This window comes from Oncorhynchus kisutch, linkage group LG23, assembly GCF_002021735.2.
Source record: "Oncorhynchus kisutch isolate 150728-3 linkage group LG23, Okis_V2, whole genome shotgun sequence".
Classification (NCBI taxonomy): Eukaryota; Metazoa; Chordata; class Actinopteri; order Salmoniformes; family Salmonidae; genus Oncorhynchus; species Oncorhynchus kisutch.
In genome coordinates, this window is record NC_034196.2 from 22,289,237 (window position 1) to 22,360,523 (window position 71,287).

The 71,287-nt window shown below is 41.8% G+C and overlaps 3 protein-coding genes, 1 long non-coding RNA gene and 1 pseudogene across 12 annotated transcripts; 2 read left to right on the plus strand and 3 right to left on the minus strand.

Annotated features, from left to right (window-relative positions):
- The first annotated feature begins 5,708 nt into the window (after window positions 1-5,708).
- Window positions 5,709-7,592, plus strand: LOC109868148 (putative nuclease HARBI1; annotated as a pseudogene).
- Window positions 7,593-7,708: 116 nt separating this feature from the next.
- Window positions 7,709-8,644, minus strand: LOC109868218 (uncharacterized). The gene is made up of 5 exons (XR_002251889.2): window positions 8,485-8,644; window positions 8,298-8,356; window positions 8,162-8,221; window positions 8,017-8,079; window positions 7,709-7,921 (listed from the first exon to the last, which is right to left on the minus strand). It is a non-coding gene; the product is annotated as an uncharacterized LOC109868218 (long non-coding RNA).
- A 2,621-nt stretch (window positions 8,645-11,265) lies between these two features.
- Window positions 11,266-35,245, plus strand: LOC109868292 (mediator of RNA polymerase II transcription subunit 15). 4 transcript variants are annotated; one of them, XM_020457739.2, is made up of 18 exons: window positions 11,266-11,574; window positions 13,370-13,457; window positions 13,593-13,644; window positions 13,755-13,781; window positions 13,891-14,046; window positions 25,506-25,828; window positions 25,997-26,275; window positions 26,503-26,613; window positions 29,007-29,117; window positions 30,696-30,820; window positions 30,952-31,079; window positions 32,936-33,070; window positions 33,157-33,220; window positions 33,320-33,386; window positions 33,601-33,761; window positions 33,994-34,160; window positions 34,435-34,533; window positions 34,778-35,245. In XM_020457739.2, the coding sequence occupies exons 1-18, from the start codon at window positions 11,507-11,509 to the stop codon at window positions 34,912-34,914; spliced, it is 2,298 nt and encodes a 765-aa protein (XP_020313328.1). In that variant the 5' UTR covers window positions 11,266-11,506; the 3' UTR covers window positions 34,915-35,245. The 4 variants fall into 4 exon arrangements, with proteins under 4 accessions (XP_020313328.1, XP_020313327.1, XP_020313326.1 ...); XM_020457738.2 differs by having other exon boundaries at window positions 25,509-25,828; window positions 30,949-31,079; XM_020457737.2 differs by having other exon boundaries at window positions 11,267-11,574; window positions 30,949-31,079.
- Window positions 35,246-36,937: 1,692 nt separating this feature from the next.
- Window positions 36,938-41,098, minus strand: ccdc74b (coiled-coil domain containing 74B). Of its 3 annotated transcripts, none has more exons than XM_020458224.2 (7): window positions 40,487-41,098; window positions 39,666-39,713; window positions 39,341-39,458; window positions 39,039-39,258; window positions 37,530-37,630; window positions 37,372-37,422; window positions 36,938-37,284 (listed from the first exon to the last, which is right to left on the minus strand). In XM_020458224.2, the coding sequence occupies exons 1-7, from the start codon at window positions 40,770-40,772 to the stop codon at window positions 37,149-37,151; spliced, it is 960 nt and encodes a 319-aa protein (XP_020313813.1). In that variant the 5' UTR covers window positions 40,773-41,098; the 3' UTR covers window positions 36,938-37,148. The 3 variants fall into 3 exon arrangements, with proteins under 3 accessions (XP_020313813.1, XP_020313810.1, XP_020313812.1); XM_020458221.2 differs by having other exon boundaries at window positions 39,341-39,470; window positions 40,487-41,097; XM_020458223.2 differs by having other exon boundaries at window positions 39,039-39,255; window positions 39,341-39,470; window positions 40,487-41,096.
- A 12,834-nt stretch (window positions 41,099-53,932) lies between these two features.
- LOC109868222 (sphingomyelin phosphodiesterase 4-like) lies at window positions 53,933-62,024 on the minus strand. 4 transcript variants are annotated; one of them, XM_020457654.2, is made up of 20 exons: window positions 61,782-62,024; window positions 61,221-61,311; window positions 60,974-61,060; window positions 60,659-60,795; window positions 60,455-60,530; window positions 60,228-60,336; window positions 60,062-60,114; window positions 59,802-59,953; window positions 59,459-59,591; window positions 59,293-59,358; window positions 57,876-57,965; window positions 57,010-57,152; window positions 56,797-56,887; window positions 56,534-56,631; window positions 56,199-56,362; window positions 55,843-56,048; window positions 55,217-55,447; window positions 54,996-55,127; window positions 54,766-54,894; window positions 53,933-54,538 (listed from the first exon to the last, which is right to left on the minus strand). In XM_020457654.2, the coding sequence occupies exons 2-20, from the start codon at window positions 61,257-61,259 to the stop codon at window positions 54,230-54,232; spliced, it is 2,445 nt and encodes an 814-aa protein (XP_020313243.1). In that variant the 5' UTR covers window positions 61,260-61,311; window positions 61,782-62,024; the 3' UTR covers window positions 53,933-54,229. The 4 variants fall into 4 exon arrangements, with proteins under 4 accessions (XP_020313243.1, XP_020313242.1, XP_031658717.1 ...); XM_020457653.2 differs by having other exon boundaries at window positions 59,287-59,358; XM_031802857.1 differs by lacking the exon at window positions 57,876-57,965.
- Window positions 62,025-71,287: the final 9,263 nt, after the last annotated feature.

Sequence of the window (71,287 nt, forward strand, 5' to 3'; positions counted from 1 at the left end):
TCAGGATTACAGGTATAGGCCTAGGATGCTTTATACAAATTGCACATTGCATTTGTTCTCTTCACTGACCAAGATGGAAAATACCATAAAGATGGATTTACAGAATTTCTGCAAAACTACTGATTTATTTTGAGTGTTTTTATGTATAATTTCTGCATTATGATTATTTGAAAAATGCCTTCTAAGTTATTTGTTTCATTTTAATTTTCAATTAAGGAAGAATGTTCAGTGTGTCTGTTTTTTATGATTGTGTTTTGCTTTTGTGTATTGTCTTGTATAATAAAATGTATTTTAATGTGTATGGATGTGTAATTTAATGTGTATATATTGCATTTTGATGTGTAATGTTATGCTAAACAGGGATCATCTGGAAAAGAGACATTGGTCTCAGCATTGACTCCCTATCAAAAAAAAATGTCTTCCAGGAATGACCAATGATTCTGTAAAAACAATAAAAAAACACACAAAAACAACTGCTACGGCGGCAGTCATTAGTGTTGGTAAGGACAGACAAAAATGGATATACTGTACGCCTATGCATATCAGAATCAGACCTGTTTCTTTGTCCCTTTGAAATACACTTCCCCTTTACGAATAACAAATCACCCATGCAATATACCGTGTAATTTATGTTAAAAATGGTAATGCCAAAATGTATGCATTTAGGCTATTGGGGAGATGCAATCTTTGTGTTTGTGTGACTCTGCTGGAATGCAAGACACCTGGTTTCCTCGATTTCAACACCCTCTAGTGGGTAATGGAAACCACCATGAACCTTCATTTATTTATTTAGAACTTTCATTATTTCCACAGTGAGGTCACATGATGCTGAAATAGATTCTGAATAAACTGAGATCCCTGGAGGAGAGACTTGGATTAACATGGGTGAATATTAACATGAGTGAACATTTAAATCACATATCACATTAACCCTATATATAGATTCCTCTCGCTTCTTATTTCTCCTGTTTTATTTATATATACACTGATTGTACAAAACATTAGGAACACCTGCTCTTTCCATGACAGACTGACCAGGTGAATCCAGGTGAAAGCTATGATCACTTATTTATGTAACCTGTTAAATCCACTTCAATCGGTGTAGGTGAAGGGGAGGAGACAGGTTAAAGATGGATATTTAATTATTGAGAAATGGATTGTGTATGTGTGACACTCAGAGGGTGAATGGGCAAGACAAAATATTTAAGTGCCTTTGAACAAGGTATGGTAGTAGGTGGCAGTCACACTTGTTTGAGTCTGTCAAAAACTGCAATGCTGATGGGTTTTTCACGCTCAACAGTTTACAGTGTGACTCAAGAATGGTCCACTACCCAAAGCATATCCAGTCAACTTGACACAACTGTGGGAAACAGTGGCGTCCACGTGGTCCAGCATCCCTGTGGAATGCTTTCGACACCTTGTAGAGTCCATGCCTTGACAACTTGAGGCTATCCTGAGGGCAAAAGGGGGTGCAACTTAATATTAGGAAGGTGTTCCTAATTTTCTATACATTCTGTGTGTGTGTGTGTGTGTGTGTGTGTGTGTGTGTGTGTGTGTGTGTGTGTGTGTGTGTGTGTGTGTGTGTGTGTGTGTGTGTATATATACAGTTGAAGTGGGAAGTTTACATACACCTTAGCCAAATACATTTAAACTCAGTTTTTCACAATTCCTGACATTTAATCCTAGTAAAAATGCCCTGTCTTAGGTCAGGTAGGATCACCACTTTATTTTAAGAATGTGAAACATTCCCAGTTTGTCAGAAGTTTACATACACTCGATTAGTATCGATAAAAGTGTTAAACAAACCAAAATATATATTATATTTGAGATGCTTCAAAGTAGCCACCCTTTACCTTAATAACAGCTTTTCACACTCTTTGCATTCTCTCAACCAGCTTCACCTGGAATGCTTTTATAACAGTCTTGAAGGAGTTCCCACATATGCTGAGCACTTGTTGTCACACCCTGACCATAGTTTACTTTGTATATTTCTATGTTTTGGTTGGTCAGGGTGTGAGCTGAGTGGGCATTCTATGTTTCATGTCTAGTTTGTCTATTTCTATGTCTGGCCTGATATGGTTCTCAATCAGAGGCAGGTGTTAGTCATTGTCTCTGATTGGGAACCATATTTAGGTAGCCTGGGTTTCACTGTGTTCGTGGGTGACTGTTCCTGTCTATGTGTTTTCACCAGATAGGGCTGTTTCGGTTTTCGTTACATTCATTTACGTTCTTTGTTTTTGTAGTGTTTGTATTGATTCGTGTTTTTACGTTTGTTTATTAAACATGGATCGCAATCTACACGCCGCATTTTGGTCCGACTCTCCTTCACCACAAGAGAACCGTTACACTTGTTGGATGTTTTTCCTTCACTCTGCAGTCCAACTCATCCCAAACCATCTCAATTAGGAATATAATTTGAGGTCAGGTGATTGTGGAGGCCAGGTCATCTGATGCTGCACTCCATCACTATCCATCTTGTTCAAATAGCCCTTACACAGACGTTGAGTGTGTTTGTTGGGTCATTGTCCTGTTGAGAAACAAATGATAGTCCCACTAAGCGCAAACCGGATGGGATGGCGTATCACTGCAGAATGCTGTGGTAGCCCTGCTGGTTAAGTGTGCCTTGAATTCTTAATAAATCACAGACAGTGTCACCAGTAAAGCATCCCCACATCATCACACTTCCTCCTCCATGCTTCATGGACACAGCACTCATAAGACCAAAGCACAGATCTCCACCTGTCTAAAGTTCATTGCTCGTGTTTCTTACCCCAACCAAGTTTCTTCTTTTTATTGGTGTCCTTTAGCAGTGGTTCTTTGCAGCAATTCGACAATGAAGGCCCGATTCACTAAGTATTCTCTGAATAGTTGATGTTGAGATGTGTCTGTTACTTGAACTATGTGAAGCATTTATTTGGGCTTCAATCTGAGGTGCAGTTAAATCTAATGAACTTATCCTCTACAGCAGAGGTAACTCTAGGTCTTCCATTCCTGTGGCGGTCCTCATGAGAGCCAGTTTCATCATAGTGCTTGATGGTTTTTGTGATTGCACTTGAAGAAACTTTCAAAGTTCTTGACATTTTACGGATTGACTGTAATTTCTCTTTGCTTATTTGAGCTATTCTTGTCATATGGACTTGGTCTTTTACCAAATAAGGCTATCTTCTGTATGCCACCCCTACCATGTCACAACACAACAGATTGGCTCAAACGCATTAAGAAGGAAAGAAATTCCGCAAATTAACTTTTAACAAGGCGCACCTGGTAATTGAAATGCATTCCAGGTGACTACTACATGAAGCTGGTTGAGAGAATGCCAAGAGTGTGCAAAGCTGTCGTCAAGGAAAAGGGTGGCTACTTTGAAGAATCTCAAATATAAAATATATTTAAATTTGTTAAACACTTTTTTGGTTACTACATGATTACGTATGTTCTATTTCATAGCTTTGATGTCTTCACTTTTATTTTATAATGTAGAAAATTGTAAAAATTAAGAAAAACCCTTGAGTGAGTTTTGACTGATATATATATATATATATGTATATATATATATATATATATATATAGTGATACTATGTTGATGTTGATTTCTGGACTGTTCGGTAGAGCTTGCGAGTTAAGCATTTCACTGACAATAAATCTTGAACATAAACTATAGCTACTATTAGAGATATTTCAGCATATAGTCTCATTCCAATTACATGATGATGCTTTGAAGCTGGTACTGATAACCCGTAAAAAACACATGGCACAGGGTGTATGTTTGTAAAACAATGCACATCTAATTCCTTGTCTCACAGTTACATTCTTAGAATAGAAGGCTTTGTAGACCCATGAAATTCATAGGCCAAGGCCCAAATGTAATAATTGAAGGGATTTGCCTGCCTACTGATTTAGATTGCCTTGATTAGAACCATTTCTATTTTGAGTACAAAAGTGCATCACTTCCCGTCAAGGATTTGCTGATCACTACTACAATCAACTTAATCAGAAATGTCTTTGAAAATTACAGTTACATTGTTGCATTTATTGAATGGATGGAAAACTTTAACTGTAAATAAGTATGTTATTCTGTGGTGGGGTTTAATGGTGGTTGGCATCCAATATGTTGCAGTAGCCCCTAACTGGACTATAGGAAATACAAAAAAACTTCCAAAGAACCCTACACTAAAAAAAAACACTACCCCATTCCACTACTTTGACCCTATCTGCTCCTGCAACATGCCAATGGCCTGGGAAGACAGGACACCACCAATCAACACACCCTGTAACTCTTCTGAAGTCTGACACCACAACATCTATTGTCTGTGATTTACGTTAAATTGCTATGAACGCTAAGAAGCCAACATTACTGATGCATATACCACTTGTTGGCGTATCCCTCTGTGCTGGCACAGATCTACTAATGCCTCAGCATACAACACCTTCTGCAATACTCTGACTCTGGCCACCTCAAACTGCTTCTCTCACACCGAACACTTCTGATGTCCAGCACCATGTCCACTACTACAATTAGCACATACCAATTATTTCCCCAATACTACACATTCCTTTGTATCACGATTTTCTGCACACTTCTCACACCTAGGAACTAACCTCCTACACACTGCTGCCACATGCCCATAAGCTTGATACCTGTAACAACGTAATGGGTTTGGCACAAAAACTCCTATTGGATAACTGAAATATCTAAACATTTGTCAGTCAAAGAATCAACATCAAAACTCAAACCAACAGACAACAACTCCTCTGTCTCACCACATGCGCCACCGTGCCTACGTTGCACCAACTGAGCATCACAAACACTGGGAAGCTTCCCATTCAGCTGGTCCACCTTCACATTTACTGCTACCCCAATAATCACTCCTTTCAATGGTGCCCTGTTCCTAAGAGCAAAGCATTGAACCGATCTTGCCCTGAGTTGCATGACATGGAGCACCTGCTCCCTCTGGTTGGAAGAAACACACAAATATCACAAACCCGCTACGTGTTACTTTCACCGACTCAACTCCTTTTCCATCAAGCCTGAAACCACAAATGGATCCGCCAAAAGGTAAGGATCCACTTTCTCCAAATCTCACTCCTACTAGACCAGATTCTACTTTATCATTGATGCCAGGTTTGGGCTCTGACCTATTCACCACACCTTCCACTTCACTTATCTTGCCATCACTCACTTCCATTTCACCTCCAACACTCAACTTGGCATACTGCTCACTCTGTACTTGACACCAATCTTCTTCACCCCCATCTCCCTTTCTTCCGCAATCTTCGTCAAATTCAACCTCTGCTTTCCTCATTCTCTTCGACGCCTTCTTCCTCTTTTTCCTCTTCCATTCCTCACAGCTAAAAACAGAGTACTGTCTCCTGCAGCTTTGGTAGCGGCAGTAAATCCCCACACTCATAACAGATGTTCCTGTTGTTCCCGCTTTCCACTCTACTGTGCCCACAAAATCCATGCTCCTGGATCCGCCACTGCTATGTAGTTAGCTAACGTTAGTTAATGGTAGTTAGCAAGATGCTAGCTACAACACAGACCCCAGTGACATTCCTGCTTGACCTCACTTGGAATAAAATGCACTTTATATGCCAGGAATGTAACGAATATCATTGGCATGTGTTGCTAGGACAATACAGCAGGCAAAATCTATCTGAATCGCTTCTTCTTTTTTAGTGAGTAGGAGATGAGAAAGGCTGGGACTGCCCACATGAAGTCCAGCAATGATATGGAGAATCATGTTTATGTCAAAGCCAAATCTTGTGTAAGTGAACATTTTAAATTACACACACACCTAGTAATCTCACACATCTCATCATGGATCATCAGACTACTCTGTAACATTGTATATGAGTAACTGGAATTATTGGTAAATAATGATGACCATCTCTCATCTAATAAGTATGTTATTGTTTACTTCTGAAAAAGAAGAATACTTGTTCCTGGTAGCAAGGTTGATCATTCACTTAAGGGATATTCGTCCGAACCCCACATACCTTTTCTATCTGCTATGTAGTTCTGGTTCACCTTCAGATTTTTCGAGACAGCTATTCTGTCAAGTCGAGTTACGTAATGGACTGTGTTTTGTTTTGCAGATAAAAAGGCGCAAGGAGGAGGTCCTGGGCCCTGTTTCAGAAAGCGGGTTTAGAGTTAGTTGACTCAGAGTTTAAGGAAACTTTGGGTTTTCGGTTCCACAAAGCCAGTTCAGCTTAACTCTGAGTCAGTTACTATGGCAAGAGCTAACCTGCTCACTGGCAGGTTTTCTTCAACTAACCCTGAGTTTATCCTCCTCTTTAGCTGAAGCCTGCAGACTGAAGGAGGTGTCAGACAGGAGGTGTCATCTACTGAAGAAGGTTTCATCTACTCAGACATTGTGTGTCCTTTTCTTGAAGAGCCAGTTGATATTGAAGTACAAATACTCAGCAGAAATCTCAGTCGGGAAGAGGGTGATTAGACGCCGCTTGGATGTTTTATCATTCCCTGATGATTTTCTGTTTGAGCGTTTCCGTTTTTCTGCCCAATTGATCATTCATCTGAACAATTTTCTCAGGCCTCATATTGTTCATGTGACACATCGTGAACATGCTCTCAGTTCGGAACAAATTCTTTGTGTTGCACTTAGTTTTTTTTGCCATGGGGGGTTTCTATATAACCACGGTGACGCTGAGCATATTTCCAAGGCAACCGTCTGTCGGGCTGTCAGAAATGTGACTCTTACACTGAAACGTTTACTGTACACTTTTGTGGTGTTCCCAAGTCACAGATCCACAAGACTCCAAGAATTCCACAGAATTGCAGGTATCAGTCTAAGCAATAATTAATTAATTTAGTATGAAGCTTTGAGACTTGATGCACTAATCAGTTAATTTGATATATTTTAGGATTTCCAGGTGTGATTGGCTGCATAGATGGCATTCATATTCCTATCACCACTCCTTCAGTAAATGAAGAAGAATATGTGAATAGGAAGTCTTTCCACAGCATTAATTTGCAGGTAGGCTTAAATAGTAGCCTTTGGCATTCCAAATGAAAGTTACATCAGAATACAGCTACTGCAGCTAATTACTGTTCTGCACTGTGAAGATCATATGTGATGCAGCCCACATCAGCCACGTGGAAGCAAAGTGGCCTGGGTTTGTGCATGACTTGCACATTTGTGTATACACTGAGCGCTAGATTTGCCTGTGGTGAGTTATATATATAGCTATATCCAATTGTTTCCTCCTAATGCAACTGAAAATGTCGACTGTATCCTCGTATTATCATAGGAGAGTTCGATGGTTACCTGCTTGGTGACAGAGGGTACCCCTGCCAGCCCTATTTTCTGACCCCTTACCCTGATCCTTAGCCCGGCTCGCAGCAACGTTATAACTTGGCTCACTGCAGGACACGAGCCAGGGTAGAGATGACCATTGGGATGCTCAAGGCCCGGTTCCAGTGCCTTCGTAGGCTGAGGGTCACCCCAGAAAGGGCATGTGTCATTATTGTGCCATGTGTGATTCTCCACAACATTGCCACAATTAGAGGAGATCAATGTCCTACTCAACCAGTGAACGATCCTGATAATGATCCTAACCACCCCGCTGACGCATGAGATGGAAGAGCAGTCAGAGACACAATATGCTACCATAATTTCTGATTGATCCATCACCTCCCCAGTGTCAAATAAAGACAATATGTCTTTCTTTTTATGAAGTCTTTATTTCCTGCAAGTACAAATGCAATACAGTAGTTCATATTTTTATGTTGTTCAAACAAGTAAAATCATCCACCTGTGGGCACCACACCCACCTTTAACTGATGTTCTAGCAGTTGTATTTATATTTTTATCTTTTGCATCTGCAGCCTTATGTGGTCAATTTCTAAATGACATTTTTCAATTTGTTTCTGTAAGTACACATTGTACAGCTGTTTCACAGGGAGCTATAGGAACACAAAAAAAATTACATTGAATTTCACAGTGCCAGGTCTACTTAGTTTCATGGTAAGTCATGGGTCAATGCTGAACAACAACTTACTGAGGTAAATTGTGCTGTGAAGGTGGAGGGACCCTCTTCCTCATTGTAATTTCCAGCATTGCTCTGTTAGAAAAAAATAAGGTGCAAATTTTATTATGGTACAACACTATCATCAACTGTTAGATGTTATTTTTAAGGTGTAAACCTCAATAGGCCTCTCTGTATCTTCCCTCTCTGTGGCAGCTGACAAGGTGTCTTCATCCTCCTGTAATGACAATTCAACAATTTGGGTGTTCTACTTTAACCCGTTATAAAATCTGTGGAGTATCAAGAGTACTTACAACTGCATGGATGTCTGTTATGGCAGAAGGCTCCACCAGACTGATGACACCATCAGTAACTGGTAGAAGATGAAGATTAGACAGTTCAATTATAACTTTACCCAGAAAAGTTCCCCACCTAATATGAATTTTGTTTTTACAACAGTGTGCAGGCCACATAAAAAAACATACATATATATATATATACCTCTGAGTCACCTTAAAATAGATTAGGATGTCTGAAGGACAATTAAGAATCTGGAAAAGTAACAGCAGTCAATTACAACGAATTGTACTGCTACAAGAAAATCAGTGTGTGTCACGCCCTGGTCAAAGTATATTATGTTTGTCTTCATTTATTTGGTCAGGCCAGGGTGTGACATGGGTTATTGTGGTGCGTTTTTGTCTTGGGGTTTTGTGGGGTGTCTAGCATAGTCTATGGCTGCCTGAGGCGTTCTCAATCAGAGTCAGGTGATTATCGTTGTCTCTGATTGGGAACCATATTTAGGCAGCCATATTCTTTGAGTATTTTGTGGGTGAATGTTCCTGTCTCTGTGTTTGTTGTCACAAGATAGGCTGTATAGGTTTTCACGGTCTGTTTGTTGTTTTGTATATTTAAGTTATTTCATGTATAGTTCATTTTTTCATTAAAGAACATGAGTGACCACCACGCTGCATTTTGGTCCGCTTCTCCTTCTACAGACGAACGTCATTACAGTGTGCCAAGTTGTGTCATAGATGGATGGGAGTCACTGAGGTGACACTGGCAAAAGGATGAATGTACATATAATTCATTTTAATAACTAACCTCTTATGTAGGCCCTTGTGTCCCTTCAGCCTCTGTGGTAGTGGTGGACCCCCAACTATTTTTCAGCCCTCAGCCTTTTTATATTGGCTATAATGGAGGACAAATTTGAACATGTCCAGTAAGCACACATTTGGAGACTTGTATGTACAAAGGCATTTAGGTGTTACTTTCAAATAGACAATATTAAATACTGCCCGTGTTAGGATGGCTGAAAATTCAACTTTTTTTTTTTTTTGCTTTGAAAATTTCACTAACTACTGAAATATCACATGTTGAATGTAGCCAATGAATTATGTTTAATTAGGTAGGGTAGGCTAAACAACATCACAATTGCTTGTAATGAAATTATACTGTAATGCTCCGGGTGTCGTGGGTGTGGAGTAAAACGCAGGAGACAGAGTGCAATGCTGTGCTCTTTAATTGCACCAACGCACCACAGGGTGCTCACAATAATAACGGCCGCAAACACGGGGAATGAAAAATTTACAACTGAAAAATGCACGACCAGGAACTAACACGTTCCTCTACTACAGAGCCGAAGGATACAATGATTAATCGGCCGGCTGCCTAAAGAACCCCAACTAATCATCACAAACAGGTGCTACCAATAAACATACACGGAGGGGGAGGAAAGACAATCAGTGGCAGCTAATAGGCCGGTGACGAGGCCCGCTGAGCGCCACCCGACCGGGAAGGGAAGCCACCCTCGGTCGGACTCGTGACATATACCTTACCTGTTTGGAGTATATTTTTATATTTCATCTTCAGTTGCTGCCAAGTACGTTTTGTGCTTGTTGGGTTGCTCCTGCATAAATATTAAAACACACACACACGTAATAAACATGTTGAATATGCTGCTACTGTATTGCTTTTTTTCTTGCATACACATTCATTAATATTTCTAACTCAACTGGGGTGAAGTAGGAGGTTTGAGACCTTTTTTCTCCTGTTGCCATGATGAATCATGTCATTGAATGAATTTCCCAAATGCCACTTTACCACTCTATATTGCTATAGAATGTTCACAAATGTCTTACTATACGTCATTTACAAACATTCTATGAATTGATGAAAATGTGAACAGGGCACCGCTCAAAGGGGTGTTCAGTGGGTTAGCGTTGAGTGTAGAGGTGGCTCAAAGGGGTGTTCAGTGGGTTAGCGTTGAGTGTAGAGGTGGCTCAAAGGGGTGTTCAGTGGGTTAGCGTTGAGTGTAGAGGTGGCTCAAAGGGGTGTTCAGTGGGTTAGCGTTGAGTGTAGAGGTGGCTCAAAGGGGTGTTCAGTGGGTTAGCGTTGAGTGTAGAGGTGGCTCAAAGGGGTGTTCAGTGGGTTAGCGTTGAGTGTAGAGGTGGCTCAAAGGAAAAATAACATTCCTAGTGTTTGTGACGCCCGCCGTTTGGTGATCCATAGACTGAGTGGCAATGGCGAGACTGAGAATAAACTGTCTGTTTTGTAGATTTTTGACACAGAGTTTCTATCTGATGAGGTCAGGTTAGGTTGTAGTTGCTATTCTGCTATAAAACCTCTACGGTGCTTTGGGTGTCAAGGATTCGGACATGTTGCAGCAATGTGTAGAAGGGAGACCCCAAGATGTGGGAGATGTGCAGGAGGACATAGAGGTAGTGTACAGTTGGGATAGAGAAAGCACTGTTTGTCAACTGTGGGTGCACCCATGCAGCTGGGGATCCGAAGTGCCCTGTGAGAAAGAGAGACAGGTTGAGACCGCCAGAGTTCGAGTGTGGCAGTAAGTTTCCTATGCTGAGGCATCGAAGAGAGTAGAGGATAGCCCAAGCGTGAGTGATTAGACTGGGAGCCCCCCCCCCAGTGAGTAGGCCTGAAGAGTAAGGTTTAGTAAGGTTGGATTTCTTGTGTTTATAGCCATGGTGATCAACTGCACTGTACTGATGGAGTGGGAATCACAGGAGATAGCTGTGGTAGTTGCAGCAGCATAGTTTTCCCCTAATGGCCTTCCCTATGCCCTATATGAACTTGTTCTTTCCCTTTGTTATTATTCTGAAGAAGGCCATTGAAGGCTGAAACGTCAATCTTTTATTAAACGTGTCTAATAAAACAATGTATTATTATGGTGAGCAAGGTTGCGCCATTTCCTCTCCAAGGTTGCAGCAGCAGATAAATACTTTGGGTGTGAGAGGTTTTAGTGCATAAGATATACAGGAAGTTGAGAGAAGGGGTTCCATCATCCCAGGTCGACAGCCTGGCACGACCATTTAGGTTCAAGTATTGGGATGAGGTGGTGGGTTTGGGGGATAGTGTATAGGTGCAGGGTTAGATGGTAGAGAAATGTAAGATTTCCCGATTCCCCAGTGACCAAAATGTGCAATCCGCACTCCGACCTGCGAAAGGCAGCAATACGCAACACAGCGTCTAGTCTCCCGGAAATTTACACGAAGAAGAAGACTCTGCAATGGAGGTCCCAGGACCAGATAGCGACTGGAGAAGCCCTGCATTCCGACAGAAAGTTGTTGCACAAATGTGAGACAATTATGTTTTATTAATATTGTTTGTAAACGTTGTGATATTTTAGTTACTCCGCTATTATCATTACAGTGGCTAGCTAGCTCACCACCACAACTTCAGTCAGCGCTAACGAGTTAGCAGCTAGCCGGGGCAGCCGCTAGTTGGCTGTATGGATCAGCCCATTGGCGGCTCCTCTGGTTACTAGCCAGCTAGCTATGAAACATGCTTGTTATGAGGCCGTAAACCAAGCTTAATCAGGGTTGATGTAGTCCGCTACATGTGTCCGTATTTGCCATAAAGACCTAGCTAATTAGAGTGTTTTTCCCGAGAAGTTTTGAGACGTTTAGCTATTTGGGCTTTCAGCTAATGGTTAGTTAAACTAGCTAGTTACTATAGTCTTCGCTGTCTTTGCTTCGCTTGCTATGTAACTTCGTCGGAGAGGTTTATCGGCGGTTGGCATCCAATTTATGTTGCATTACCCCCACCAACTAGATTGGGATATAAATCCATTATACTTTGATGCACAAAATGGGGGGGATGAAAACCTACACTCATTAAAACCCACCACCCTATTACACGATTTAACCCTATCTGGCCCTACCCCAGGACAATGGCCTGCGAGGACAGGACCTCAACACACCCTGTAACTCTCCTGAAGTCAAATCTCGTATTCACACATACTTCTCTGCTGTACAGTTGGTAACCATAGCTATGAACGCTAAGAATCCAAGCTTACTGAAGCATTTCACTCATTGACCTATCCCTCTGTGCTGGCACAGATCTACTATTAATTAGCAGGGATTGTCTCAGTATCCCTCACCCTGGATCCATCTTCCTCTACATCTTTCACTGCCTCAGCATACGACACCCTCTGCACTACTCAACCCGCCTCTCTTGCACCGAACACTTCTGATCTCCGGCACCATATCCACTCCTACAATTAGCACATACCAATTATTTTCCCAATACTACACATTCCTTTGTATCATGATTTTCTGCACACTTCTCACACCTAGGAACTAACCTCTTACACACTGCTGCCACGTGCCCATAAGTTTGAAACCTGTAACAGTATAGTTGCGTGACGCATAGTGCCTGCTCTCTCTGGTTGGAAGAAACGCACACAAATGTCTCAAGCCCACTATGTGTTACCATCACTGACTCAAATCATTTCCCACCCAACCTGAAACCACAAATGGATCCACCAAAAGGACAAATCTCACTCCTACTGGACCAGATCATTCGTTTTCATGTCCATCGATGCATACCTCGGGCTCCGACCACTACACCACACCTTCTACTTCACTTAACTCGCCATCACTCACTTCCATTTCACCTCCAGCACTCGACTTGGCACCAGTCTTCTTCACCCCCTATCTCCTTTTCTATTGCCATCTTCATCAAATTCAACCTCTGCTTTCCTCATTCTCTTGAACACCTTCCTCTTTTTCCTCTTCCATTCCTCACAGCTAAAAACAGAAGACTGTCTCCTGCAGCTTAGGTAGCGGCAGTAAATCCCCACACTCATAACATAAGTTCCTGTTGTTCCCACTTGTCTCTGTAGCCTTTTAACACTTGACTGTCCCCACAAAATCCATGCTCCTGGATCCTCCCCTACTATTTAGCCAGCTAATGTTAGTTAATGTTAGTTAGCAAGATGCTAGCTACAACACAGACCCCAGTGACATTCCTGCTTGGCCTCACTTGGAATAAAATGCACTTTATCTGCCAGGAATGTAACGAATATCATTGACATGTGTGCTAGCAAAATACAGCAGGCAATCGATCTGAATCGCTTCTTCTCTTTCAGTGAAGAGGCGATGAGAAAGGCTGGGACTGCACACACGAAGTCCAGCAATGATATGGAGAACCATGTCTATGTCAAAGCCAAATCTAGAGTGAGTGAACGGTTTAATTTACACACACCTAGTAACCTCATCATGGATCATCAAACTCTAACATTGTGTAACTGGAATTATTGGTAAATAATGGCCATCTCTCATCTAAGTGTGTTATTGTTTACTTCTGAACAGGAAGAATACTTGTCCCTGGTAGCAAGGTTGATCATTCATTTCAGAGACATTCGTACGTACCCCACATACTTTTTCTATCTACTATGTATTTCTAGCTCACATTCATATTTTTCGAGACGGCTAATCTGTCAAGTCACGTAATGGACTTTTTTTGTTTTGCAGATAAAAAGGCGCAAGGAGGTGGTCCTGGTGTGTTATTATTTTGCAAAACATGTTCTCCGTTACTAAAATACTTTCAGAAGAATATCTACATAATTGTGTACATGTGTAAATGTACACATTGCCTCCCCTCTTCCAGATCCCATGAATGCCCTGACAAATCTCCCAGGTGTTCCAGGGGTTCCAGGGGGCATCGGTATGGGGCCTCGGCCACCTGGTGCGCCCATGGGTGGAATGGGGCAGATGCAAATGAGTCAGCATGCCATGGCAGGAGTGGCTGGAAATCCTCAATCAAGTGAGTATCTCTGAAGCTATTTAATTTTCTCACTTTATTTCATGTTTATACCATGGTGTTGTTGAATACTCGTTTCTGATTGGCTTGAAGGGCATTCTAGAGCCTGCATTATCACTATACCGTACGGTAGAATTCACATGTTCGAGCTGCTTTTGAAAGCAAAAGTTTAATTTAAAACATTGGTATTATTGAATTAGATTTTCATAATAGCAGGCTAGGACTGATGGTTTGGTTAGCTAAACTAGCAAGTCTGTTTGGTTGGCAAGGCAACTACTGTAGCTATCTATTAAACTTGCTAGCTACTTCAGTGGATGTTGAACACATTTCTACCTGCAAATTAAAATTTCTTTCGGCAAATGTGTTAAAGTGGAACTGACATTTTAACTATATACTTTGCAGATATGAGACAAACAATCATAGTCAATAAAATTCCCAGTTTATGCTTCAAAACCAACTTTAAGAGGTTTTAAAAATAGGTTATATTTGACAAAAAATTTCATGACATACAGTAAGGCATTGTTGGCAGAATAGATGGATGCAGTTCAATACATGATTAATATAATTCACCAATACTTGGTAGTCCAAAAACTATTGCTATCAGGTTGTAAATCAGATGGCCTGGTACATTGTTTGCTGCCTCCACACAATCGGGGCTCACCGTTTGTTTCAATGACTCAATATTTTGAACAGAAATGGACAAATGTAACTACAATCACACTAGCAAGGGCAATGATCACAAGTCAGTCATAAGGTGGATAATAGGTTAGCTCACATGTGTAACAAACAAAGCCCGTGGGCCGACTAGGGCACAGAAGCTAGTATAAAGGAGTCAACAGTTAAGTCATCTACTTTATGAAACTACAGGCTGATGTGCTTGCATCACTAAATTCAAATTCAACTGCGCTGCTTTCGTGTGTCCCATTTAGAGCCTACAGCGCAGGGAAACTCTACAGACCGACACATGACACAGTCCTAGCTAGGCCGCTAAAATGTTGCAGTCTGGTTTCGGTTTTTAAAGCTGGACAATGAATGACAAAACTAAACCTGCAACAAAACACCATGCAAAGGAGAAATGTGCAGGCCTATTACAGCAACATATTAAGCAGTCACCTAGGCTGGCTACACAACTACAATACATTTTAAGTGCACCATACAGCAATGCTGCCTTCAACCGCACCAGGGATTCATGCAGTACAAATTAAATTGAATTGAAATCCATGTTAAGTTTAAATGTTGCAACAACCTATAGATAGGTTATTTGGAGTAATTAAATACTTTTTGATTAGGGTCACAACATTATGAACACCTGCAGGCATAGCAGCAAAGCTGGACAAATATTATTTATCTTTTGTTTAAATAAGTCAAAATGCTATATACGGCATCCTATGTACATAAGTGGACATTATAAAGGGCCATATTTTGGCCAGTTTGGGTCGAAGTTGCACGTAAAAAAAATACAAAGAAGCTATGTCTAGCCCGCAAATTCATTGTTTTTTCAATATGGCCTGTTCGCTGATGGAGTTTGACACCCCTGGGCTAGCATATTTATTTTTGTAGCTAGCTAAAAATCACAAAGCCTAACATTAGCTAGTTTCCAGGAGGATGTCATGTCATTGGAGGAGTGGGTGAGTGACTGACTCATTGTTTTGGGGTAGGTACAGCTAGAGATGCAGGTGGCATTTGGTTAGCTAGCAAGAAATGTGAATCGCTTTGCTAGCTATTTAAGCTGAACTTAGAATGACTTATCCACAGTGTCACGAACCGGCTCAAAACACGTAACAAACAAGGAGACAACGTGGAGATAGGGAACAACAAAATATATGTATTTAAGTAAAGTAACCTAAATATAATTAACAATGGTGTGTGTGAGTGGTTGCGTGCATAAATGTGATAATGAGGGGTGTTGAAAGGTGTAAACACCAAAAACAGACACAAAAATGCCACAGCCAAAATCTGTGTCTGCATGGCGAGAGTCTCAATGGATTGGGAAGATGTGCATTTTTCCTGGGACACACCCGAGCCCAGGTGTCCCATTTCGCTGACGACCCTACTGGCTCCGCCCACCGACATCCTATTAAGGAAAACAAAAGCAAAGAGAATTCGGCAGACAGTGGGAGGGATGCCCCCCCCCCCTCCCCCAATAAAACCGGGGTCCAACAAAGACCCCGGAACACCATACCAGTCACACAGCAAATTAATCCAGCCTTTGCGTCCTTTTGCCCCAGCCAACCTCATCCTCCCCAGACAACCTCATCCTCCCCAGACCTCAGCAACCTTTGGACAGGAAGTACCCTTTAAGAGGAAATAAAATGAGACCAAAAGGGAACAGACAGGAGCGACAGAACAGGACAATACCAGACACAAAATAAAACACTGTCAAGGGAGCGACCACAGTAGAGAAGTTCCAATAAAAACTACAGTAATAACCAATCATTCCTGAGAAACGCATCAATTCCTTTTTAGTAGTTGGTGGTGGAAAAGCATCAATAGCTACCAACTTATCCCAAACAGGACGCACTTCACCCTGCCCAACCACCTTTCCAAGGTATGTAACGGTCGCCTGAGCAAACTCACATTTAGCCAGATTGATCGTGAGGCGACCTGGAGCTTGAACATGGCTTGAATACGGGACAGATGTTCCTCCCAAGTATCTGCATATATCACTACATCTTCCAGATAAAGAGCGCACCCGGGCCAGACCGGAGACAACCCTGTTCATAAGTCGCTGAAAAGTGGCAGGTGCATTACGCAGGCTGAAACTCATAACTGAATACGAGTACAGACCAGAAGTTGTAATAAAGGCAGAGATTTCACGTGCCCTACTCGTCAGTGGCACCTGCCAATAGCCCTTTAACAGGTCAAATTTGCTCACAAACTTAGCTGCGCCGACTTGATTAACACAGTCCTCCATCTGAGGAAGAGGAAATTAATCTGGCTTAGTGACACTTTACCTTCCGGTAGTCCGTACAAAATCTGTTTGTCCCATCCGGTTTACTGACCAAGATACAGAGAGAAGCCCAACTGGAGAACGGCTCTGCCTTCTTACTCTCCAGCATGTACCTGACCTCAGCATCCAGACAACACAGTTTCTCTAAAGAAACTCTATAGAACCGCTGACGAATGGGGTCAGCATCTCCAATGTCAATATCATGTTCTATTAAGTTTGTATGGGTAGGTGTATCAGAAAACAAACATGGAAATCTCAGAATCAGACCAACCATCTCTTTCTGCCCATCAACAGGTAGATGAGCAAGAAGGCTGTCTAAAATATCCAGTGTCTCTGAATTTTTCAATCTACAATCGTCGGGACCAGGAACATCTTCCTCCTCATGCACGAACCTAGCATGACAAGAACCTAGGGAAATAACGATATGGGCCAAAATAACAGGTTTACCGTCCTGTTGACTCCCACTGTTCAGTCTCAGAGGAACGTGCATAATAGTTTTAACAAATTTACATGGCACAGTTGGTGTGCTTTTCTCCATTCTGGAGTGGCAACTAGATAGTTTTGCTCAGTGTACTGGCGCACCACCGTATATGGACTTTGAAACTTGGCTTGAAAAGGAGAACCAACAATTGGCAGCAGAGCAAGAACCTGGTCACCTGGACTAAAGTGACGAGGCTCAGTTCGCCGATAAAATATGCCCTTCATCCTCTCCTGTGAAGATGACAGCTTCTCTTTAGCCATTTCACTAGCGGCGTACAGGCGTCACCGGAAATCACACACATACAATAAACAGGGACTGAGGGGACTTCCAGTCATCCTGGAGAACAGATAGAAGTCCACGCACATTATGTCCAAACACAAGGTCATTTGGACTGAAACCCGTGCTCTCCTGTGAAACCTACCTAGCGGCTAACAGTAACCAAGGCAACCCCTCCCAATCCTTATCCAGCTCCGTACAATAAGCTCTCAACAAAGACTTAAGTGTTTGATGGAAACGTTCCAGTGCTCCTTGACTTTGCGCATGATAGGCTTTAGACAAATTGTGTTTAATATGGAGGTGTTGGAGAACCTGACCAAACAGATTGGAGGTGAAATTAGATAATTGTTCTCTCTGAATGACCTTAGGGATTCCAAACAGTGAGAGAAACTGAGTCAAAGCTTTTAACACAGACTTAGTCGTGATACACCGGAGAGGATAGGCAGCAGGAAACCTAGTGGTCTGACATTACAGTGAACGGGTAAGTACTACCCTTTTTAGAACGAGGACCAAACTTCAATCAGATACTCAAAAGGTTGGCTGAGTACAGGAATAGGAAACAGTGTTACCGGCTTGATTAGGTTTACCAGTTAATTGACAGGTGTGACAAGTTTTGATGAACTCCTAAACATCCCTCTTTAACCTAGGCCAAAATAAATGATTGATTGTAGGTTCTCCTCACACCCAAAAATAAAATAAATACCATTGGAGAAAATAGCCATGGGTGACATCTCCCAACTGTTCCACAGGCACAATTTGGTCACGCAACTCTAATGTGGGGTCAATCCCATTGCGCATTCATTAGATCGGAGCGGGATACAGAACTGGATAACAGGGAAAGCAGTGACAGACTTTGTGGTATTCTCGTTAGCCGGCGCAGTGACCAGGTCGCCACGGCTCATAGAACGCGTCACTGCACACGCAAAGAACACCTCTGGGAAACTCTGCGCACTCTCATCAGGAATCCCTACAAATGACGGCTTAGTGGAAACCACTAGGCCATACACGCTCACCAGCCAACTTATTCCCGAGGATAACGTCGATACCCTCAATAGGCAGCGAAGAACAAACCCCCACAACAACCTCACCTTTAACCAGTCCACAATCCAACATCAGTTCATGCAATGGAACTGACAGAGTGTTCAAACCTATTCCCCGAATCAGTCTCAGCAGAGAAGGGTAACACAGATTCCAACACAAACAATTCAGAGGCACCTGTGTCTCAGGATCTTCACTGGCACTAGGTTCTTACTTCCTGACAGACAAACCCCTCCGTAATGAAATGTAAATAGTCTGGGTCAATATGGACTTTCACATGCCCCTGGGCATGAGACGAGGTGTCAGGAATGAACTGATGTGGAACAGGCGCAGCTAACGCCGTAGGCTTAGATTTGACGTAAGCACGTGTACTGAATTTACCCCTAGCCCTGAGAACCGGACATTCGTTTTTCCAATGACCTGAACCTTGACAGTAGTGACACTCTTGACCAAAGTCAGCTTTACCACGGGAGTCAGGCTCCTAGTTGAATGAAACTCTGCCCGTGAACCAAAGTATCTCGATGAGCGAGGCCCCAATCGCTCCGAACGCTCCAACTCTCTCCAAATACGTGGCTCTGCAAAGACACTTGAGTCAAAACATACTCGTTCGCCAAAAGCGCAGCTTCAGCAACAGTCTTTACTTTTCGTTCATTAATGTACGTGGCTATACGATCAGTGATTGTGTCCTTTAATTGCTCTAACAGAATCAGATCACACAGCACTTGGAAAGTCATAACTGCGGAGGTGGAACACCAGCGATAATACTCGTGCAAACTCAATATGAGTCAGTATCATCCCTTTTTAAAGTTCTAAGAGCTGGATATTGCCTCCTGCGCTTTACCAGTCAGCATACACGGCAACATTAAAGTGCGGTCAGAATCAGGCCAACTCCTAGCGTCAGCAACACGCTCAAACAACGAAAAGATTGTCTCAGGGTCCTTTTCATTAAATTGAGGCAACAACCATAAGTTCCCAACAATATCAAATGTGTCCGGGGCACGACCAGATGACAATCACACTGGGCACCACAGAAGAGAGGATATATATGGAGCTTCCCCAAAATCTACAGTCTTCGTGCGGATTTGCGGTTGGTAGTTACGCACTGTAGCCCGCTGGCAAGGAAATAAACCACCCAGCACACTGGCAGATTCCCCCAAAGCCACGGATGTGCTCCCGAGACAATTGTTCAGTCCACACAAAACAAAATAACCATGCCCAACGTATTCCAAAGTGAAACACGTCGCTAAGCCTAACAGAGGGGAGGGGGAGGACGAACAAACTACTGTACTTTCTCCAACACAACGAACTATCCACTGCAGTGGCAAGTTTACCAACCAACCAAACAAAGGCAACCAGTACTGGGCACCAAACATTACAACTAAAACAAGATGTAACAAAAGATGCAAATTAAGCACCTACAGAGTTTAACATTAACAAATTTTTCTCCCAAACACAACACACATACTAGTAAGCCAAATTACACTAGTATTAGTCCTTCATAATGCAACAAAGTGCTATACACCAAAATGTCTAGGAACCAACCTTATGAAATCCCGGGCAAGCCCCCACTTGACACGAACCGGCTCAACGCACGTAACAAACAAGGAGACAACGTGGAGATGGGGAATAACAAAATATTTATATAACTTAAGTAAACTAAATATAATTAACAATGGTGTGTGTAGTCAGTAGTGTAAGTGAGTGGTTTCTTGCATACATGATAAAGAGGGTTGTTGAAAGGTGCCAACGCAAACAGCCACAAAAATGCCACAACCAAAATCTGTCTGCATGGAGAGAGACTCTTCAATGAATGGGAAAGAGGTGCATTTATCCTGGGACACACCCGAGCCCAGGTGTGTCCTATTTCGCTGACGACCCCCCCGGCTCTGCCCACCGACATCCTATTAAGGAAAATAAAAAGTAAAGAGAAAGAATTCGGCAGACAGAGTGGGAGGGTCGTCACAACAGTAGGCATATCTCTTAGTTGTCAACCAAATGTATTTGGCATCAATCAAATGTATTTGGCATCGATCAAATGGGTGGGCTGGCAAGTTCCCATTCAGTAGTCAAAATGTGGGTTGGGACAAGCATGCATTGGCAGTCAAGCTGCAGGACGAGCAGGCGTTTATTCCACGCTACTATTCCTCATCGTTTATCTGTGAAATTGACGGCCAACTAGCTGAAAACGTTTGAGAGGGTTTATCTAATGTTCCCTCTAGATTTGAGCTAATCTCGCTCTGGCTAGCATTAGTTGTTGAGCTTGTTGATGTGCATAGGCAACTGAGGGAGAGAGCCTATTTTTCATGGTTGTTTGATCAATAGGACTGTGAAATCTATTCAGGTGTATGTTGTGTAGCTGTTGCTACTGCCTGTAAACACAGTCCATTTCAAAGTGAAAGATATTGGGCCCATTTGGCAAATGGGTTAGAGCGTTGGACTAGTAACCGGAAGGTTGCAAGTTCAAACCCCCGAGCTGACAAGGTACAAATCTGTCGTTCTGCCCCTGAACAGGCAGTTAACCCACTGTTCCTAGGCCGTCATTGACAATAAGAATTTGTTCTTAACTGACTTGCCTAGTTAAATAAAGGTAAAAATAAAATAAAATATAGGCCTACTGTAGCTCAGCTTGGCTATAGCGCACCAGTTTGCTTAGTCAGATGTTTTTTAGGTTTTATTTTCTGCAGTGTCTATTAATTGCCCAAACGCACGGCCGCTTTACCACTCTATATTGCTATATAATTTTCACAAATGCTATACTTTGTTCCCAAACATTCTATGGATTTATGAAAATGAATATATCTAAATTCTCGCTTGTCTGAAAATGTAATTTTCTTCCCAGGGTGTATATGAACAGATTTTAACAAGATTTTGTGTTGCTAAAATGCTGCGAGTTCCACTTTAAATTATAGCCATGGGATAATCAACTCAGGGCTCTTTGCGTTCTTTGGAAAATAATTCAACCCCGTGGAAGGTAACAGTGGTTCCTCAATTAACTTTTGAGATTATGCCGCGGGACTTAAAGGTAATTTGTGGTTTAGTACGTTACCCTGCGCCACTGCTTCATTGCTCCAGACCACCGCAAGTGGGAGATAGTGCTGATTATGCTTTTTGGTCCCAAGGCGCTAATGTGTGTCTACCTGAATGAATGCTGTCAATGATTTGGTGATATAAACCAAATTGAAACTGAATTGTGCATGACTTAAATTAAATTTGAATTAACTGAATGATGAGGATGAAGAAGAGGGCGATTACATTTAGGACAATAGTGTAAGAATTGCTATTTCTCTGTCCCACACGCACACCTGAAGAAATACTAATTTTTTTGTCTCTACTTCATCAGAAGAAGCTGTAACTGGACTGTAGCATATTACTTACTTGAACTGTTGTTAAACTAAGGTTTTATTCTAAGTGAAAATATCTGCTGACTGAATATAAGCAGCAAGTAATGTCTGCTAAATAAACAAGTTGATGGTGCAGTCATAGCCTCGGCACATACAAACGACAACTACATCACACTTGCCCAGACCCACCTGCTCACATCCCCATCTCCAGCGCCTGTATCACTCTCCGCCACATGGCCTCAAACTATTTTGTTTCTCTCCGTTGCCCACGCACTTTCAACATTTAGATAAAGCATTTAAAGGCGGACTTTGGTTGATTTTCAATTTGTAAGAATACATTTTTTCAAGATGATTGACGAGAAAAGTATCGTCCAACCCATAGGGTATCTCACTGCACTCTTATATCCCAGAAGAATGGCTTCAGAGGGGATGGCTGGTTGAGAGAATTCCAAGAGTGCAAAGCTGTCATCAGGGTGAAGGGTGACTACTTTGAAGAATCTAAAATCTATTTTGATTTAACACTGTTTTTGGTTACTACATGAATACATATGTGTTATTTCATAGTTTTGATGCCTTCACTATTATTCTATAATGTAGAAAATAGTGAAAATACAACTTGAATGAGTAGGTGTACTGTATATCCACTAGGCTAATACATTATCACATTTTTCCTTTGGATTATTTAATGAACCTATATCATGTTATCCATTTGGAGCACATGCAAAAGCGATTTGGAGTTGAATGGAAGTGACAAAATGTATTACAATTGAATTTTAATGAGCTGATTGATGAGGATGATGAAAAGTGTTTGAATTCAGAACAATAGTGTAAGAATTGCTCTTCCTCCTTTTTCTTTTTTTTCTACTTTGTCAGAAAAGGCTGTAACTGGACCGTAGCTTATTACTTACTAAATCTGTTACACTGTACGGTTATTATTCTAATAGAAATGAAAATGGTCTTATATTCTTAAACTATGTGTTTACTGAATATACGCAAGTGATGTCTGCTAAATTAACAAGTTGATGTCGAAAACCAGAGCTATTAAATGTAGGTGTTATATTTATTACATTTACTTGTGGAATGTTACCGAATAGATAACAACAACAATAGAAAGAATATTCTGGTGGCATTGGTAGAGAGTCAGGTGGAGAATGGCGTGAAAGTGCACTGTACTGTAAGTACGTGATAACGCTGTGGGCCAGGTGTAAATGGTTTAGCAGGACAATAGACTCTTGCCGAGTTTAGGGACTTTACATTTATTAATGTGTGTTTGCGCAGCATTTCACTTCGCCCATCTCTTTGCATAGCCCACCACATGCACTGTTTTCTAACCACATCTGGATGGATCCATAACGAATTACTATGGGAATAAATCACTGAATGAGAGAGATAGTGGAATAAAGTAGGCTAATGCAATTGAAAGCAACATTGTTGCATACTGAAACACCCAAAGTTATCCAACTGTTTTAATAGGATTTGAAGCAATAGCCTACCCACGTGTGGTCAACTATTTCCGCACCGTTTCACGCTGCTTTTAGACATGCATGGGGACTGGTCTTGATAAATCAATCATATCTCCGTTTGGATATTAGTTAGCCTACAATTAGACTGTGGAAATGTTAGGATTATTTTGCTCTTCTCTTCCAGTCACTTAGTAGCCAAGACCTACTCTCGACCGGTCGTACAGCGCCATATTGTCCTAAAGGAAACCCTGAGGCCTACATATGCTAATGTAAAGTGCATTTTAGTTTTTCTTGGAATAGAAACACCATAATATGAATCAATTTAATTAAATCAAATCAAATCAAATTTTATTTGTCACATACTCATGGTTAGCAGATGTTAATGCGAGTGTAGCGAAATGCTTGTGCTTCTAGTTCCGACAATGCAGTAATAACGAACAAGTAATCTAACTAACAATTCCAAAAAACTACTGTCTTATTAATTAAGCTACATTTCTAACAGTATAAACAACACATCAAATACAATAATACTTTACAACCAAATTATAATCAATCCCATATAGTTAAAAATGTTTTAGTCTCTAGTATAGCCCATATTAAAAACAGTCAAATACGATCGTGAATTCAGTCGCTTTAGCCACATGTTGCGGTTTATTGTTTAAATATTCAAGGGTCCCTTAGTTATTTAAGTACATGGATGACTTGTATGCTGTGTGATGACATGCAGGAATGATTGATTGATGTACTGTATATTGAAGTCGGCCTTTATGTAAAATAAGTAAGCTACGCTAAAAACAGCTACAGTAAACAGGACTCTTAGGCTTACAGCTCCATGTCATTTCAATAACTTTATTTAATTAAAAACCTTAAACCCACCTGTCCCTGAATTTACTGAAATATGTGTATTTTACACTCAAGTAGTAGGCCTACATTAAGATAAATATTATAAAAGACAACTTACTGAGCATATCATCAAAGTACCATGAAGGTCTGCTGTGCGCTATGCATATTAACAGTAGAATATCCAGGACTCGACAAGTAGCCTACCAATAGCTGCCAGTCTATAAATACATTTAATATACACAATCACAAAGTATTCCATTAATATTTTGTTGAAGGTCATTAAAAAAAACATAATACTAAGACAATTTATTTCAAAAGAACAGAATAGCATGTATTTCTCTGTGCTATAGTAGCTGAGGCTATGGTTGCTTCATGTCAACAAAATTAATTAACTTGTTATGCTCTTTCAGATAGGGTATAGCAAACAAAATGTCTGGCCTGCATGGACCTCTAGGATTATTTAGGAAAGAAAGCAAGCACCAACATGCTTCATGAAGACGCCCTCAAAGATGCCCTCTGGTGGCTTCAACAAGCATTAAGGGCATTAACGGCAACAATGGCTGACAGTAAAATACTATGACGTCATGCACTGTAACATGCTGTACCATACCGAGGCATCCTGCAAGTGGTGCTGCAGTACGATGCAACTTTGAAATGAGGAACACACCTTCCACATCATTCAATATTGTCCATAGAACGCCGCGTTGATTATCCCTTACTTATTTGAATTCTGTCTGTTAGCACACAGAAACAATTGGATCAATAGCTTACCAGTCATGACATTTTGATTTTGTATCAGGGACCTCCAAACTCCTATTTCTGTGTCCTCCGTGAGGCTCAAAGCATGTGAGCGGAGATGAGTGGGAGCTGAGCGGGCACAGTTTGACTGGAGCGTGGGAAAAGACGTGGAGCGCTCTGTGAGATGAACAGGGTGTCCAACTGCCCAACTCGGCTTACATGCACTGCTCCAGACTCTTATTTCTGTGTGCTCAGGTGTAGGGCTTTTCCTCCAGGGCTTTCCCCAAGTTTTCAGCTGGAGGATGTCTGTTTTGTCCACATCCTCCCTGTAGTAGGAGGTCCAGGGCAGATGCAGATGCAGCAGATTGCCCAGCAGCAGGCCCAGCAGCAGGCCCAGCAACAGTCCATCCAGTTCCAGCAGTTCCAGGCACAGCAGCAACAGACAGCCATGCAACAACAGCAACAGACGGCCATGCAGCAGCAGCAGCAGACAGCAATGCAACAACAGACAGCCATACAACAGCAGCAGTTTCAGGTCCAGCAGCAGATGAAGCTGCAACAATTACAGCAGCAACACCATCAGAACCAACAGCTCCAACAGCAGCACCAAAACCAGCAGCAGCAGCAGGCCCAAAACCAGCAACAACAGAACCAGGTATAAGCTTAAAAGCCCTGCCATGATAGCCTGCCATGAGACATGCAAGAAGGCAATTGAATTGGTTTATCTTTTGGTAAACAAGTATGACATGACGACAAAATATTTTTTGGGTTTAAGATAATCTGCATCTTAAGTATTTACACACCCTCCCCCATCTGTCTTCAGATGCACCCATCAAGGCACCAGCAACAGCAGATTCAGTTACAACTCCAACAGCAGCATGCACAGTCCATCCAGCACATGGTCCAGCAACAACAGCAGCAACAGGTTCAGTCTCAGCCCCAGCCGACCCAGCTGCCCCCCCACTCCCAGCAGCAGCAGGGCATGGTGCCCCAGTCTCTGGCTGGGCAGATGGCCCCCACACAGCATGTGCCCATCAGCTCGCTCAGTCAGCAGCAGCAGCAGCAGCAGCAACAGCAGCAGCTCAAGATCCAAGCCTTGCAGGTAAAGCAGAGGTGGTGTTATTGAAAAAGGTTAACTTAAAGTTTAGTTAAATCTCTGTAGAATAGTGGTGACTCTTTGTTGTCCACTCTAAATTCATAATCTATAGTATCTGGGATAACACACATATTCCAGTAACTTGTTTACACACCCCTCTGCTTGCTTGCTTCCCTATGTGTGTGTATGTGCCGTGTGTTCTTTGTATGTGTGTGTGCTTTGTGTGTGGCCAGGCTAGAGCATTGCAGCAGCAGCAGCAACAGCAGCAGCAGGCCCAGCAGGCAGCGCAGCAAGCCCAACAGGCGGCGGCTCAGGCCCAGCTAGCGGCAGCTGTACCTGGCCAGGTAAGAGCACTGTAAGCTGGTGTGGTGGCACTGATTGACTACCACTGAGCCTGGCCTGGAGTGAGTGCATGCTTTCAGATTGACCTGTTTGGAGTGACGACAGGGTTGATTGAATTTTGGGTCGCAAACTCTATGCTGCCCTACCAACCAAAAAGGCATTAACTGCTCATAGTGTGGAACTGAGAAAAATTGCTTTTATTTACCTTGGTCTCACAGTAACTTTATGCAGTTACTGCTAACATGACCTCCATTCTTTTCTCCAAAACACAATACAATAGAGGCAGGATATTTGTCCACATTATTAAGCATTTAATGTAGTAAAAATGACATTAACACATTTTTGACGAAATAAGCAGTTACTGCCTTTTTGCTTGGTTATGGCAGTACTGTTTTGACCATATTTAGTTTTCTGTGTTGCCTGTTGCCATACTTAAGCTGCTGCCATAGCCAGAAGGTAGTAGTGGTTGTTATATCACATAGCATTAGCTAGAGAGACTTAAGTTTGCATTGATTCATATAATGGCAAATGTTTTGCTTAATGGCTCAGGGGTTCTTTGGTTTGAACAGAATGATGAATCTCCTACGTAACCCAGGGAATCAATTTAGTTGGTTGTCATTTGCATGTACAGTGCCTTCAAAAGATTCACACCCCTTGTGTTTCCCACATTTTATTTTGGAATGGCTTGAATTTAAAATGGAATAAATGTATATTTTTATCACTGACCTACACGCAATACCCCATAATGTCAAACTGGAATTATGTTTATTGACATTTTTACGAATGAATAGAAAATGAAAAGGTGAAATGTCTTGAGTCAATAAGTATACAAACCCTTTGTTATGGCGAGCCTAAATACGTTCAAGAGTAATAATTTGCTTAACAAGTCACATAATAAGTTGCATGGACTCACTCTGTGTGCAATAATATTCTTTAACATGATTTTTGAATGACTACCTCATTTCTACCCCACACATACAATTATCTGTATGTGTGGGGTAGTCGAGCAGTGAATTTCAAACACCGATTCAACCACAAAGGCCAGGGAGGTTTCCCAATGCCTCACAAAGAAGGGAACCTATTGGTAATTGGGTAAAAATATAAAATACATTGAATATCCTTTGAGCATGGTAAATTTATTCATTACACTTTAGATGGTGGATCAATGTTCCTGAGTGTCCGAGTTACATTTTTACATTGTAATCTCTGCCAAAGCTACTTATACAAAGTATTGACTCAAGTGTGAATACTTATTTATGTAAATGAGATATGTCGGTATAAAATGCTCAATACATTTGCTAAAATGTCTAAACATGTTTTCACTTTGTCATTATTGAGTGTAGAGTAATATATTTAATCTATTTAGAATTCAGGCTGTAATGCAACAAAATGTTGAATAAAGGGCATGATTACTTTCTGAAGGCACTGTATGGTGCTTTTTGAGAATTTCCTGATAGGCTTGGTACTCATCTTATCGCTTCCCGGCAAAGGAGTGATAGAGCTAGAATTCATTTCCACAGGACACTTCCCCATCCCTTCTTTCTCTACCAAACTAGAATTAATGGAGACTCCTTCACCCCAACGTTAATTCTCCTCCCTATTGAAGGTTTCTCAGAATGAAACCCATGGGTGGGCTGCTGAGAGAAATGAAAGTTTCTCTCCCAGAGGATGTCTCTTTATTATACCTCAGACCTACTTTAGAATGTCTTGTTCCCCCTTCATGCATGTGTGCTGTTTGTGCAATGAATGCTATAACTGCATGCCTACTCTGTCCTGCAAACCAAATACATCCTTTAACTCAGCTGCTACATCTACTAGCGCTACTCTTAGATGCAAAGACATGGCATCATCAATTATTGAAGGACCCCCACCATCTCATCCAATTGACCAATAGACACGGTTGGGAAATCACTGCCAAACCTCTTACTGGGGGGAACAATGGGCGGCCATTTAAAATACTTTAAAGCTAGTTATACCAGATTACCAAAAATGATTATCTGTTATTTGTAGTCATTTGACAGATGTTTACCTTCTGTACTTCACTAATCAATTTAAATAATTGTCAAACACACTGCATAGTTTGGCCTTGTGAATAAAGAGGGAGCATGTTCCCACTGGCTGTGGAAGGCCTCATCACTGTTGTCATGGTAACACTGCCTGGCTGTGTGTCTCACACCAGGGTTAAAGATATGACTAACTGTTACTGTGTGATGTGTGTCAATGAGTGTGTGTACGTGTATATGTTTGTTCTTGTGTACCTTACAAGTGTTGTTCCTGGGAGCTTGCATATGCGTGTGCAAATGCATTGTGCATGCATGCGCCTCATCTCCGCTGATGCATTGCATTTCTTGTTTTGCTTGTGATATGTCTGTTGTCCCCTCTGTCCTCCTCCAAGATGATGATGCCCCGCCTTGGGATGCAAATTCCGCCCCGGTTGCCCCGCGCTGCCTCGAACCCCGCCATACCTCCAAACTCTGCTGCCGTGGGAGGACAGCAGTTACCACAGGTATTTACGCCAAGGTAGAGTGACCAGGCAGTACTCTGACCCTGACCTCTATGGTGACCACCTCTCCTAAAACCATGTCCCTCTGGTGTGCTTCCTTATGCCAACTCTTACCCTTCAGTGCAGCCCTCTAATCTCCTCCCCACTTTACCCAAACCACCTCTCCTGCTCCTTACACAGACCATTGGAATTAGATCTGATAGTGAATGTCTGTTCTCATGCTCAGTATGTAGTTGATTCATGAAAAGAAGAGTTGTACCTTCTACAAGCAGGTTCTGATTTGGAACCCATAAAGGGTAGGCCTTAGAGCTGGGACAATAAACCCAAAATTACCGACAACGACATTGCCTTCCTCTTACTGAAGCATTTTGTGTACCTCTGTAATTTTTTTGTGATTTTGCTACACAACGTTCCTGTAGATGGCTCTGAATTTTTTCCCCCCACATTAATAGCCTATGCATTATCTGCTATGAAAGTATCTGCCTGTCCCTGTTTTGCTGTTGGCTGCTGTGAGCGAGCCACTCCCTCTCCCCACTGTGTGCACGGAGGAGGGAGAGATGCATTCTGAGAAGCACAAGTATATGACCGTTTCTCAAAATGCAATTGCGGGAAAAATACCGTTTTCAAAGCAACTACTGTTCCAGAGAGGAGTGTCACAGCTTTCTGTGAGTATATCATTTATTTCTCACCTCTTAATACTGAGTTCATGGCACCACTTTATAACTGGAGTAGGCTGTAAGCCTAGTATGGTTTCGATGCGCCCGAAGAGTGGAGCGCGCAATTTGCAGTGTATAGGCCTACATCAAGTAGCCTAGGCCTAGCGCTGGAAAGTTTTTGTAGATCATTAGCCTACATTTACTGATAGATTCATTAATTAGTCTACATGGCAACAATATCATATTTAGCCTGTAGTCCGATGTGCACAAAGAGGCCAAATTAAATCTGATCCTAGGCTGGATTCTATTTTGACAGGTTGCATATCAAAATAACAATCATGCATTCCCTGGATATGTCAGATGAAATAGCTTATTTTTTTAATCATAAGCTACCATCTATTGTCTTACTGGGTACTGGAAGAAATGTGTCTAGAGTCCTACCGCTATTGTAAAGTAATCTTTTTTTTAATAGTTGTATTTATTATTATCCAGTTACATTTATCACAATGACTTTTTGTACATATCGCCAACTCTAGCACCTCCCCACAAAATAATAATTTAGTAATGATTTATCAATATCGCAAACAACTGGTCAATTTATCGCAATATGTATTTTTGTCCATATTGCCCAGCTCTAGTAAGCCTATAGATTTTGTTGGAAATGTAGTGTATTATTTTGCTAAGTATTAGGGCATCTGGCCAGTATTCATTGTTGTGTTTGGTAAGTACCAATAAGACACTCAATTATATTTCCTTCCCATCTTCCTCAGTAGGCACTCAGGCCCTGATCGGCGTAATGGCTTGAAGCAGGTTTTTTCCCCCTGCTATTAAGGTTGGATGGTAATGTGATGCAGCTTCCAACCAGCTGAACAGTTGTTTGGGTTCCTCTGATGTGAGCTCCCTTTTCTTTTCACCTCCTCCAAAGGTGCAGCAGCACCAGATGATGTCATCGCCCTCGCCGGTACAGGTGCAGACACCCCAGTCCATGCCCCCCCCTCCCCAGCCACAGCCATCGCCACAGCCCCCATCCTCCCAGCCAAACTCAGTCAGGTGAGCAAAGTTGGCATGCTCACTCTCTTATTGACTGGAATATGGCATTTGAAAGTTTTATTTCAGGTGTAGTCTTGAAATGAAATTCTCTGGTGTCAACTGTGACCCTGTATTGTGTTTCTTCACAGCAGTTCTGGTCCCACACCGTCGCCGGGGGGCTTCCAGCCTAGCCCGTCCCCCCAGCCCTCACATAGCCCAGCCACCGCACGCACCCCGCAGAACTATGGTGTCCCCTCCCCAGGACCTCTCAACACTCCAGGTACTGTCCCAACTCCTCACTGGAGCAGAGGTGCGGTGCTAAGCCCGTAAACCTCATACCTCACCTATGATTGTTTTCCTTACTAAAGTTGACATTCTTAATTATCTTTATGTAAGATGTTGATTTGTATGGCGCATCTTTAGTTTCCCATTTGCCTGTTATGCAAAATATTGGAAGCCCAATCAAACCCATTCTCAGTGCCCCTGTATATGTATACACATATTGAATGTACAGTTGAAGTCGGAAGTTTACATACACTTATGTTGGAGTCATTAAAACTCGTTTTTCAACCACTCCACAAATTTCTTGTTAACAAACTATCGTTTTGGCAAGTCGGTTAGGACATCTACTTTGTGCATGACACAAGTCATTTTTCCAACAATTGTTTAGACAGATTATTTCACTTATAATTCACTGTATCACAAATCCAGTGGGTCAGAAGTTTACATACACTAAATTGACTGTGCCTTTAAACAGCTTGGAATATTCCAGAAAATGATGTAATGGCTTTAGAAGCTTCTGATAGGCTAATTGACATAATTTGAGTCAATTGGAAGTGTACCTGTCAATGTATTTCAAGGCCTACCTTCAAACTCAGTGCCTCTATGCTTGACATCATGGGAGAATCAAAAAAAAATGTAGACCTGGTTAATCCTTGAGAGCAATTTCCAAACGCCTGAAGGTACCACGTTAATCTGTACAAACAATAGTACGCGAGTATAAACACCATGGGAACACGCAGCTGTCATACCGCTCAGTAAGGAGACGCGTTCCATCTCCTAGAGATTAACATACTTTGGTGCGAAAAGTGCAAATCAATCTCAGAACAACGGCAAAGGACCTTGTGAAGATGCTGGAGGAAACATGTACAAAAGTATCTATATGCACAGTAAAACGAGTCCTATATCGACATAACCTGAAAGGCCGCTCAGCAAGGAAGAAGCCACTGCTCCAAAACCGCCATAAAAAACTGCACATGGGGACAAAGATCTTACTTTTTGGAGAAATGTCCTCTGGTCTGATGAAACAAAAATTGAACTGTTTGGCCATAATGACCATTGTTATGTTTGGAGGAAAAAGGGGGAGGCTTGCAAGCTGAACACCATCCCAATCGTGAAGCACGGGGGTAGCAGCATCATGTTGTGGGGGTGCTTTGCTGCAGGAGGGACTGGTTTAATTCACAAAATAGATGGCATCATGAGGTAGGAAAATGATGTGGCTATATTGAAGCAACATCTGAAGACATCAGTCAGGAAGTTAAAGCTTGGTCGCAAATGGGTCTTCCAAACTGACAATGACCCCAAGCATACTTCCAAAGTTGTGGCAAAATGGCTTAAGGACAACAAAGTCAAGGTATTGGAGTGGCCATCAGAAAGCCCTGACCTCGATCCTATGGAAAATTTGTGGGCAGAACTGAAAAGGCTTGTGCGAGCAAGGAGGCCTACACACCTGACTCAGTTACATCAGCTCTGTCAGGAGGAATGGGCCAAAACTCACCCAACTTATTGTGGGAAGCTTGTGGAAGGCTACTCAAAACATTTGACCCAAGTTAAACCATTTTAAAGGCAATGCTACCAAATACTAATTGAGTGTATGTCAACTTCTGACCCACTGGGAATGTGATGAAAGAAATAAAAGCTGGGAGAAAAAAAAAATCTCTGCTATTATTCTGACATTTCACATTCTTAAAATAGTGGTTATCCTGACTGAAGACAGGGAATTTTTACTAGGATTAAATGTCAGGAATTGTGAAACTGAGTTTAAATGTATTTGGCAATGGTGTATGTAAACTTCTGACTTCACCTGTATATGAGTATTCTGATTGTTGTCCCATGTGGTTGTCTGGTGATGTGTAGGGAACCCCAGTTCGGTGATAAGTCCAGTCGGGGCCTCTCAACTGGAGGACCAACAGTACATGGAGAAACTCAAACAGCTTTCCAAATACATCGAGCCGCTGCGCAGGATGATCAACAAGATAGACAAAAACGAAGGTATACACTCATGCCATGCTCTTTCTTACTTTTATGTCCACTCTCGGCTGTTCCCACTCACTAAAGGGAGTTTGCGTTCCCAACAGATAGGAAAAAGGACCTGAGTAAGATGAAGAGCCTGCTGAACATTCTCACTGACCCCAGCACAAGGTAAAATAATACAAGTGTGTTGCTTATGAGTGTGTCAGTGCCCATCCATGTTGGTCTTAACAATGGTTATAGAATGTATCTCCTCTCCCTGACTTGCAGGTGTCCTCTCAGGACCTTACAGAAGTGTGAAATAGCACTGGAGAAACTGAAGAATGATATGGCTGTGGTAAGCGTGAGACCCCGTTTTTCAATCATGGTGAAAATCTTTGTGCTGTTCTATTGCTCTTTGGCTCTCAAAATGTCTTTCTGTTGTGAGTTCATAAAGGTTACCCATTGAAAGTGAATCATTAGTTGTAAAGAACCTAAAACCCTAGCAACTATTTAACTAAATGTTTCCCTATTTAGCTTATTAATAAGACTTTATTCTAAACTTGTTCTAGCCGACACCACCCCCTCCACCTGTGCCCTGCACCAAGCAGCAGTACCTGTGCCAGCCCCTCTTGGATGCCGTCATGGCAAACATCCGCTCTCCTGTTTTCAACCATTCCCTGTACCGTACCTTTGCCCCAGCCATGACAGCCATCCACGGGCCTCCAATCACGTGAGTTTACCCTAACCACTCCTTCATGTCCAGAAACCCTACAGGGTGGACAAATTTTCGGCTGACATCTTGGCGCGACCCTGCTTTAGATCTGTCCACGTCTCTATCATTGATACAAGACCATCCTCATTTCCCTACAGTGCATTTAGAAAGTGTGTGAAAGAGTACAGTAGCTGTGGGATCAGGCCGTCATCTGACACCCATCTCTATTTTCTCCCACTCCACTCCACAGAGGCCCCACCATCGTGGCCCGGAAGAGGAAACACGAGGAGGATGACCGCCAGACCATCCCCAACATCCTGCAGGGGGAGGTGGCCCGCCTCAACGCCAAGTTCCTGGTTAACCTGGACCCCTCATTCTGCAGTAACAACGGCACGGTGCATCTAATCTGTAAACTAGGTGAGTTTAGGGCAGAGGTTGGCAACTAGATCCAGCCACGGTTGCATTGAGACACGATCACGTCTCTTTTTTATTCGTGGGAACAGATTTCCTAAATTAAACTAATTTCTAGCTGAATTCCTGATTTTTACAAGACTAAAATCCTTACGGGGCCGCCTGTTGCCGACCCCTGGTTTAGGGGGTTAAGAAATTAAGGCTGGGGGAAATCACATTATCCTCCCTCAAAGATAAAGTTAATTGATGTCTGATGCTATTCTCTGCTTTTCTCTTCCAGACGACAAGAACCTGCCAAGTGTGCCACCTCTCCAGCTCAGCATCCCTGCAGACTACCCAGACCAAAGCCCTCAGTGGGCAGACGATGGGCAAGTGTATGGTAAGACACACTGGCTCTCTCTGTACCCATACTCAACTATGTAGCCTGTTTTAGTCAAATTGACTTTAACTTTGGTTGTAATGAAATGTTGCCCAATATTACCTACAATTTAAAATGTATAACAAATTAAATGTTCAGCAAAATAACAATTATAATTTAACCATACTGCCATGTCAGTAGCTAGTCTTTTCAGCTTTCATGCATTTTCTAGTTGATTAATGCATCACTTTGTTTTTCTCTCCAGGTGCCAACCCCTTCCTAAAGAACGTTCACAGAAACATGACCTCCAAACTCCTACAGCTCCCAGACAAGCACTCTGTGACTGCACTGCTCAATACTTGGGCCCAGAGTGTCAGACAAGCCTGTCTTTCTGCAGCGTAGACAAGAGGCTCACCTCTTCATCAAACCTCTGCTGGAGACAACATAACTTATCACAGACTGTGCAAACTGAAAGGGGTGGGCTACCTCACCCTGGAACGCCAGCTCTCCCCTACCACCACTAGGGTGTGCTGTTGAGGCTTCAACACGAAATGGTATTATGAGAAAGTCCATTTGGGGTGTGTTCTGTAAAGAATTCTAAGGTGAGAATATGTATAACCAATAACTAAACACTTTTCTGTGTAAAGCTTTGAAGTGTGTATATGTGCTTGTAAGGGAATTTGTCTTTTTGTTATCAAGAATAAATACTTTTCTGCTCACCTGTTTTCATTAACCAGATCCATCCCCATCATCCTTTACCATAAGACGAAATTCAACTGACTTGACCAACCTAACAACAACGGCACACCAAAATAAGTTTAATAGGGAGAAATAAAAATGTATGTACATTGAAATATTAACTTTATATACAGTACCAGTCAAAAGCTTACACGTTCTCTACTCAATCCAGGGCTTTTCTTGATTTTTAGTATTTTTACATTGTAGAATAATAGTGAAGACATGAAATAACACATGTTGTAACCAAAAGTGTTAAACAAATGAAAACATATTTGAGATTCTTCAAAGTAGCCACCTTGATGACAGCTTTGCACACACTTGGCATTCTGTCAACCAGCTTCATTAGGAATTGTATTTTTATTTGACCTTTATTTAACTAGGCAAGTCAGTTGAGAACCAATTCTTATTTTCAATAACAGCCTAGGAACAGTGGGTTAACTGCCTTGTCCAGGGGCAGAACGACAGATTTTTAACCTTGTCAGCTCGGGGATTCGATCTTGCAACCTTTCGGTTACTAGTCCAACGCTCTAACCACTTGGCTACCTGCCACTCCAATGCTTTTCCAACAGTCTTGAAGGTGTTCCCACATATGCTGAGCACTTGTTGGTTGCTTTCCCTTCACTCTGTGGTCCAACTCATCCCAAACCACCTCAATTGGGTTGAGGTCGGGTGATCACTCCTCCTTGGTTCACCTACTCTGTCTCACTAAGACATGGCGGTTAGAACCAAAAATCTCACATTTGGACTCATCAGCCCAAAGGACAGATCTCCAATGTCCATTGCTCATGTTTCTTGGTCCAAGCAAGTGTTTTCTTTTTATTGGTGTCCTTTAGTAGTGGTTCTTTGCAGTAATTCAACCACGAAGGCCTGATTTCAGTCTCCTCTGAAGAGATGTTGATTTTTCTGTTACTTGAACCCTGAAGCTTTTATTTGGTCTGCAATCAGGTGCAGTTAATTCTAACATCCTCTGCAGCAGAGGTAATTCTGGGTCTTCCTTTCCTGTGGTGGTCAACATGAGAGCCAGTTTCATCATGGCGCTTGATGGTTTTATCGACTGTACTTGAAGAAAGTTTCAAAGTTCTTAATTTTCCAGATTGACTGACCTTCATGTCTTAAAGTAATGATGGAGTGTTGTTTCTCTTTGCTTATTTGTGCTGTTCTTGCCAAAATATGGACTTGGTCTTTTAACAAATAGGGCTATATTCTGCATACCACCCCTACCTTGTGTTGTGACAACTGATTGGCTGAAACGCATTAAGAATGAAAGAAATTCCACAAATGAACTTTTAACAAGGCACACCTGTTAATTGAAATGCATTCCAGGTGACTAGCTCATGAAGCTGGTTAAGAGAATGCCAAAAGTGTGCAACACTGTCAAGACAAATGGTGGCTATTTTGAAGAATCTCAAATAAAATATATTTTGATTTGGTTACTACATGATTCCATATGCAGGTAGCCTAGTGGTTAGTGTTGGGCCAGTAACTGGAAAGTTACTGGATTGAATCCCCGAGCTGACAAAGGTAAAAATAAGTCATTCTGCCCGAGCAAGGCAGTAAACCCACTGTTCCCCGGGCGCCGAAGACGTGGATGTCAATTAAGGTAGCTCCTCTGATTCAGAGGGGTTGGGTTAAATGCGGAAGACACATTTCGGTTGAATACATTTAGTTGGACAACTGACTACGTATCCCCTTTTCCCTTCACTATTTTCTACAATGTAGAAAATAGTAAAAATAAAGAAACCCTAGAATTAATTGTCCAAACTTTTGACAGGTACTGTTAACATTCATTCAGTGGTAATTGAAGTCCTTCAATGGCCATAATAGGAGCTGGTCCTGATCTTATTTAAAGAGGCTTTGGTTCTGCGGTGCTGGCTGGCCTGCTGTACTGTTTGTCCCTCTCAATGCACTGTTCTCCTCAGCCTGCTCCTCTGTACAGCCTGGGTCCTTTTCTGCCTCTCTGCAATGCTGGAGCTCAGGTGCTGTTTGAGGGCTGGGAGGATCACCCTCTCTGTCACCCCTGCCTGGTTCCCAGACCTGGAAAGGGTACAGGGACATGGAGGATAGCTGTTCCACTACCAAGGTTAATGTTCCTGTATAAGAGATTAGGAAAGATTCACTTACATTCTCTTGGGAAGTGGTTGAAGTGCTAGTTGGGGAAACTTCTCTGCCTTGCTGAGAGGGAAATCAAATGTATTATACAATTTACCTGTATTTTTAAAATTTTCTTTATATAAATGACTTATTCAGGTGGACAAGATGCCTACAAAACTGCTGTTTACCTGGTGCTGTCAGCAAGGTAGGCCTTTGTCATGATGTAGTTCTCAGGAGTGATTTTCTTGTTGAACACAATGTCTCGGAGGACAGCCTTCACACGTATAATCTATATGAAACAAACCATCAGGGAGAGCGATACTTCACTGAAAAAACACTGTCAGTTCTCCATGTAAACTTTACATTGAGTTATGGAGAACATGGTCAGAAAACAACTAGCTATTGGGCAAATGACAAATCATGCATGCCTTTGTAAATGTAAGACATATTTATGTAGTTTATGGTTTTCCAATGTGACAATCTATTTTAATTGTCTGCTGCACAAAATGACCGGTTTTAGTATAATCATTTTAAACCAGTGGTTGCCAACCGGTCGATCGCGATCTTCAAGGCATTCCTAGTCGATCACCAAATATTTCTGTAGAAAAGCCAACGAACAATAAAGGCTTGTGCTTCTTTAAAAAAAAATTGTGTTGAGCTGTTGCTGGCAGGTGCACTTGATTCAAAAGTCCTGCGCACCGGGTTAGCAAAGTGTTCCCATGAGACAAACTCCGCCTACCTGGCGGACCGGCAAATCTGTGACTAAATCGAGTGCACCTACTGTGCTGCCCAGTCGGATAGCTCAAATCACTGTGGTTACAGAGCTTCCATGACCCTGGCCACAGCCAAGTTTAATAGGCTACTAGCCTACGTAAGATTTAATAACTTTTAAAACCATGACCACAGAGAGACTGTCAAAGAATACAGCCAAGAGCTGCTGTTTTTATGAGTGATTTTAAGTCTATATTCAACACTATTATAAAACACGATTCTTCAGGCTGCAACTGCAATGAATGAGTAGCCAAGTATCGATAGCCCTGCGTTTTATTATTATTAGCAGCTCGACGTGTCAAATTTAATATTAAGGGATATTTCACTTTCTCTGGTCATAGGAACAACATGAATTTGTGCATGAGGCAGATGCGGTGCGACTTGAGTTTCGCCATCAGGTGGAAGACTGTCCCCTCTCTCTGGTCAGTCTTACCGGAGGAAAGGAAAGAGAGCAGGGACCATGAGAGGCGGTTGGGAAAAATTGTTTTGAACGGTCATCGTCCTGATTTGACCTTGTTGACCATCAGATGCAGGTACCATCAGCCCAGTAAAATAAAAAAGCGAATTATTTCAATTCATGCTCCACAGTGCCTCACAAGTGCTAAACCAATGATATATTTTATTATCAAAGCTTGAGTTTTGAAATATAATATGGTCTGATTAACAATATTGGCAGGCCAATCATATAGCCAATATGCTGTGATAATGTTTTAGGCCTACTGCCCAAACCGTATTCCTACAAAACTGTTTGTATGAGGTAAATGTAAAAAAGCTAAATCTGAGCAGTAGATCGCCACATGCTTTTTGACTGCGAAAGTGATCTTGACTCAGAAAAGATTGGTTACCACTGTTCTAAACCATAGTTATGTTGGCCAATGCTAAGGGACTGTGCAATAGCATCGATGTGTCAGAGGATGACATCTGACCTCCTGAGACTGCAGGCTGTTGGCGTTGTAGAGCTGCCGTATGATAACCTCACATTCCTGAAGGGTGGGGGGTCGGGGGGGATGGGATGGGCTGCTGTGGATCCGGAGGGGTTGTAGAGAGGTGATGAGGCCTCCCCTCAACTCTGACTCGTGTTCAAGCTTTGCCACTCCAGTGGTCTCAGTGTAGGCGTGAGCCACACAACCGTCCCCCGCTATACTGCTTCCGTGGGGGTCAAACAAGTGTTTTTAGACTAGACACTTTTGGAGAAGATGAACTAGGGGGTAGAGGTATGGATGCTTACCTGAGCCATGGGTCTTGAGATGTGCGTGCGTCTTGTAAAGGTTGCTCCAGGTAGATCACTCTCTCTGTCTGGGCCTCACTGCCCTGTGTCGGTGGCCTTGTGCTCCGGTGGCTTGATCCTAAAGAAATACCTTCCCCAATAGGTAGGCATATGCGCCACACAAGCTTACACAATCATTGTTCATTGATTTCTATTATGGGAAACTTAAAGAGATGTTGTGAAAAGTAATATCTAACGACCACAGATCTGAAAGTCCAAGAGCCAAAGCTTTCTTGGTCCCAATAGACCTAGCCCACTTGTTCCAGCAAAGATGATTGAAGCCTACCTTTTCTGCAAGACTTTGAAGGCTCCATGATCAGCTTATACTGCAGCTCTGTAACATCAAAGTCAAAGAGAGGTCATGTAGAAGACATGACACAGAACAGAAGTAGACATGACAGGTGGCAGCAACAGCATACCTCAACTGCCGTGCTGTTTATAAGCTCTTCTAACAAGGTCCTTTGAGCAACCTTGGCACTATGTGTCTCGCTGCTCTGACAGAGTGAAGACAGAGGACCCATGTGATTCTTTTTAACTGGATTGAAATATCTCTTTGTGGGGGGATAGGATGCAGAGGCGATATAGAGAAGCTTGTCTGTTCTGTAAAATGATACTGCATTCCACCGCCTCCCACGGTGAGATACTCACCATCCTTTCATTTTCCTCATTCAATAACTGTATCACTATGCAACCACTAGCGCTAGGCTATAGTGTGTCACCTCTGTCAGCAGTGCCTCATCCTCAGATCCCTGTGTGATTATCATGCTAAAAAACGTGCAAACAAACATGTATTACAGATACAGATTTCCACTAAAGAACTTCATCATATACAAATTATTGCTGGCTAGTGGCTACCCATAAAATGTAGGCCTATTAGGCTGTATGGAAAGAAAGGCAGTAGTCTAGCTTAAATTGTGGCATTGGTATAGTTAAGGGGAAAGGCCATACATTGTATATGCTATTTTAACTTAGTAACATGATGTATAACGTTACTGTGCAAAGATGAAAATGATGGTGCTCAAACCATGACAAACAAATCTGCTGCCTATGATGACGCTTTTGGAAATCAAAAACATCAGCAAAGACACGAGGACAGGTTTGACTAACCTTTATTTTCCCGTCTGAGGTCATCTATTTCACCGTGTAGCTTCTGAAGAGTGTCCTTGTGCTGTAGTTGCAGGAACTGAATATTCCTCTGAAGCGATGCAACGCGAGTATCCATGTCCCGGTGTGATGAGACCTCTCCCCCTCTGTCCCCTCGGGGTGGATCGGACAGCGGTTCAAGGTGGTTAAACGGGAAAGGACGTGGTTGTGGAAAGCAAGGCTTGTCAAGACATCCAACGCGGGACCAGTGGGGTAGATTTCGCACAGGCGGAAGACTGTTGCCTGACATGGCTAAACTATACGGTTAGCTAGCAACACGGCAGTTTTTTTTTTACTGGCTGGCTAACTTAGCTACATAGTAGCTAGCTAGACTAACAAATAACAACAGGTCATTCTATCCGCATGCATAATCGTGCAGCCATTACCCCTTATCGTAAACGTTCCCGGTTAAATGGATTGTTCACCTCCACAATATGCAAAGTTTAGAAACAATTTAACGAGACAGCTATGAAAAATAAAAATACACCGATTACCCATAGCCACTACCGACAACGATTTATTTCCCCTTTCACTCTCCTTAATGGACATGCACTACTACCATACGACGTTGCCATGACAACCATAATGTGTTGCTCCGGTGGCGGGAAATATAAACGTATCTGAACATTCTACCATTCGAACGCAGCATTGTGTCACTGTAAATGTCTGTCTCGTCTTTGCAAGAACACATATAGACAAGCATACAGAAACCATAAAGGCAAATAATTTCATTTTCAGTTCAATTTTCATTACTTTATTTCTTAGAAATTAAGTGCGGGTCTGGACCGGTTCCGACTGACATTTTGGTGTACAAAGCACCCTGTGAATACCATATGCGAAAGAGCAAAGAGAAGGCAGTTTCTAGCTGAGCACAAATACATTAGAGAAAAAACGCCATCTGACTCCTCGGGAGAAGAAATGGAGGATTCTGGACATTCGGTTGATTCTGAAAATCCAGTCAATAGTCCTGCACCCAAAAAGAGAAAGAAAGAATTGTCTTTGCGCGAACTACAGGTCAACATAGTCGATGCTGTCTCTGCAAAGATAAACGAAAGAGCCGATGGTCTGGAGAAAATTATACGCGAAAACATCAAAAATAGTTGACCTCGAGACCTCTCTGAGTCATGCATACAAGAGTATCGAAGAGCTTAAACTTGCAAAAACGGCTACTTCTGAGAAATGCACTGCACAGGGGAAGACCATCACAGACATGCAAGAGCGCTTATCCGGAGCAGAGCGATACCGGAGAAGGTGGGGGCTACGGCTTTACTGTGTCCCCGAGGACCAGGATGAGAATGTGAAGCGCTTAGTAAGAGACATCTGTAACCGTGTGGCACAGGACTTCTCCGATGGACATATGGATATGGCTGTGGATGTCTCTCATCGTATTGGGAAGAAAAACCTTCTCTGAAGAAATAGCACAATTTTTACTTGAAGCCTTTAGGAGGAGGCTATAAAGAAGGGAGAACTACCTGCCTCTCTGAAGCAAGGGGTTATTACTCTTATACCTAAACCACACAAGGATCTCTTAAATATTGATAATTGGCATCCAATCACACTCCTAAATAACAACTACAAAAGTATAGCCATAATCTTTGCAAAAAGGTTGAAGTCTTGCTTGAATGATCTGATTGATGAATGTCAATCAGGGTTTATGAAAGGGCGCCATATATCTAATAATCTGAGGCTGCTGTTAGACTTGGTTGAGTATTGTGATCTATTGGATGACTTCCCTGTTATCCTATTTTTGGATTTTCAGAAAGCATTTGATACAATAAGTCACAATTTTATCTTTGATTGTCTTAAGCATTTGAAATTTGGTCATTTTTTGCTGTTGATGCTATTAGAACTCTATTTAATGGTGGCAATAGTTGTATCAAACTCTGTCATGGAACATCCTCAAGATTTAACATTTACAAAGGAATACGACAAGGTTGTCCAACTTCACCTTTTTTTAAATTTTTGTTAGTATCTCACATTTTATGCTCATTAGTTCATAAAAGTCCATTTGAAGGCATTACATTCCTGGCCAGAGAGATCAAGATATCCCAACTGGCGGATGACACCATTTAAAATAAAATGTGTCACAAACTAGATTAACATTGGATATCGTGAAGCAGTTCTCCAAAATCTCAGGTTTGTTTTGAAAGGAGCTGTCAATCCATCAGATTGTAACATCTCTGAAAAAGATACTGTAACATCTCTGAAAAAGATACTGTAACCTACCTCGGTGTAAAGATAATTCACAGCCGTAAGATTTTGGTGATCTTAATTTGAACCCTGTAACTGAATCTGTCACAAAAAAAAAGTCTTCAAGGAAGGGTGCTTTTATCCAAAGCTGAGGGGCTATATCGTGCATCCTATCTTTTTTCATCTATTGACATTCCCAAATCCACTTGCTGTACCTTAGGCTTTTGTACAACTTCATATGGAAAAACAAGCCACATAAGATGAAAAGAGAGATCACCACCAGGGTTTGTGATGGCGGTCTAAATGTCTTAGACTTCACTCTCTTCAATCAGATATCAAAGGTCAACTGGATTAAAAGGTAGATAAAAAATCCTCATGGTTTCTGGAATGTTATACCTCGTTTTGTTTTCAGAAGTTCGGCCGAGGTAGAGGTCGGCCGATAATGATTTTTCAACACCGATACCGATTATTGGAGGACCAAAAAAGCCGCTGCCGTTTAATCGGCCGATGTAAAAAAATATTGTATTTATTTATTTATTTGTAATAATGACAATTACAACAATACTGAATTAACACTTATTTTAACTTAATATAATACATCAATAAAATAAATGTATCCTCAAGTAGATAATGAAACATGTTAAATTTGGTTTAAATAATGCCAAAACAAAGTGTTGGAGAAGAACGTAAAAGTGCAATATGTGCTATGTAAGAAAGCTAACGTTTCAGTTCCTTGCTCAGAACATGAGGACATATGAAAGCTGGTGGTTCCTTTTAACATGAGTCTTCAATATTCCCAGGTAAGAAGTTTTAGGTTGTAGTTATTATAGGACTATTTCCCTCTATACCATTTGTATTTCATTAACCTTTGACTATTGGATGTTCTTATAGGCACTTTAGTATTGCCAGTGTAACAGTATAGCTTCCGTCCCTTTCCTCGCACCTCCCTGGGCTTGAACCAGCAACACAACAACAACAGCCACCACATCGAAGCAGCGTTACCCATGCAGAGCAAGGGAAGCAACCACCCCAGGGCTCAGAGCGAGTGAAGTTTGAAACTCTACTAGCGTGCGCTAACTAGCCAGCCATTTCACTTCGGTCACACCAGCCTCATCTCGGGAGTTGATAGGTTTGAAGTCATAAACAGTGCAATGCTTGATGCACAACGAAGAGGTGCTGGCAAAACACACGAAAGTGCTGTTTGAATGAATATTTACGCGCCTGCTGCTGCCTACCACCGCTCAGTCAGATACTTGTATGCTCAGTCAGATTATATGCAACACAGGACACGCTAGATAATATCTAGTAATATCATCAACCATGTGTAGTTAACTAGTGATTACGATTGATTGTTTTTTATAAGATAAGTTTAATGCTAGCTAGCAACTTACCTTGGCTTACTGCATTCACGTAACAGGCAGTCTCCTTGTGGAGTGCATCGAGAGAGAGGCAAGTCGTTATTGCGTTGGACTAGTTAACTGTAAGGTTGCAAGATTGAATCCCCCGAGTTGACAAGGTGAAAATCTGTCTTTCTGCCCCTGAACGAGGCAGTTAACCCACCGTTCCTAGGCCATCATTGAAAATAAGAATGTGTTCTTAACTGATTTGCCTAATTAAATAAAGGTGTAAAATGTCCATATATTGTGGGTAAACTTCCTGGTTCTCGAAAAACATTGTCCTTGTCAGCCAATTAGTTAATATTAATGGGAATCTATTTACACGGAGAGAATTTATGGAAAGATAAAGGTTGAGGTTTCAAGCAAGGAATATGACACAGTTATTAAAGCTATACCTAGTGGGATAAAAACTTTACTTCAGAATAATGCATATTTTGGAACATCTCCGATTGTAAGTGATATCCAGGTGAATGGCATTGCTCTACTAGATACGAAATTCAACTATCGTTTATTAAGGGATATTTTCTACAGGAAGTCTATTCCCTCTGTGATATTTTGTTGGGCTTCAGTGTTTGATGTAAACTGGCGCCATGCTTGGCTCACTCCACACATATTTATGGTGACCAATAAAGTAAAGGAGATCTCCTTTAAGATTATCCATAGATTCTTTCCGTGTAATAGCTTGATTTCTAAATATATACCTGATGTTACCAGTGAATGCAGTTTTTGTGAACTAGAAACAATCTATTGAACACTTATTCTGTCATTGTTTATATAGTGAAGTGTTCTGGACTGATGTAAAACTATATCTTGGCCTCAATGTATGAAGAAAAATCCCCTTAATTTTTAAATCTGATTTGGAAAACTATTTAGAGTCGTTAAAACGTATACAAAACAAAATGTTTAAAAAATGTATTCGCTACATGTCTGTATTTGAATTGATATAATGATATAATTGATATAATGTGGATAATTAAAAAAAAAATCTAATTTCTTTGTGGAAGCCCTCTGGCTGTTATGTTTGGCATGTTACTGTTAATAAAATAAAAACATTGCGAGACTTCCGGGCACGCTTGCAAAACTTCCGGACACGTTTTTCTCTGAAAGCTGTGAGTACTATTATATGATACAGTATCAGTACTTGTTGCATTTACACAGGGGTGGAAAGTACCAAATTGTTGTACTTGAGTATAGGCAAAGATACCTTAATAGAAAGTGACTCAAGTAAAAGTGACAGTCACGATTTCAATGCTATACAATATTACAGAGAACAAGTTAATTATCTCACATTGCTGAAAATATTTGTAATGTTGTACTAGTTCACGTAATTCATGCTAATGTTGGGTTATTGAGCTAGCGTCCAATTGACTCACATTCACTTCTTGAAGGAGTGAACTCCTTGTCCCAGAATCGCCCAGAATGAACCACACGGCCCATTGACAATGAATGGGTAAGGTTCACAATGACCGTTAATACGATTCCAATGGAGTTTCCCATCTCCTCAAAAGTATCTTTGGCCCAGGGAGACTGCATATGAATGATGACAGTCTAGCGAGTCCAGCCATCGTGGTTTCATCTCGATGTGATATTCTTAGCCGGACTTAGAGCTTTCCACATGAACAAATACTAAATAATTTCATAGAATTGAAAGAAGACCAGTTTCTCTTGGTCACATGTGGACGAAATCACTTCATGCTTAAAGAAAAGGTTCACCCATTTTGAACGTTAAAATGTTTTTGTGCATCTGAGTGATGTTCTATCGATTCCCTGGGTCATTTCATGTTTTCATGTGTATGAGTTATTGGCGTTCAAGCATGGAGAAATGCTTGAGGGATCACCATGATAAAGTCTCTCTCACTACACTGGAAGTTAATAGGAATACGACTTTTAGATTGCGAAAATGTCTATCATCAGTGACGATTTTAGCATGTAAATCTTGGTGAGGCAAACAGGAAAACAAATCTATGCATGCCAGCAAAGCCACTACACAACACTAAACAATACATTCATTGCACTATAACGGTGACAAACGGTGCCCACAAACTGTTAGGGCCAACATAAAGCAGTCCCAACACTACTAGACCTGGCTATCAGCTGAGCCTTGACAAAACAGTTCATTCAGCCTCATTTGCTGATTTAAAAAAAAAACATAGCTGATATGACTGACTTGCTTTAACAAATGTGGTTTCTACTGTCAATTGAGATGTACAAACTATGGCATAAGGTGACGAGGAGCGCATAAGAGGCAATCCGTAATTTCAATTAAGAAATTGAGAAGTGAGCTAGGACGGGCGTAGTCAATATAACTGTTTGTTCAGCACTTTTGAAATGTACAGCGACAGAATTCAGAACATGGGTCGTTCTTACAGTATTCTCCCTGTACACCAAGTTAGAACCGTAGGATAAATAAGAGGGGCACATAAGCAGACAATGAAAGCTCTTACAATATTAGATCATTACATTTCTTAATAAAAGGCTATAGGCTACATGTGCTCCACCAAGTCAGAACAGTAGGTTAAATTATGTGGGGAAAAGGGACCAAATTATTAGGGTGAGGCACATGGGCTACTAACTGCTTACTACAGAACATACACTTCTTAGTTACAGTATGTATACATATCTCCCTGGCATATTACATCATTTATGCAGCAGCATAGAATACTTTTTTGAACTCACCTTGTTGTTCTGTGCTCACTTGAACAGGAAGGTGGCGCGGAACTCTGAAAAAACAAAGTCGAATCACGATGACGGCAGTGATCATCAGGTCGGGAGCTCTAGACAGAGGCAGAGTTCCCGACTTGCAATTCCAAGTTGGATGACCGTTCAAAATGTATTTTCCCAATCAGAGCTATTTTCTTTTTCCAGTTCCCAGTTGTCTTGATCTCATTGAAGTCTGAAATGTCCCAGTTCCGAGTTTCCAGTTGTTTTGAGCACGGCAGAAGTCATGCTGGATTGACAGCAAGGCCAATGTCGAATGTTTATCCTTTTAAGCTTGGAAAAGAGACCCATAACCTCAGATTGGACCACACACCCACTCCACTGAATAGCAGGCTAGTGATTGCTTTGCAATGCTTGAAGTTAGCCACTGATTCCTTCCAAACCACTCACTGTTGATTTTGCGATTTCCAACTTGTTGTTGGAAATGTTGTGTAATGTTTATGTCCAATGATTCATTATTTCCCTTCATATGACAAGGATTGAAAAGGATTTGCCAGTAGATTGTTGACTTGATTCATGATGATGACTCCTAGCTAAGATTTGGAAAGTATGACGTTGACGCTGTCCAATCAAAGCTACTGTAGATGTAACGTGATTTGACATCATTTTATCTGTGGCCAATGACCTCGAGCCTTCTTGGATGGGCACTCATAATATAACTGTATGGCAGCACCCAATGTGCTTGAATTTTCGAGCTCTACCCATAGATTCTGCGTTGACATAGGGTCCCCATGAGTGACAAAACACCAAGCCAGTCACGGAGCAACTAGAGAACATTACTAACCCCTACACTCCGTATTTTTCACTTGCTGCCCCACAACCACAGAAAGCACTGAGCTAGGCTGAAACACCTGCATTTTGGAGCTGCCTTACACAAGAAAGCAAAAAAGAGAATGTTTGTATGGGACTTTATTAACTGAATGATATACAGTACCAGTCAGAAGTTGACACACCTGCTCATTCAAAGGGTTCAAACAAAAAAGTGTTAAACAAATCATATTTATATCAAATCAAAATATATTTTATATTTGAGATTCTTCAAAGTAGCCACCCTTTACCTTGATGACAGCTTTGCACACTCTTGGCATTCTCTCAACCAGCTTCATGAGGTAGTCACCTGGAATGTATTTCAATTAACAGGTGTGCCTTGTTAAAAGTTAATGGAATTTCTTTCCTTCTTAATGGCCGTGCTGCTCCTCCAGTTTCAACTGTTCTGCCTGCGGCTATGGGATCCTGACCTGTTCACCGGACATGCTACCTGTCCCAGACTTGCTGTTTTCAACTCTCTAGAGACAGCAGGAGCAGTAGATATACTCTGAATGGCCAACTGACATTTACTCCTGAGGTGCTGACCTGTTGCACCCTCGACAAAAACGGATTATTATTATTTGACCCTACTGGTCATTTATGAACATTTTAACATCTTGGCCATGTTCTGTTATAATCTCCACCGGGCACAGCCAGAAGAGCCACCCCTCATAGCCTGGTTCCTCTAGGTTTCTTCCTAGGTTCTGGCCTTTCTAGGGAGTTTTTCCTAGCCAACGTGCTTCTACACCTGCATTGCTTGCTGTTAGGCGTTTTAGGCTGGGTTTCTGTCCAGCACTTTGTGACATCAGCTGATGTAAGAAGGGCTTTATAAATACATTTGATTGATTGATTAATGTGTTTGAGCCAATCAGTTGTGTTGTTACTTGGTAGGGGTAGTGTACAGAAGATAGCCCTATTTGGTAAAATACCAAGTCCATATTATGTCAAGAACAGCTCAAATAAGCAAAGAGAAACAACAGTCCATAATTACTTTAAGAAATGAAGGTCAGTCAATGTGGAAAATGTCAAAACCTTTTGAAGAAACCTTAAGTGCAGTCGAAAAACCATCAAGCGCTATGATGAAACTGGCTCTCATCAGGACCGCCAAAGGAAAGGAAGACCCAAAGTTACAGTTGAAGTCGGAAGTTTACATACACTTAGGTTGGAGTCATTAAAACTCGTTTTTCAACCACTCCACAAATTTCTCGTTAGCAAACTATAGTTTTAGCAAGTCGGTTAGGACATATACTTTGTGCATGACAAGTCATTTTTCCAATAATTGTTTACAGACAGATCATTTCACTTATAATTCACTGTATCACAATTCCAGTGGGTCAGAAGATAATTTAGTGTATGTGAACTGTGCCTTTAAACAGCTTGGAAAATTCCAGAAAATGTCATGACTTTAGAAGCATCTGATAAGCTAATTGACATAATTTGAGTCAATTGGAGGTGTACCTGTGGATGTATTTCAAGGCCTACCTTCAAACTCAGTGCCTCTATGCTTGACATCATTGGAAAATCAAAAGAAATCAGCCAAGACCTCAGAAAAGAAATTGCAGACCTCCACAAGTCTGGTTCATCCTTGGGAGGAATTTCCAAACGCCTGAAGGTACCACGATCATCTGTACAAACAATAGTACGCAAGTATAAACACCATAGGACCATAAGAAGGAGACGCGTTCTGTCTCCTAGAGAAGAACATACTTTGGCGCGAAAAGTACAAATCAATCCCACAACAACAGCAAATGACCTTGTGAAGATGCTGGAGGAAACAGGTACAAAAGTATCTATATCCACAGTAAAACAAGTCCTATATCGACATAACCTGAAAGGCAGCTCAGCAAGGAAGAAGCCACTGCTCCAAACCGCCATAAGAAAAGCCAGACTACGGTTTGCAACTGCACATGGGGACAAAGATTGTACTTTTTGGAGAAATGTCCTCAGGTCTAATGAAACAAAATTGGAACTGTTTGGCCATAATGACCATCGTTATGTTTGGAGGAAAAAGGGTGAGACTTGCAAGCCGAAGAAAACCATTCCAACCGTGAAGCACGGGGGTGGCAGCAGCATGCTGTGGGGGTGCTTTGCTGCAGGAGGGACTGGTTTAATTCACAAAATAGATGGCATCATGAGGTAGGAAAATTATGTGGAAATATCTCACATCAGTCAGGAAGTTAAAGCTTGGTCGCAAATGGGTCTTCAAAAAGGACAATGACCCCAAGCATACTTCCAAAGTTGTGGCAAAATGGCTTAAGGACAACAAAGTCAAGGTATTGGAGTTGCCATCACAAAGCCCTGACCTCAATCCCATAGGAAATTTGTGGGCAGAACTGAAAAAGCATGTGCGAGCAAGGAGGCCTACAAATCTGACTGAATTACACCAGCTCTGTCAGGAGGAATGGGCCAAAACTCACCCAACTTATTGTGGGAAGCTTGTGGAAGGGGACACAAAATGCTTGACCCAAGTAAAAAAATGTAAAGGCAATGCTACCAAATACTAATTGAGTGTATGTCAACTTCTGACCCACTGGGAATGTGATGAAAAAATAAAACTTGAAATAAATCATTCTCTCTACTCTTATTCTGAGATTTCACATTCTTAAAATAAAGTGGTGATCCTAACTTGCCTAAAACAGGGAATTCTTACGAGGATTAAATGTCAGGAATTGTGAAAAACTGAGTTTAAATGTATTTGGCCAAGGTGTATGTAAATTTCCGACTTCAACTGTACCTCAGCTGCAGAGGATAAGTTAATTTGAGTTACCAGCCTCAGAAATTGCAGCACAAATAAATGCTTCACGGAGTTCAAGTAACAGACACATCAACATAACACAACATAACTCTTCAGAGGAGACAGTGTGAATCAAGCCTTCATGGTCCAATTGCTGCAAAGAAACCACTACTAAAGGAGCAATGTAAATCTGTCCTTTGATCTGTAAAGTCCAAATTTGAGATTTTTGAATCCAACTGTTGTGTCCTTGTGAGACTTACAGTAGGTAAATGGATATCTCTGCATGTGTGGTTCCCACCGTGAAGCATGGAGAAGGTGTGATGGTGAGGGGTGCTTTGCTGGTGACACTGTCAGTGATTTATTTAGAATTCAAGGCACACTTAACCAGCATGGGCTACCACAGCATTCTGCAGCGATACACCATCCCATCTGGTTTGCGCTTAGGGGGACTATCATTTGATTTTCAACAGGACAATGACCCAACACGCCTCCAGGCTGTGTAAGGGCTATTTGACGAAGAAAGAGGGTGATGGAGTGCTGCATCAGATGTCCTGGACTCCACAATCACCTGACCTCAACCCAATTGTGATGGTTTGGGATGAGTTGGAACGCAGAGTGGAGGAAAAGCAGCCAAAAAGTGCTCAGCATCTGTGGGAACTCCTTCAAGACTGTTGGAAAAGCATTCCTCATGAAGTTAGTCGAGAGAATGCCAAGAGTGTGCAAAGCTGTCATAAAGGCAAAGTGTGGCTACTTTCAAAATATTTGTTTAACACTTTTTGGGTTACTTCATGATTCCATGTTTTATTTCATAGTTTTGATGTCTTCACTATTATTCTACAATGTAGAAAATAGTAAATATAAAGACAAATCTTGAATGAGTAGGTGTTTCCAAACTTTTGACTGGTACTTGTATATATACCGTTGAAAAGTTTGGGGTCACTTAGAAATGTCCTTGTTTTTGAAAGAAAAGCACATTTCTTTACCATTAAAATAACATCAAATTGAGCCGAAATAAAGTGTAGACATTGTTAATGTTGTAAATGACTATTGTAGCTGGAAACAGCTGATTTTGTATGGAATATCTACATAGGCATACAGAAGCCCATTATCAGCAACCATCACTCCTGTGTTCCAATGGCACATTGTGTTAGCTAATCCAAGTTTATCATTTTAAAAGGCTGAATGATTATTAGAAACCCTTTTGCAATTATGTTAGCACAGCTGAAAACTAGTTCTGATTAAAGAAGCAATAAAACTGGCCTTCTTTAGACTAGTTGAGTATTTTGAGCATCAGCATTTGGGGTTTCGATTACAGGCTCAAAATGGCCAGAAACAAAGAACTTTCTTCTGAAACTCGTCTATACTTGTTCTGAGAAATGAAGGCGAGAAATTGCCAAGAAACTGAAGATCTCGTACAACACTGTGTACTACTCCCTTCACAGAACAGTGCAAACTGTCTAACCAGAATAGAAAGAGGAGTGGGATGCCCTGGTGCACAACTGAGTACATTAGAGTATCTAGTTTGAAAAACAGACACCTCACAAGTCCTCAACTGGCAGCTTCATTAAATAGTACCCGCAAAACACCAGTCTCAAAGCCAACAGTGAAGAGGCGACTCCGGGATGCTGGCCTTCTAGGCAGTGTTGCAAAGAAAAGAACATATCTCAGACTGGACAATAAAAATAAAAGATTAAGATGGGCAAAAGAACACAGACATTAGACAGAGGAAGATTGGAAAAACGTGTTATGGACAGACAAATCTAAGTCTGAGGTGTTCGGATGTGTCTGTTGGTCAAAATGAATTAAATTCAATCAGAAAGAAAAACGTTTGTGAGATGCATAAAAAATGAAAAGATGCTGGAGTAGCGCTTGACACCATCTTTCAAGCACAGTGGAGGAAATGTGATGGTCTGAGAGTGCTTTGGTGGTGGTAAAGTGGAAAATTTGTACAGGGTAAAAGGGATCTTGAAGAAGGAAAGCAATCACTCCATTTTGCAACGCCATGCCATACCCTGTGGACAGAGCTTAATTGGAGCCAATTTCCTCCTACAACAGGACAATGACCCAAAGCACAGCTCCAAACTATGCAATAACTATTCAGGGAAGAAGCCATCAGCTGGTATTCTGTCTATAATGGAGTGGCCAGCACAGTCACCGGATCTCAAACCTATTGAGCTGTTGTGGGAACAGCTTGACCGTATGGTACGTAAGAAGTGCCCTTCAAGTCAATCCAATTTGTGGGAGGTGCTTCAGGAAGCATGGGGTGAAATCTCCAAATTGACAACTAGAATGCCAAAGGTCTGCAAGGCTGTAATTGCTGCAAATGGAGGATTCTTTGACGAAAGCAAAGTTTGAAGGACACAATTATTATTTAATTGAAAAATCATTATTTATAACCATGTCAACATCTTGACTATATTTTCATATATATCATTTTGCAACTCATTTCATGTATGTTTTCATGGAAAATGTATTAGGGTAGCTAGAACTTTTGAATGGTAATGTGTGTATATGTATATATTTTACATTGTTTGCAAACTGATATGTGACACATATTGCCAATAATATACAAAACCAATAATTTTTTGCTAAACAAGCGGGGCTCATCTGCCCTGAATGACGGATCGCCACTGCCTATCATAAAACATTTAACGTTTTATAACTAGGCCAGTCAGTTAAGAACTAATTCTTATTTACAATGATGGCCTACTTGTAAAGCCCCCGGCCAAACCCTCCCCTAACCCAGACGACACAGGGCCAATTGTGTGCCGCCCTATGGGACTCCAGTCCATGGCCGGTTGTGATGCAGCCCAGGATCGAACCCGGGTCTGTAGTGATGCCTCTAACACTGCGACTGCTGCGCCATTCCGGAGGCTGTATTCTCTCAAATGAGCCATTGATCATATTTTTGCTATATTTCTACCTCGAGAATTTGATTTAACGAAGGGTCTAGCACATTTTTCCTATTTGTCTGTCTCTTTAGATCAGGGTGCATTGCATGGTACCGTTGCCAGAGATATAGAATGTTGCTAGAAATCCAATTAATGAAGGCACGTATAACATCCCACCCGGCAGAGTGCTGCGTCACGCGATTGCTAAATATATGCCGCGTTCAAATCAACTGGGAACTCTGAGAAATACGAGGTAAAATCATATCAGTACTCTAAAAGGAGGCTTGAGTTTGACTTCCTCAAAGGTATATACCGTTGCGAATGAGGACTACGCTGAGGCGCATTGATCAGCAGGTTGAACATGGTGAGATTGTAGACTCTTAAATTGATAGTTGTAAAACCTCCTAAAAGAAATGCACTAACTAGCCACATTACATGCTGATATTGTATTGGGTATTTCAAGTACAAATAATGTTCATATTATTTGTACTTGAGCTTGTGTCCTCAAAAGTGAGGACAACTCTGCAATATTTTTTATACAAGGTCATTTCTAGACCTTTCGAAAACTAGGCAACTAACAGTAATTGTTTATGGCCAGCTCATGAAAAAATAAATACGTCGGCAGAAACCTACATTTTCCTCTACCATTGAGGTAAAAATACTAGTGCAAGAGTCATTATTACACCTGTAAATCTTGTAGTTTGAGGATAATCACCACCATCCTTTCATTGTTCAAGTGACAAACATTCAATATCTTTTTAGAATTTTAAATCAAACAACTATCCTTCACATATCAACCAGTAAAACTGCTTAAAAATATTAATATTTAGCGTAACGTCATCCAAACAGCAACGTGCTTGAATTTATTTACAAGATTAAAAAGAAACACAATTTATCAAAATAGGTGGCCCAAGCATGAAGGCAAGTGGCAAAAAAAGCCATTTCATTCTCCTGCTACTGGAACTTGAGTTTATCTCCGAACAGGGCGACTTAAGAGTCCGTAGAGAAATCCTCCTGTAAGGATGAGTAGTGTGCTGGACATGGGGCCGAATGAGAACAGTGCCCCAAACAGGTAAAGCAGTAGAAGCATCAGCAGGGTTCTGTAGCTCGCCAGCATGCGCAGGCTTAGCCGCGGCCGTCGGTACCCCTCTGCTGTTAGTCGCGTCTCTGGGCTCCTGCGCCTGCCATCCGCCGCGGCCTCGGGGCTGGCCAGGTAGTGCCGTCCCAACTGGCCCAGGAAGTCCGGCCGCGAGCACAGAGCATCCATGTGACCTCCGAACTTTGGATGGGAGAGGTAACAATTATGACAGGCCAAAACAGACAGAATTCTGACTTCTATGGAAACCCATTTTCTCTTAGTTCAGCTTTTGGGTGTATACAACAGATGTACATATTTCAGAATAGATCATGATAGTTTACAGCACTGCTGAGGTCTCACAGTCAAATAGAGATGACAGGTTCAGGGTATCAGTTTAGCAAATTACAAAGAATTGCCATGTCACATACCCTCTCATTCACCAGAGATGAGATCTTGAAGAACAGTCTGACCAGGATGGCGTTCTCATAGCTCCTGATGGGCTGAAGCTCTGGGTCCCCTTGGTACTCTATCTCAAATCTACGCAGTCCATTGATGACCTGCAAAAACATCACATATTTAACAGTGTGTGGAGATATATCATAAGGGATGTATGTGTGTTGTTGGGGTTTGGTTATTAAAGTTGAATAAGTAGTCTGACCTGCATCCGGCCCAGGTCTGTGAGGATGAGTCCGTTCTCCCCTTGAACACAGTCTGGTAGCTGCTTGGAGTTCCCATCGTCCTGACCAGAGCCTAGGGTAGCCATCAGCTGAGACAGTTGTCCTGCATTCAGCTGTAGACGACAAAACATAGCATGAGTTGAGGAATTAAGTCTGCATTAGCTCATGCTAAATGTTCAGGAAAAGTGATATGTAAACCTACCCGAAATATCTGACAGAGGTAGTCCAGTGACCTCTCCAGAAACTCATGGGTCTTCTTAACACACGCCCCGGTGTCATCCACCTCTCCTCCATTGAAGGTGTAGTTGAGGTCAGGGGAGCCCATTCCAAACCAGGACATGAAGGAGTTGTTGGCCGCCACCTCAGCTGACTGATCTGATATCTTCTTGGCAGTCTGCCTCGCCTGGTCGATGATCTGAATGAGCTTCAAGACCTACACCAAAGGAGGATGACAACTGACCACGTTTATAGTTGGTCCATCTAAGCAAAAGGGCAGGCCTAGGCGGTTGGGTCTTGTGATAAACAAGAAGAACGTAGTCTTACCAAGACAGTCAGCAAGCAACAGCAACACAGAGTACAGTTCAGAGAGATCTAATCTTGCAGAATATAGCTAGCACATTTTACTAGCACTGGGAATTTACAGGGACCTCACGATACTTAGGTGCAGATACGATATGTATTGCGATTTGATACTGCAAGTTTGTGATTCGCTTAGAAATCTCAGATCTTTTCTCCCAAAGTTGGGCTCAATTTCAGAATTGGAATTTGCAAACTGTCTGGAATTGAAATGAACTCGATCGCTAGTATGGTCCCCTCCGCTCCACTCACCGTGCCCCTCAGCTCCGTGCCGAACATCTGTTTATACTGACAGTCCTGGCCCTCCAGACCATACACGTGGCTCTTCACCCTGAACACCCTGTCTGTCACCACAGGCTGCCGGGCCGATAAAAAGCTGTCACCGTGGCCCGGCGAGAGGAAGCACCGGTGCTGCCGGTGGTGGAGGACATGCTCCGGCTCCAGAAACAGCTGCTCTCCTGGAGAGGGACAGGAAGTGGAAGGACAGGAGAATTACATTAGGACAGGGCAGTGACAGCTCAGACTGCTGTAGCTGGACCATTACATGACTATTAGTGCATATACATCACACAAGTATCATAAGGCTGGGTGACTGTTTTTGTCCTTACCTTTCTGAATCATCTCTGATAGGTTTGGCTGAGCGAAGACTTTGGCCACCCTGAAGACCATTAGCGCATTTTTGACGTTGACCAGGTCTGTGCGTACCACCCTGTTAAGGAAGCCCTGAAAGAGCTTGGTGTACATGAGCAGGTTCTCCTGAACAAACAAGCTCCTGAATTTTTTGTTGAGAAAAACTGGTTAGGAAGATTAATGTAAAAATGTGAGGAAGCAATGAGACAAATATCTAATTCCTTGTCAGTACTGCAGAGTCAAAGACTTGAAAGAAGCACTACAAACACATTTATTCAGCCTGACCCATCTGGTGATCCAACAAATAACTCACCATTTCTCAGGTACACCTTTGTTCTGGTCTGTCTGAGGATTGGTCTTCTCTCCTGTGTACCTCCATGGCTGGATGTAGCTAAGCCACGTCTCCAACACCTAAACGTAGAGATACAGTGGTGCTTTAGAGATAAGAGCACACAAACATTTTTATCTCCATTATAGAGGTGGTGAGTTGTATTGGTTGGACCCAATGAAAAGTTGTGATTGACACCAACACCTCACCCAAGCTGAGAAGGTTGAGGATTGAGCTGTGATACCTACCACTCTGAAAGAGGCATCTAAAGGCCAGTGGCCAAAGCAGTGCTGGAGGAACACATATAGCTTCTGCTGGACAAAACGATGTACCACCACCCTAGAGACAGACCAACAGTGAATTAGAGGCCAAACTAGATCCAGACCATTTAAAGTTACAATAAAGTTGAGAGAATGTCGACCCTAATGTCTGACCCTGGTGGTGCTCACTGCTCAGCTCACCTCTTCAACTCCTCCAGGGGGCTGGTGTGGGAGTGAGCCGAGGAGGAGACCTGCTCAGGTTTCAGGCTGCAGGAGAAGGCATGGAGGTGCTTCACTAGGAGACGAACCACCAGAACGTGCTCCTCTGTTGGGGTGAATGGCTCCTGAAACAGCCAGTCATACACAAATCCACAGGGACAGCAGCCAATCATAAGAAGCTCCTCGGATAACAATAACCAATCACACAGCGGGCTTGGAACATAACCCCTATTCCTGGTACTGTTTCTCAAATGACCCTGTTGTTGAAAAAGTCTATCTGGAAAAGGCATTCAATGTGTCTAGCTCAGAAACAGGCACATACTATAAATTGAGATTCAGGCCCATTATTCTTAGAGAATGAGGTAGACAATTTGATGATGAATTCATTGATTTAGGGCAATGTGGTTATTGAGGTTTTGAATACTGTAGTATTGTTTGCGCAGAATGGAAAAATGTGAAATGAGAAAGAAATGGTACACACATTAACCACATAGTAACATAGCAAGACATGCTTTAAAAGAAAAAGGGTGCGTGCACATGCGCACAAATTAAAATGTCAAATTCTCCTTTCAAGGATATTTCTCTATGGGCCATATTCTACTGTGAGATGTTGGTCTGACATTATGTCAAAATGGTGTGCTGTCAAAATGGGGCCCATCCAAGGATAGGTCTTCGACTGGTTGCGTTCAGGCAGTTGGTTTTATAGAATGCACTGTAACAGCATTCAAATGCTTTCTTGAAGAGAAGTACCCTTGACCTTCCTGTCCTAACCTTAACGCTACTCTGTCTTCAGGGCCTAGGTTTACCTCCAGCAAGCCTAGTGGGATTGAATGAAAAGGGAAAAGTACTTGGTACGTGTCGAGGGTTCCAGAGCCAGGAGGGGTCAGGGGTTGGCACAGCATGCTGGACATACTGAGGCGATACTGCAGCAGCGCCAGCTGTACGACCCATCACAACCAGGGGAGGAAGAGGAGGAGGGAGGTGAACATGAATAGAAAGGATAGGGTGCATCCAAAGAAAAAGGGGTGAAGACGAGTAGAAACAAAACAAAGGATAAAGACAAAAAGAAATATATTGACCACAATGCTATGGCAGCTAGAGTGATGTAGTAGCCCTTTCACACCAAACACAGGAAAGATAAAACCATTCATCTCTACAGTGAGGGACACAAAACATGGTTAAAAACAGATTTCTTAGAGGTTTTTGGGAAGTACAGTTCAACGGTAGAAGGATTGTTTCGGTCCAATGGCCATGACCGGTAGTTTTTTTTAGGGGGGAGAGGGAGTACTGCATCTCTTACACTATGGACAACCACATACTTTAACTATACATTCTAACAGAAGATGGTATATGTACTAGGCTACTAGGTGATAGCAGGGATAGGAAGAATATGGCTTTTACGCCTTGCTGGATTTGAGAGGTGTATGGATAATGAAAAAGACTTGGCTAGATTATATTGAATGGATGTAGAGATGGCAAACAGCTGAACAGCCAAATAAACAACACAAGGGTACTGAAACAGTGAATGGAGCCACAGACAGCATGCACAGGTCTGAGAGAAGCAAAAGCACTACTACCAGATACACATACAAAAATAAGTGCAGTAAATTTGCACTGCAGTTGCCCATATGCCAATAATTCAGCAACAAAAGAAAATCCTCCAAACAAAAAGCCTGCCTTCCAGATAAAATTAGAAATGCCTGATCCCATGCCCTTTTTTTGATTGGTTTGACATTGAACTTTGATAATTTTGGCAGTATTCATGTTTCATAATCTATGCAAATAAAGACAGTCAAGACAAACTAAAGCCAGACCTCCCTCTGTCTGATTTTCTAGTTACCCTGAAAGATGCACTAGAAATTGAATTAAAAAACAAACTCATATACAGTGAAAAAGGAGATGGATACAAATCACATTTCTATAGCCCAGATGAGAGTGCACATCTTATTCAGATAGAAATATTCCCCTCTAGTTAAAAAGAGTACAGTGGGACCCGTTTTGTGTCCCAGTTGTGAAAGCCAGGGGACAGGTTGATTTGATGCAGATCACCATGTGAGGCAAATGCCAGTGTGGGAGTGGGGGTGGAGAAAGGCCAATGGTACTCAATGGGGTGAGCCCTGCTGTGGTTCAAGTGTGTGTGTGTGTGTGTGGAGGGGGCGGGGGGGGGGTAGTGATCAGCCAGTCAGCCATGCGGTATTGCAGTGCAGGTGAAGGGGTTGAGCCTGGTAGTGGGAAGGGCCATGTGTGACATGCTCTTACCTTCACCTGGGGGGACTGCAGCTTCTGATATATCTCCAGGGAGTAGTGATGCAGCCACATCTCCACAAACACCTGTGGATAACACACACGTCTTATTCCCGATTCCCTAAACACCTGACTGACAGTTCACACCAAATCCATTCATGGCTGACAAACGATGAAGGCGGCTCACCTGTAGTAATGCCTCTGACCTCCAGATCTCCTGGGCTGCAGGGTCAGCAGTGACTGAGGGCTGATGGGATATGTGGCGCTTAAGGAGGCTGGTGCTGTGGATGCCATACCCTGCAAAAGGCACGCTGGGAGCCCTGGACACCAAAGACATGACAGTGCGCAGTGAGTTTCCTAGCATTAGGAAGGTAAGAGAAACTAAAAGGAGGCAAAGGAATAAGAAAGTATGTGCTCTTATTGGACAAGTTCAGGTAGCATCCTTCAAATGTTATCACCCCACTGATCACAACCCTGTTAGCGCTCTCAGTCACACCTGACTTTGGAGTTCTATCCCCACTGTAGAGTACCTGGGAGAAGGTGGAGACACAGAGCTTCTTTTGTAGGTGAATGGAGAAGGGGGAACACTGCCCTCTGTGGGAAGGAAATACTTGAGGTAGGTGTCCACTAGCACAAAGTATGCACTATCCAAGCTGCTCACATGCTGTCCTAGAGAGTAGTTCTGAGAACACAACATCAAAACACTTGTGTGAGGTCAAATAATATAGTTTGATTCACGTATCACAAACTACCAAAATAAGATATTGTTATGACAGTTGAGCATTGTTACCTTTGGTGTTATGAGACTGGAGGCGAACATAAACATGTAATATTCAAAGGGATCTGAAGAGGGTTAAGGACACACCAGACTTTAAAATACACTAAATGACAAACATACATTGTCAACAATGTTTTTGAGAAAGCGAGGGCCGAGTGAGTTTGAGCGTCAAGGATACTGAGTGCCAGGCTGAGTGTCTGCAGACCAGACAAAGGAAAATGCAGCTTGTTGTTTAAAAGTGGGCAATCTGGGAGAACGCCTTCCTGTATGGACACCTTTACAGGACCCTGCAAGAGGGGAGGAGAAATAATAAAGTGGTTAGTGTAAAAAAAAAAAAAAAGTTGTGGAAGACCTCGCTATGTATCAAATAAAAAAAAGTTACGTTTAAAAAGAGATGCGACTTACAGGCAGGAAGCTGACTGGTATTTCATATTTGTACTCCTCTGCTTGAAGCTTGTACACAAGCTTCATCATTGGACCACTGAAAATCACACGATCATAATTCAAATCAGTAAATTACTGCATTTCTAAAATTCAACGTCATAAAAAAGGTAGACAGTGGACAGAAAGACACGGGAACACAAAGACAGACATAGGATGACAGACTACCTAGGGTTGAGAAAGTCCATAACGATGTTGTACCGATTGCTGCACGCCTGCAGAAATCCCAAGTTCCAGCCCACGATGACACCATCCAGACTGCCAAAAACACTCTCTACCAGCCAGGGGAAAATCAGGTGCAGCTCCTGCAGAGAGAGATAATAACAGAGGATGAATGTTTTTAGGTAACATGGTTGAGTTGAACCAGGTTCAGGTACAAAGCTGACATGCTGACTGACTAAACATTGACATAGGTCAGATCATCAATATCCCCCCCCCCCCCCCCCCGTATAAACAACACTGGCTTATACAGACAAACTGTACCTTTGCAGGGTAGTCATCAATGACCTTCACCAGCTCCTGGCAACACTGGAGAAAAGGCTTGGTGGTCGAGTCCATTTTCAGGTTGGCCTGTAAAGAAAAGACAACATCATTACTGCTGACAACAGTTACTGCTGGCACGGTACTATGCTAGCGATTATGTGACAATGACTTGGCATTGTCACAAATTCAAGTAGTCAACAAGAAGTTCACATGTTGCTCATGACGAGCAGCAACACAATATACTAACCAGAAGGTAACTGGGCTGTTGCATGGCTGGGGCAGCCATAGAAAAGTCTAGTTAGACGAGACACGGTCACAATTCAGAATCCAATTGACACCTGGATAGACAAAGCAGAAATGGTTCAGAGGGGCTTTGTTGATATTGTGATTATCTATATCATACAAATTAGGAGCATAGCTAACTACAGTTAACTGGCTAGCTACCCAGTGAGGGGCACATATGACTACAAAACGCTTAAACACCGGAAGCAAGATAGCCAATAAGCCAATCAAATTTAAAACGTGGCTGAAACTATAACCACCAGTAATTACATAGCTTTGCGTTGGATAACTAACGTGACCTAACATTAGCAAGCTAGCACTAACGTTTGCTTGCTAGCTAGCCAGCCAGCGAACTGTGGTTAGCTAGCTTTCTGTACTGCCATCAGCTTGTGAGCTACCGTTAGCTGGCTTAGTTTAGCGGCTAAATGTGGCAGGCAGCAGCTAACAATGCTACGGGCTGACAAAGCAATTTGTTCTCAAAATAGCCTCATCTCAACATGCACTGGGTTAACTTAATGTTTCTTACCTCCCTCGACAAAAAATGGCCAGACTTCCCAGTTCATCAAATATATGTATCCTAGTCCTATCTATGTATATGTATCCTCGTCCTATCTATGGGTTCCAATCTACCGCGTTTCTATCAGAAACAGCATAGCGAAGCGAAATTATGTCATTTCGCTGAAGGATGTGGCACGCGAACGCGCGCTCCCGTGTGTATCGTGCCTGAAGGAAGGAAGAGCTAGGTACAATATTGTAGGTAGATGGCAGTGTTGCCACCTCCAAAAAGTTTTAGTAGACCTAGGCCATAGAGGTAGATAGAGGACTCATCTTTGTATCTGTGCCATTATAGCGTATGTGAGCCTCAATGGCGCTGCCCATGCTATCTCCATTTTAAAGTAGTACATTTTCTTCTTCACAATAGGCTGATCCCTCCTGATGACCCGGTAGGACATGACTCCAACAGGGTCACCCTGAGGCATCAGCTAATGAAGTTGGAAGTCCCACCCAGTTGACTACGTTAGAAACCCTCAATTACGCTGCCCATGCTAGTACAATCTTTTGGCCACTAGAGGTCTCTATCGTTCTCTATGTCAGGGATAGGCAACCCTGGTCCTGGAGTGCTGCAGGCACTTCATGTTTTTGATTTAACCAACCTGGAAGACCAGGTGTGTTGAATTTAGGCAATCACTGAACTGATCAATTAGCTCAGTTGGTCTGGTGTGGTGTATAGTTGGGACAAAATCCTGCTTGGCACTCCAGGAACCTAGGTCGATGATGAAAGCTGGTTCATAGACTACATGGAATTGTGATAAAGTAATATTACTTACTGCATGGTGGGATTACCGAATGGTTGTGGGCCCCCAGGAGGTTGGGGGCACCCCAGATAGCGTATGATAGCCAAATGTGTAGAATTGCAGAAAATTAGCTTTAAAAGCTCAAAATTCTCTCTCAGCCTCATGGCAAAATGTGAACAATAGCATGAGATGAGCTATTAAACAGCACACTTTTTCTCTGACTCATGGAAAAAAGTGTAGAATGGCTGGAAATGAGCTTTAAAATTGCTACATTTTCTCATAGCCTCATTACAAGATGTGTAGAATAGCATTATAAAACGGCACATTTCTTCTACACAAAATGTGTTGAAATGCACAAAGTTAGCTGTCTCCCCCCAATTAAAAAAAACAAAACTATCTTCCTAAAAAAGGCCCCTGGGCCCCAAATGCAGTCCAGCCTTGACTTACGGTTAAATATTGTTACATTTACATAAACTTTCTAAGTATATCAACAATCAATCAGGTGAATCAATCATCATGGATGGTAGATTTTTTCAAACCCCTTGACTGGAAGAAACTAACTCAAGATAGGTGCAAAGTATGCTTTTTGCAAGTGCAAAGTTAAGCGTGCTTAGTGTAGCCTAATATGTGGCATAACTATTGGTTTGTGTGTATCTTTATGATGTGTTTTAATTTTACAGTGACATGCCCCTGTGTTAATGGAGTATTAAATCCCAGCGGAACAGCCTTACAAATCGTATTACATCCTGTTTTGATTTAAGTGCGCGCATCCCTCACAAATACCCTTTGGAGTCCCCTGTCCTGCCGGGAAATTAGGCAGTGTGTCAAAATGATTAATCAATGGCTGATTAATAATTCTAATTTCATCACTTTAAACTGCAGAGCGTTGTTGCAGTAGCATCCCGGTCTAGGCGTTCAATAAGCTCCTGTCTTTCTCTGTGGATGCCGATGTGGGCTTATCTGATCTGATAATACCTCTGATTAAAGGGACTCTTTACGTTTAATGATTATATTTGTTCATAAGGATAATGCAACAACAAACAGGATTACAGAACAATAAGATTTATCAGGATAATACAACATTTAAGCACCAAATATCCCCTAAAAAGAGAACACCTATAGTATTTATGCTCACAAAAAGTTTAATGAAGTACTGTATGCATCTCATGGTCCAATGACTCTCTGTCCCTTTGGAGCATATTTTAATATACTATTACTATATAACCCGATTAGGAAAAGAAAAGGCCCATGATCAGTGATAATACATATGGCAGTGGAGGGCAAGCACATGAATATAATAATAATCAGATTAATTTCCCTCAACTCCAAACCCCCCTCCAGCCATTTACATAATACCACTAATGTGGGTTTTTACTGGATGGCATACAGCTTTTGTCAGATTTTACTTTTTATAGCAGTTGGAATTTACGCAGCAGGTGAGGGAAATGAACGTATCAGGTTAGGATAATTAGGTTAAGGTTAGGAAAAGGATTAGGGTTAGGGTTAGCTAAAATGCAAAATAAATGTAACTTTTTAGTTAATTTGACAAAAGCTTTATCCCTTCAAGCCATGACCACTAATGTGTGACCAAGTCCCCATTAACCTATGGCATCCCGGAGAGAACAATTTCAGGCTACAAAGACCCCGCGTGGCATTGTGAGCAACACCTTTTCAATAAAACATTTTAACAGGTTCCTTAGCAACAGTGTTGAGAAACAAAGACCTTGCCCTGGTTCCTCTATGACAGAAATGCTAATTGGCCTCATGGAAGGCACCACTTAAATGTGAAATGAAAGCAGATGAATAAAGCTGTATGTATGCATGGTATTCATGAATAATGTGAACCAATTCTGTGAACTTTGATTGCATAGGTTTAGTTGCATAGGTTTGAAAAAGGTTTTTGGGAATGAGAATCAAGGAGGAGAGGCCACACACAAAGACAGTGATTTTCACTGAGACATTCCAAATATGGCATTATTGTATTCTGCATATGGTCTGGGGGTGGGGGCTTTGTCTCTGGAACAGATAACAAGAGAGCTATATTGCAATCAACCTGCTTGGGTCTGTGCATAGTTTTTTTCAAACCTGTTTTACTTGGGATTGAGGGGAGGACAAAATAAAGGTGACCCCTGTAATTCCATCCGTATTGCCCCTGTGGCAAATCAACCCTTTATCAAACGGGGCCTCATCCATCAGTGCAAAGACGGGTATTGAAATTACTCTGCCGACCACAAATCAAACCAATGGATCGGCCTTTATTTGAGACAAGGCTATCATCACTCTGTTGCTGCTGCGATGGGAGGAGTCAGGCATTTAGGGGTGTTTTTTTCTGTTGCCATTGATGGATGTCACCTTCTTGACCACTCTGTGACCAAGATCACCTGGAGAGGAGCCAAACCATCGGCTATTTTTCTCTCTAGCTCCATATTGTACCCCAAGATGAAATCAGGGAGGGGACTGTGGATCTGTCTCTGTCCAATATCTCAGACGGCACTGGCCCAATTTTGACAAAACTTGGGTGAATGAATTGTCTTTGCCATAGAAATACGGCATTTACAAAATGATCTCAATTGGCCCAAGGGAGTGGGCTGCATCATTTGTGGAGGGCGACATGTTTACTGTTGCCTTGCTTTCATATGTCAATCACTATGAATGGAAAAAGACAGACCATAATAAAGGACATGGATAAATGAACTCTGTATCGTCAACAATACCACCCCTGCCCTTAATTTGCTGCTCGTTTTATGATTGAAGATTCTATGCTTGATCTGAATTCTACTATGCTATACTATGTTTTTAGCATCATCTTTGATGATAAGTTGTCATAAAAATGTAAAGTAGTCATGAAATGTACACATTATTTATTAGACCATTTGAATTAATTGCTTATGTGACCTGATTGGTTGCAGGTGTGAATCTGGAGAATGCAAAGCCACCTGTTTCCTCAAAATGGTGGTGCATTTCCTGCTTGAGCTGCTTTTGTCTCCAAGTCCCACACCAGACTTGATAAACTGGAGAGGGGCCAAAACATTTGGCCTTTCTCTCTTTACATGTATTTTTTTTGTCAATCAATAAAAAAGGAAGACCATAAATGAACTCTCTATCATCAACAATACTACTCTAGACCTTAATTAACTGTCCGTTTATTAATGAAGGTCGTCCTCTGATGCTTGACCTTAATTGTACTCTGCTATACGTTTTTAGCTACCCATAGCAATATCTTTGCACTTAAATGTCTTTCCTGTATAACATTAGAGCAGGTCCAATCACTGCAGATGTAGAAATTATGGTCTCCAGTATGATCTCAATTGACGTGATGATCGATTTGCCCGTAGGTCAAAAGCGAAGCACCGCCGCAATGCGTTACATTTTAGAGCGAAAGCTGCAGGAGAAGCAAACTCCTTTGTCCGCGACTCTTTTGTCCGCGCGCCCCCCTGCGTGTGCATGATTGGCTGAGGAACAACGCCTGTGCGTGGTTGGCTGGGGAACGACGGCTAGATGGTGGCACGGTGGGGAAACCTTTCTGAAGTCTCTCATATATTGGTTCACTTATGCCCTAAAATAAGATTGTTTATACGGGCAGAATATTGTATATACATTTGTTAATATGGGCAGAATATTGTATATAAAAAAAAGATATATAGTTCTTTCATTTAGACAGAATGTTTTTAGAATAGGTTAATTATTAGAGCTTCTGCACGCTTTTTGTCAGCAGCACACTAAACCTTTCCATCGATTAGAGTATTAGGCTATAGTGATCGGCACCGACAGCCTATGTAAAGTCATATCAGTATGCTACCAGGTGCATTTTGTTGATATGAAAAGGCAGTGTTGGAAAAAGTACCCAATTGTCATACTTGAGTAAAAGTAAAGATAACCTTAATAGAAAATGACTCAAGTAAAAGTAAAAGTCACCCAGTAAAATACTACTTGAGTAAAAGTCTAAAAGTATTTGGTTTTAAATATACATAAGTATCAAAAGTAAAACTACAAATCATTTCAAATTCCTTATATTAAGCAAACCAGATGGCGCCATTTTATTGTTGTTGTTTTATTTACAGAAAGCCTGTGGCACATTCCAACACTCAGACATCATTTAATAATGAAGCATGTGTGTTTAGTGAGTCCGCCAGACCAGAGGCTGTAGGCATAACTAGGGATGTTCTTTTGATAATTGTGTGAATTGCACCCTTTTCCTGTCCTGCTAATCATTCAAAATGTAACGAGTACTTTTGGGTGTCAGGGAAAATGTAAGGAGTAAAAAGTACATTATTTTCTTTAGGAATGTAAATGAAGTAATAGTAAAAAGGTGTCTTAAAATATAAATAGTAAAGTAAAGTACAGATACCCCCAAAAATGACTTAAGTAGTACTTTTTCGAAGTATTTTTACCTAAGCACTTTACACCACTGTGAAAAGGAGACGGGAATATGACTGACCTGCACTGCACATAAGAAAGTGTCCAGACGACTGTGAGCTGATTGACCAATAGGCTAGATGTTCTGAAAGCTTAATCATCTGAACAACCCTTTTTGGCCCATCAGCGGAACAAGTCTTGCTGAGTCCATGAGATGGTGTGCTATCAACGGCAGCACCAATTTATCAAATGTTCATATTGATATTTCAGGCTACCCTGTGAAAACAGTTTTCATGGGCACACAAATTCGAAGTGATGTATGCGCTTGCAAAATTTGCCGCTTCTAACCGACTTAGAACTTGCGTTGTTCCTCAATAGGCAATGCCTAGGCTAATAGATCTACTTGTTGGATGCACGTATCCAGTTGTTTGTTATGCATGGTGGTATTGTCAACCATCATCAGCGGATTACAGTCAAGTGATAAACAGTTGTTGTGATATAGCACTTGATGTAAAAGAATCCAGACCGGAAAACAGTGTTCAGAAAGCATATCCAGAATATGTTAATGTCTTGTTTGTTGCACCAGTGAAGACCGTTTTGATCCACGTTACATCCAATCCAATACCCCTACATTTATGTTGATTATCTGCTATTGTCTACAGACTTACAGTAGGGTCTTAAACATTTAACAGAGAAACCACCAGGGTCTTAAATATTTAACAGAGAAACCACCAGGGTCTTAAATATTTAACAGAGAATCCACAAGGGTCTTAAATATTTAACAGAGAATCCACCAGGGTCTTAAATATTTAACAGAGAAACCGCCAGGGTCTTAAATATTTAACAGAGAATCCACCAGGGTCTTAAATATTTAACAGAGAAACCACCAGGGTCTTAAATATTTAACAGAGAATCCACCAGGGTCTTAAATATTTAACAGAGAAACCACCAGGGTCTTAAATATTTAACAGAGAATCCACCAGGGTCTTAAATCTTTAACAGAGAAACCACCAGGGTCTAAAATATTTAACAGAGAAACCACCAGGGTCTTAAATATTTAACAGAGAATCCACCAGGGTCTTAAATCTTTAACAGAGAAACCACCAGGGTCTAAAATATTTAACAGAGAAACCACCAGGGTCTTAAAGATTTAACAGAGAAACCACCAGGGTCTAAAAGATTTAACAGAGAAACCACCAGGGTCTTAAAGATTTAACAGAGAAACCACCAGGGTCTTAAATATTTAACAGAGAAACCACCAGGGTCTTAAAGATTTAACAGAGAATCCACCAGGGTCTTAAATATTTAACAGAGAAACCACCAGGGTCTTAAAGATTTAACAGAGAAACCACCAGGGTCTTAAATATTTAACAGAGAAACCACCAGGGTCTTAAAGATTTAACAGAGAATCCACCAGGGTCTTAAATATTTAACAGAGAAACCACCAGGGTCTTAAAGATTTAACAGAGAAACCACCAGGGTCTAAAATATTTAACAGAGAAACCACCAGGGTCTAAAATATTTAACAGAGAAACCACCAGGGTCTAAAATATTTAACAGAGAAGGCATCAAGGCAATGAGTTAATGTTTTCATATGTTTCTGTGCATGGGATTAGACACCGAGGTCGGCTACTTTGCGTGACTGTGTAGGATAGCCTAGGCTGTTGTAGGAACACCCAAAGGTATTTCCTTTCTATTATCCAGGACATTTAATGACAACAAGTTAGTAGCCTAGTGGGCTTCTAAATACATTATTTGGTGATTTTGAATGATGTAAATCATGATAATGATGATGGTAACAGACTGACTCTGGTCTCTTTAATCATAAACTATTGTTACCTTGTGTCTCTGAAATCACATTTCTAATGTCACGTAACAGTCTTGAAAGGACCAAATGTCGTTGGCCTTTCACCAGATATAATATTTTCATAAAAACAGAAGCCTATGCTACAAAGTATAATATTCTGACCATATGAATTAATTTATTTTAGGCCATAGCCTAAGGAACAGCAGTTTGCACTTTAACCTCATAGTCAATGTATCATTTCAAATCCTTTGCTGGAGTACAGAGTGAAAAATAAATGAAGAAATGTGTCACTGTCCCAATACTTCTGGAGCTCAGATTTAGATGGGGATCTTTTTATTTCTACCAATTAAATTGACACACCGGTGTGTCAGTAGACTATAATATTCTAAAAAAGTTTTTGACAAGTCTTGATCCCAGATGTGCATATATGTACAGTACGACAGTGACCAGATCCCTCTGATCAATGATCTATCATTCATTGGCATCGTTGCCTGGGAGCTTGCTTCCACACATCTCAAATGATCAATTCCCTGAGTTATGGTTCTGACCAAAAGTCCATCTTACAATCCAATCCTCATCTTAATTATGTTTTAACTACTCTGCTTTGATTGCATTACATTCAATAACAGTGCAATTAACCCACTGCCATTTGATTAGTCCATTCACATCTAATCAGAGACTGTGTCTTATTTGATTTTACATCCATTACAGAGCGATGGAAATGAGAATGTATTTGACAAATGTATGTAGATGCAGTGATCACACTCATAGTATAGATTGCACGTGTGTTGGCATTTAACCCGTATCGGTGCAAATTCAAGTACCCATCTTATCCCACCCCAGCATAAAACGATCCAGACATACTGTACGTAGAACGCAGCAGAGAACAACGAGGCTGTGGCCTGCCCCCATAATACTCAGAGATGAGTGGAGGTGGTGAAATGCTAATCAAGTTTAGGAAAGCAATTTGGGAAGCCCTGTCCCCTATCCTTATACTGCATCTCTGCATGTGTGATGTGTTATCAGTCCCCTGGGGGGCAGAGGGGAACTTGGTAAAACGTCAGGGGTTGGGGGGGGGGGTTAACTCCCACACACATTGTGAATGCCTGCAGGAAGTTAAACAGGTCAAGACTCCCGTGAGCTGATAAGGGAGAAGACTCATGAATTTAAAAGTGAAGAGGAAATATGACATTTTTCTTTTCCATTCTGTCTATTGTGATTACTTGGTTGCCAGAAAAATTACCTGGAGAGAAGCCTGCCTGATAATGGACTGAGATTCACTCCAGTAGTTTCTCTCTCCCTACACAGTAAGGGCAGATTGGCATTGAAAATGGGAAACAATTTAGGGTGCCAAGTTGGTTATGTATGGCAGTGGAGGTTACATTATCATGGTAGAGCATTAGTATTTATCGTATAATACGCTTTTTCCCGTCTCTATTATGAAATTACATTAGTAGTACTTGCCTTGCCCCTAGCGTCCCTTTTCAGTAAACTCTATATTTGGCAACAATATATGACATCCATGCTGTTCTGCATGTGTTATAAGTCCTTGGTCAAACATGTTCCACAAAGTTTAATTCCAAGTCACATAGATTAGAAGTGATTACCCTTGGGGAAACTCAGTGAATTACCTCCTCTTATTTTGAGGAAAAATAAGATCTTTGTTATTTTCTGTTCTTCCTCTTGAGAAGCGGGTGATTGATACCAGAGCTCTAATGGCAGGGCGTAGGGCAGGGATAAACAAGATTGTATGTCTTCTGTCTCTAATAATTGTTTTAACTGTGCCAGGGTCAGTGATTTACGGGGCCTTTGCCCATCGCCAGGGCATAGAAACAGGCTAGAGGCTACAGAGGAGCACAAAGGGGCAGGGCGTTCCTCTGCTCCAATCACCCACAAACTGAGTATTACTGTCCAGTACAGGAAGTATTACTGTCCAGTACAGGAATTTCTCCGTCCATGCCCGCAAGGCCCTTGGTGCTCTCAGCCATCTAGGACATCTACTCTAAACAGTGCCTGAGGAAGGCACGCAGCATCATCAAGGACCCCACACACCCCAGCCACGAGCTGTTCACTCCCTTACCGTCGGGCAGATGGTATTGGAGCATGAGGTCTGATACCAACAGGCTCAGAGACAGTTTCTATCTACAAGCCATCAGACTGCAGAACACTTGAGCTGGACTGACCACCTGCACTGATTCTCTGCACCTTAGCACACATGCACTCACAAGCACAAGCGCACACACACACACACACACACACACACACACACACACACACACACACACACACACACACACACACACACACACACACACACACACACACACACACACACACACACACACACACACACACACACATTCACGCTACACACACATCGCAACTGCTGCTACCAGACTCTTATTGTGATTGCCAAATACTGCACAATTTAAAATACTTGTCCCCCCAATCCCTCCTTCCCCAAAACACATGTAAATATTGGACTATAAATTGTGCCTTCCTGTATTATACTAGCCAGGAGGAAGGCTTATGCTAAAAAAAATGTATTCTATTCTACTGAACCATTCATGTTCA

Coding starts and splice junctions, on each gene's coding strand:
- LOC109868292 (XM_020457737.2), top strand. CDS start 11,507: ATGGAGGTCCCAGGACCAGATAGCGACTGGAGAAGCCCTGCATTCCGA. Junction 13,645..13,754: donor CATTCATTTCAGAGACATTC/GTACGTACCCCA, acceptor TTTGTTTTGCAG/ATAAAAAGGCGCAAGGAGGT. Junction 33,071..33,156: donor CAAGATAGACAAAAACGAAG/GTATACACTCAT, acceptor CGTTCCCAACAG/ATAGGAAAAAGGACCTGAGT.
- ccdc74b (XM_020458221.2), bottom strand. CDS start 40,772: ATGTCAGGCAACAGTCTTCCGCCTGTGCGAAATCTACCCCACTGGTCC. Junction 39,714..40,486: donor CCTCAGACGGGAAAATAAAG/GTTAGTCAAACC, acceptor TTGATGTTACAG/AGCTGCAGTATAAGCTGATC. Junction 39,471..39,665: donor TTCAAAGTCTTGCAGAAAAG/GTAGGCTTCAAT, acceptor CTATTGGGGAAG/GTATTTCTTTAGGATCAAGC.
- LOC109868222 (XM_020457653.2), bottom strand. CDS start 61,259: ATGGCTGCCCCAGCCATGCAACAGCCCAGTTACCTTCTG. Junction 60,796..60,973: donor TTGATGACTACCCTGCAAAG/GTACAGTTTGTC, acceptor CTCTCTCTGCAG/GAGCTGCACCTGATTTTCCC. Junction 55,448..55,842: donor GCACGGAGCTGAGGGGCACG/GTGAGTGGAGCG, acceptor CCTTTGGTGTAG/GTCTTGAAGCTCATTCAGAT.